This window comes from Netta rufina, assembly GCF_964035555.1.
Source record: "Netta rufina genome assembly, chromosome: 2".
NCBI lineage: Eukaryota > Metazoa > Chordata > Aves > Anseriformes > Anatidae > Netta > Netta rufina.
Genome location: NC_140124.1, coordinates 55,027,792 through 55,099,880, shown reverse-complemented (window position 1 = coordinate 55,099,880; position 72,089 = coordinate 55,027,792). Strand labels below are relative to the sequence as shown.

The 72,089-nt window shown below is 40.3% G+C and overlaps 1 protein-coding gene across 1 annotated transcript; it reads right to left on the bottom strand.

The window, feature by feature from the left end:
- Nucleotides 1-37,358: 37,358 nt before the first annotated feature.
- On the bottom strand, nucleotides 37,359-48,285 carry PDIA4 (protein disulfide isomerase family A member 4). Its single transcript, XM_084282548.1, has 10 exons — nucleotides 48,018-48,285; nucleotides 44,781-44,958; nucleotides 42,496-42,701; nucleotides 41,670-41,808; nucleotides 41,277-41,482; nucleotides 40,478-40,636; nucleotides 39,472-39,623; nucleotides 38,924-39,080; nucleotides 38,605-38,838; nucleotides 37,359-38,026 (listed from the first exon to the last, which is right to left on the bottom strand). The coding sequence occupies exons 1-10, from the start codon at nucleotides 48,112-48,114 to the stop codon at nucleotides 37,611-37,613; spliced, it is 1,944 nt and encodes a 647-aa protein (XP_084138674.1). The 5' UTR covers nucleotides 48,115-48,285; the 3' UTR covers nucleotides 37,359-37,610.
- Nucleotides 48,286-72,089: the final 23,804 nt, after the last annotated feature.

Here is a 72,089-nt window from a genome sequence, read left to right as displayed (position 1 = left end):
GGTCCCAAACTTCTTATGTAAGTCTGCAGTGTATGCTAAAGAAAAAAGCAGAAGGAAGCGGAGACCTTAAGTATCTGATCACTCAGAATTCTTTGTCCATAACTAATGGCAGTAAAAGTATTTTCAAATGCTGACCATTTCCATAGGATTAGCAATGTAAGAATTTGTATGACAGTACTTTATTTTCCATTTATGCATCAGATTATAGTTTGTAAAATGTGTATGTTTCAAAAAATGTGTATGTTTCAAAAATTTCCATGTTTCTAAAATCTGTATGTTTCAGAAAATGACAAAGGATAGGTGTGTAAAGAAGTCAAGGCTTTGTTGACTAATGCAAATAGACAATGGAATACACCAGTTTACCAGATACTACAAAATGTATTATGTTTCATTTCAAACATTTGACCCTTTTTAATCTCTGAGCTTTTTTAATTTCCCGAGTCTTATTTTCCTGCCAGAATTCACTCTTACTTAAAGAAAAGAAAACCAAAGCATATACTATTCACAGAATAGCAGAGGAGGGGATCAGAAGAGGATTTAATCCCGTTCGTAGAACAGCCTAAATTTCAAGTAGAGGTTGTGCTGGATCTAAGATTGAAAAATGCTCAGTCATACTCCCAGGATGATAGAAAATGGATAATATGTATACAAGCTAAATATCAGTATAAAAGTTAATAGATGGGTATAAATGAAAAAGTACAGAGGGCCCTGTTTTGGTTTCTTCATGAATATTTGCAATGCCATGTTATGTGTGCAATATTACAATACTGTAGAAAAAGCCTGCACTTTTGCAGGCTGTGTTTGTTTGTTTTTAATTGTTCTGTTATTTTAAAATTCTGTTTGACATAACAAGTGAAAGCAGGGATGGACAGATAAAAATCTCTTTTCCAAAATTTCACTCAAGACAGATCGTGTCTAGTTGGCCTTATTTTTTCCCTTCTATGTATAAAATAAGAATGTATACATATATAAATATATACGTATGTATGTATTTCCTTAGTGCTGCAATCTTTCAACAGTCCGCACAAAGACCTGCAAACTTTTAAGACAGTGATCTTATCTTCTGAAAAAATGACCATTGAACTATTTTGTCAAACTGACTATTGTGTGAAGCAGTGGTTCCTCAGTCATTACTATCACAAGTGGACCCAGAGATCATCATGATTGCATGCTCTGTCCACATGAATGGGCTTGTGATCACAGGGCTGTTGAATGAGAGCATATGCTTCTTCTGCCTGTGTCTTCTATGCAGACCTTGCATCAGCTGTGGTGAGACAGAGGATCCATAAGACCTGAGGAGGTTAAAGCAGCTCAGAGAGAGAGTACCTGTTCTGGCGTGACAGACTGACAATGCAAAGTTCTTCATTGGAGGCTGTAAACACATTTGAGCCAGCGGAGAGAGTTTGTCAGTGTTTCTGGTTCAGTTGTTGCATAGACATTGTGGTTTTTATCCAGTGCTAGAGTACATATTAAATTCAAATTTTATGAAGTCATTTAATCACAGTCCAAATCATTTGCTCATTTAATGTTGCATGCAGCAACGTGTGAGATGTGGTCATACCTCATACCTCATAAGCTGCCAGCATCCTAATTTAGGAAATAAAAAAGTGCATAAGACCTAAAAAGGAATAGAGCAAAATGTTAACACTGTAAAGAACCAAAAATATGTGTTTTCTTTCCTTATTGTTAACAAAATTTTCTGTAAGCAAACATATCTGGTATTTTACTGCTTGTGGAACTAATTTTGAGGAATAAGTGAAAAGAACAACTTATTTTGAATTATACAAAACAAATAAAGAAAGAAAGAAAAAAAAAAAGAAAGAAAAATGAGATAAAATATTATATTTGTAAGTCAAAGATACTGAGACAAATTCTGGAAAGGACTGTGCACCTGTGTTATCACTAGAAAACAATAATAGTACAGCAGTTCAGTACCTTTCAAAATTCAATACATTATTGGTGTCTGCCTGATGGATTTTAATATATTATTTTTTTAAATAAAATAATTGTAGTCATTTTCTGGGCTGCTTTCAAATGCTTTGCTTTTGAAAATCTGTCAGATGAGATATCTAAAGTTGGAAACCAACAAACATACTACATCCATTGTAAAACATTTGTTTTCCATCACACTTCATAGGGACTTTTATATAATAAGTATATGGCACTTCATTTCATCCAAGAGTTTCAGTGGTTTATTGCCTAAATATTTTTTATTGAAATACTTACATTTCTTTTGTAAGTGAAAACTTATTTGAGATTTTTGGATGGCTCGTGATAATGTCTTCCAAGGAAAAGTTTTTTTTAATAACATTTTAACATGAATGGCTTTATGTTATAATAATTCCAAGTGCATTTGGTCTGTTAGATCCATTTCCTGATGAGTTTATCAGAACTGTGCAAATCCATACACATACCATTTTTCACAGGGAAAAGGAGCGAGGAACAGCATCTATCATTGAAAAGAAATAAAAATTACAAATACTAGTCTGGTAGTCTTAGGACTTTGAAAGCCTTGATTTTGACAGATTACATAGCACTCTCGTGGAGTACTTAGTTCTGCATTTTAATATGGATGATACAGTTTTAAAATTACTGATATTTTTCAATTATTTTACTGATAATTTTCAATTTTATTGGATTATCCTTTCTAATCATTGGTTTTCAGCTACTTCTCCCCGATTTTATTTTCTGTTTATTGTTGTGTTTTACTCAGGCTTTTCATGCACGCATAGATGAATCTACATGTTATCCTCTCTATCTTGCCTGAGCATCCTTGTGATTGGCTTTTAAGAACTGCAGTTCAGGCCTAACAAATAAATGAGGTGCTTCAAGACTACAATTATGTGATTACATAATGGTCTGAAACAGCCAAGAAGGAACCAACACCTATTATCTTCTTGCTACACATTATATACACATCCAAAATATGTAATGACATGTGTAATAGATTGGAAAAGCTTAAGGACGTTTGCAGTACAGCTGGTCAGCTGTTCTGCTTTAAAAAGTGTATATACTGTAAAGCAAAATTACAGCAACATTTGCTGTGTGGCTGATTAAAAACAATCGTAGACTATCAGATTTCATTGAAAGATTAAACAGATACCTGTAATTTCAATTTGTTTTTCAAATTATGAAATCAAGTTTGTTTATCTTCGCTTCTTGTTGAAAGAACCAGCCAGTAGCTTACTTACATGCCTAAAGCTTGGCCTCCAGATCCTGAAATTTGCTGTCTCTGCTAATTCCACATTGATAAGGAGAAAAAAGTAAAGATGCATATTTGTAGGGGACCAGAGAATAATGTCAAAACTTGGCTCTTACTTTTACAGATAGGCTGTTTTTAGCAGAAGTTATGATTGTATATACTTGTGTATATTAAGGAAGGTTCATACAAAACACACGTTATGAAGTCTTGAAGTTAGAGGTCCTTATTCAGCAACATCTGTTACATGGAGGCTTAAGTGCTTTGTTGAATGTGTGCCACATTTACTACAGCTTTCAAGTTCAGTATGGATTGCAGCTGACTGAAACAGATCAATTGCTGTAGTGGCACCTTTAAAAGGTATGTGCATGCCTTAAGCTAAAGGTACTATTGTTTTGTAAAAATGTAGTTTTAATCCCTTTTTAAGCATTTCAGTTGAAAGCACTAGGATTTTTCAATACAATATGGAAAATAGTAAGGCAAAGTGTATTTCTAATGTTCTTTTCCTTCACGGTTGTGTGACTAGAGAAAAACATATATGATGAGCCCCTACATGTATGATATCAATCTCAAGTAGTAGATTGCCCCAAATTTGCGCTGATTCAGTGTCACATAACCAGACCCTAAAAAAGAATTTTAAGAAAAGGGAAACAGAGAAAAGTTTATAGCTGATAAATTATTATCATAAGTGAAGCCCAGAAGAAAACGTGCTTGCATATGTCCATGGCTTCTGGAATTTTGCCACTCATATCAGCATGAACATCCTGGCCTGTCCAAACTATCTGATCAAGATTTGATCTGCTGCAGACTTCTCTGTGTCTCCAAGTAAGTTATTGTAAACGCAATTATTATTCTTTATCCACATACATCTAAGACATAAAATCATCTACAATATATTATAAAAATAACTAGAAAAGACAAAGCTTGAGTACGTGGAACCCAAGATGTTGTAGACGCGGCCGAGTATAATTTAATTCTTCTTTAAACTAAAAGATGTGCTTCTGTACATAAACAGGACTGGTGATAATCTGTTTAACTGATAACTGAAACAGGTCAATAACATGTAAAATTATTAAAGCAGTGGCACAAGTACAAATATATATGTTGTTTTCTACAGTTATCTTAAGAAGTACATGACCAGTCCAGTTTCCAAGTTAATATGATGCAAATAAATTTTACATAAAGTCTATCTAATTGGTGACATAAAATTCTACTTAATTGCATTACCAGTTCATTCATTATTTAATATATCATAAGAATTCTGCTAAATGTGAAATTATCCCTAGTCTAGAGAGTCCGTGGATAGCCAAGAGATCATCTGAGCTACAAGGTGAAAAGGAAGGCCACCTGAGGTAATTTTTGTATAGCAGAAATACATATTTAAGAAGTAGTTAAGTAGTTCAGAATTTCCAACTATTCCCTATAAGACCCGAGGAAATGATAATAATCATAGTGAAAAATCCACAGTTCACTGCACTTAAAACATCTTGCTGCTTTCTACTGTTGTCTAACTTCAATCATTGTTTCTTATCAAAGTGAAAAATAATGAGATATCAGAATAAAAATGCTCATAGTAGCTTCACTTAAGTTTTATTTTACTGTTTCATGCGGGAAAGTCAAATAGTGTGTTATAGTACATTCCTTCTGGATTATGTACTTTTTTAATGTATACAATAAATCACTGCAAGTTATGCAATGTGAATAATAATGCTAAGTTAAGTAAGAGTATTATTTTCTGTTTTTATTTCTGTTGGTGCAGGCAAAACCAATGTAAAAATACTATTTTTTTTTTTTTAATTTTAAAGATACTTTCACAAAAAAAACTTAGTTACTGCAATTGTATTCACAATTACAATATTACTTTTAAAGTACTATGTAACAGATGTATATTTAGAACATATAAAGGATTGTAAGACTTGGCTTTTGACATTTTAAAAAAATGATACTTTATTACATGACATATCTCTTGTTTTCTCTGGCTTTTTTATGTGTGCACTGCTGATGAAACTAGACCCTTAACTACTGTTAGCCTTGTAAAGCTGAAGAGCTGATGAAGAGTCAGCTGGGTTTTATTCAGAATTTATTCCCTAATGGAATTATCATCTAAATTCTAATTCCTGTATGTTTCTACCAGCGGAAATATGTGAAGCAGACAGGGTGCTCAGAGCACTGTCAGTAAACAATGCCATGTGATGAACAGCAACAGAGATAACGTGAGGCTCTGTTTGGGCACTCATGATACTGTCTGCTAGGGGTGCAGACAGCAGAATGCTGTTGAAATGTATTGCTGGAATCCCACTTGGCAGATACACGGCTGCTCTCAGTGAGGGATTTGTAAAAATGCCATCCAGAGTCCTGAGGTCAGGGTAATCCTAGCCAGGTTCTTATCTGAATGGGGACAAAAAAAAACAACCCAACCCAATCAACCCAACCAACCCAACCCAACCCAACCCAACCCAACCACAAATAAATCTAAACCTAAACCTATACTAAACTAAACTATAGTAATTGTCTTGACAGACATTAAGAAAATCTACTTGCTACGGGTACTTGCTTACAGAGAGCTGAGAGCCAAAAGAATCCATGTATATTAAAATGTATTGCATGACTAAATGCAACCGTATAAAATCCAACACCCTTCATACTCAAATATATATATTTTTTTTTTCTGCAGTTCTTTGGTTAGCTTGCAATCAAGATCTACTTTTACACTGAAATGTTAATTTTAAATGTCCACTGAGACTACTCACTTAACATCTTGATTTATATTCAGGCTTAACTGTCACTACTAAGTAATATTCTGTTTAAGTCTGTGTAATTAGTATATAGCTTGATTTAAGGTAAAATGGTTAGAATAGTAATAAAATAAGTAGCTAATAAATCTATAAATTGCACATCTTTTACATCCACAAAACAAATTAGTGTAATTCAGTGAGTTTCCCATTTTTTATTAAATTTTCCTGCTTCCTACAGAACAGGAATAGATACATCTACATGCAGGAATACCTATCTCTAGGACCATAATTTAATTATTTTTTGTTGTGTTGTTTGTTTTTTTATACTTACTGAAATTTGTTTCCATCTCTTTCTGAATTATTATTATTCCAACTCCTCTTTCTGAATTATCTTCATTGTCCCTTTGGCATTTTGTTGGCATTTTGCTATTTTAAAGAAAATATATTCTCCCTCCTTGAGTCACTATTTCTTGTAATTATCTTTTTCAATATCTCTCCATTCATCTGCAGAGGAAATTGAGCAGTGCCTCATTTCTTACACACACAATGACCCCAAAACTAACTCCGCATTATGGCTTATCACATTATTTCTATTTTACCATGTTCAAGGAAAACCTACATTTAGAATTGTTTTTCAAAAACTGAGAGTATTTAGATTATGAATTTGATTCAGATGCCTCTTTTAATACAATTGTTATGTGTTTTTGAGCAAACATCAAGTGATATACCTTGTAAAAACAGAAAATAGGCCATTATAAAATACTAAAGTAGAGTAACAGGCATAGCTTGAATCTAAGATCCGCAAAATGGAGGAAGAAGAAACATTTTCTATTAATGCAGGTATATCTAAGCATTTAGCCAACAGCAACAGATCCTATCCTATATGTCTTATTTGCTGGGCAAAATATAAAAATTAAATTTCATGTTAATCCAAGGAAATTGAGATAATTTTAGTAATCTTTATATCTTCTCTGTGTTTGTTTCATATTGTATAGTAATGTCTTCCTTTTAAAGACTAGAGAGCTGATGTCTTAATTACTATGAAACATGTAGATGCCTTGTCATAAATGCTTGTAGATTCATGCCAAATACAGCTCAGAACAGGATAGGTTTTTACATAATTTAAATTAATTTATTTTACAGCCATAGGATCCATTTACATCCATCACAATACTGATAGAATATTGGTATGGTTTTGTTTTGTCTCTAAGTGGAAACAACATTATGATATTCTTTTTAAGCAAATACCCACCCAAGAACAAAAGATGCCATATGAAGCAATTAAATCAGATTCTAAAGGGCTGGCCTAGTTATCATTAAAATCATGAAGAAATTCATTTTATTTTCATTGACTAGTTTATTCTGGAAATTGTTTTTCATGAGGTGAAGCACCACTCATGTAGGTCTATGAAGAGTAAGAATCATTTTACGAACACTATCTTTTCATTGTGACATTGTGACATCACACTCCAAAATGAAGCATTATTGTCAGTGGTCTGAACTGAGGCTACCCAGACAGAAAATATACCAGATTGTCTTTCTTCAGGTTTGTGTGTTGAAAAATACATTGAGCTCTGCTTTTTTTTTCTCTTCTGTAATACAACAGTTACCATCTGGAGACTTGAATTCTACAATACCCTTGCTAGAGTAGCCTCTCTTCATCAAAATATTTCTGCTTAGACTCGATCCTATTTCCCCTACTGATCTAAAGACAACGAGCTCTGTAGAAGGTCTGTGTAGAAGTGTAGAAGTGTAGAAGTTCTATCTGCAGCATAGTTTCTGTTAGCATATTGTAGTCACTGTTGGCTTTCAATAGGCAACCGTCATTTTTATCAACCAATTATTCATTTATCTATTATTTATTAATCTATTTATTTTGCAAGAGGGTTTGCTGTGGCAGTGATTTTGCGAAAAAAAAAAGTCTAGCTGTCATGTTAAAAAAAAAAAAAAAAGAGAGAGAGAAACTTATTTTCTAATAAGTGAATGTTGGGCCATTCATTTATTTACTTGGTCACTGGTAAAGGAGAAGGGAGATTTACTGCTCCTCAAGAAATGACAGTATCCAATATCATCATCAGTTCTGCATATTAAAAAGCTTTACCCAAATATTGATCACTGGTGGCATCCCTTGGAGAGAGGAAAGTCTAAGCAAACCTTGCAGTTGGGCCAGAGAAAAGCCGAATTGAGACAATGAAAAAGTGAACACTTTTTGTGCATTTTTAATGAGAGCTGTGACTAACAGTAGATCTCATCTAGCCTTTCTTTCAAAGCACATTCATGCATGCTGTGCATCTGGGCTTTACCAACTCACAACAGTTTGTTTCCACCTGTAACAGACATAAAATCATGGGGCCAAAAGGCAAGAAAATGAAAGCATACAATTAAACCACCTCCTTCCTAACTTCTAGTTTCAAATCCATGCTCACGCTTTTTTGGAGACTGGTAACAGCTGTACTCTTGGGATTGGACAAACAGAAATCTCTACACCAGGATTTCAGCTACAGCAGCAGAACACACAAGGATTGTATTGGCTGTGTGTGACTCACAGGAGTGCAAATTGCGCACTCTGAAAAGTAGCTCTGGGGTGGTTGAAGTCTGAGCGTATATAAATCATGGTATCTGACAATTCATGTTCGAACCACCCTGCAGCTTGTGCCCCCTGTCAATACTGGCTCTCACCACCCCCCAGCAGAATCACCAGAGAGGCCACAACCCCTTGCTACAGTTGTCCAACATAGTGACAGGTCATCACTGGTCTTGATTTTGATTCATATTTTTCTGGGAACAGCAATGGCTGAAAATCAGGTTCAGCACTGTTCATGTAGTTCTGCTATTCATGTTCACGTAGTGCTACTGTTTATGTAGCACTCTTCATGCTGAAACTGCCCATGACATCAACCTCTTGTGCACCGCTCCAGCACAAACCCCACAGGCTGCACGTTAGAGCCCAAAGTTACTAACCTGACAGAAAAGAGGGTGAGCAGAGGTGCTGGGGGAGCCGGGAGTGGAAAGAACCTGGGGCACCTCCCTCATAATGGTCATCTGAGCAGTATAAAACAACAGAGGATTTTTTATTATTTTTAGCCATATATCCTTGGGATGCTAGAAATTATATAATCTCTTGAAACTCATAGGTGGTACTTAACATTTCTCAATAAGGCATGCTGTATTTTAGATGGAAGTTGTTATGACTTTTGCAGGAAGTGTATCATGAAATTCATATCCCAACGGCATTCAGGATAGTCTTACTGCTCCCTTTCAAAAAGATGTGAATCTCTGGAACACTGCTCTTTAAAACCCAGAAAACTGGATTTGTCTGATTCAATCTTTTAATCACCGTTGCAGGTGCTTTATAAATATATGAAGTCAGGACAACATTCTTATTCTGAGTAGGTGTGTCTCAATACCAGCAGCTATTTCTCTTCAGGTTATTTATTTATGCTGACAGCATCTCAGTGATGTTCTTTTGAACTCATAAAAGCATTCAGCTTTGAATCTTCCTGTCTGGTTTTTGATTTAAAACACTTGCTGACAAATACACTAAAGCAAGTTGAAATCCAGACAAGTAAAATGGAGGCATTTAGCAGCCCTAGGCTAGCCAGTCAATGTGAGGAACGGTAAAGTCTGTATGCTCAGAGTAATCCTGAGATAAGCAAAGGATCATGTTTCCTTTGTGCATTACTGCCATCTGCTGCATTTTATCAACTGACTTTTTTTCTTAATTATAGTCGGAAGAGATCAGAAGGTAGAACCCCACAAAATTCATATTTCTGTATCAAAGTGCCCCACATTATTTTTAATTAAATAACTAAACATACCTCTATCTTAGTTTTCACTCAACTAAAACAATGCTTTAATACCACAGAGAGTTTACAATTTGGTCATTTGCTTATATTTCCCATCATGCAAATTTGTTGCAATCCAATAACATATTCTGCCACCTGAACTTCCAAAGAAATGCAGAGAGAGGACAGAGTGATGATTCACTGGTGCTTGTGATACAAACTGTAGAGGTAGATTAATCATTTTATTCACTCTTATTAGTTAAATAAATCATCCTAACTGTGGTGGAATGGTGATTTGAGAGATTTATATAATAGTTGAAGGGCCATATGAGTTGGTTGGTCCGATGGTAGTGGGTTAAAAGAAATTATTATTGTTAGTTAAACTAACCTTTCTATATTCCACCCCACTGCTAACATTGACCGGTCTTCTTAGTGCATTTTATTTACCCATTAATATTTTTTTTTTCCAACAGACTGACAGCTTCTGGGCACATCTGTAGTCTGTAGTTAAGCAGACATGGCATCTTCTTGAATAAACATTTTTTGCTGTACACATCAATTCTTACTATCCAGTGTAATTTTTATAGAATACAGTTCAGTTCTGGAAAAAAAAAAAAAATCTACTTACAGTTTAAGGAGAATTGAATTTCCAAGCTTCTTCCTTTTTTTTTTTTTTTTTTTTTTTTCTTTGTTTGTTTCAGAACTAATAAAGACATGATTCTAGTTATTTGGGCCCAACTACTTAACTAAGGAGACCACCTAAAAATAGAGATAATGAATATGATTCTGTGACCAAATTTAAACCCTATCAATTAATCATAGTTGTCTGATGTGTACAATTTCCCTGGACATTTAGAGAGGTTCATAACTGATTGTAGGGTGGTACTATCTGTGGTTAAGTCATAGCCACGTAGCACAGCAGAAGCTCTGTGCTAAAAGGTCGGGAGGAGCAAAACATCTCTTATTGACCACTGTGGACCCATGAAACCTGACTGTGTGCTTCACTTGAGCATGCAGATGAATCCAACTGAAGCCAGTGAATGACAGTATTTTCTATAAGTGAATAATATAGGATAATATAGGAAAAACACAAAGACTTGAGTTTTTACCATCCTCTGCTACTTGTTACAGATAACTACATCTTTTTATTAAAGTTCTGATTTTTATTAAGATTAGTTGCCAGCTTTCTGGTAAATTGTTACTTCAACAATATTTTATGATCTCCTTTGAAGTACAACTTTCATGTTTCAGTCTTCTGAATACAAAAGGGTACTGATGATGGTTTTAGATAAAAAGCAAGAGAAAATAGTACTGACACCTGGGCAAGATTTAGGTGATGTTACCTAAACTGCAGAGAATAAAATGGAACCAGGGAAGCAAAGACCTTTGCTTTTAAGAAGCCAAAGAGAATTGGAAACTGCTGTAGAAAAATGCAAATTATATGAAGATGGGAGATAGGGAGGTGTGGGAAAAGGTGTAGAGGTTGAAGAGCTTGCAGAAACAGTGCTTTCAATAAGACTTACTAGCATTCATGAAATATATTTTATAGCACACAGGTATGATTGTTTTAAAAACATATTTCTTAATACTGCAGACTTATTTCTCTATTTTTGCAGAGGGTGACTAGAAAAAAACATGACAGAAGATTTTACCACATACAAAAAAAAAAAAAAAAAAAAAAAAGTAATTCCATTAAAAAGCAAGTTCCTGTCATTGAAAGCTGAACAGCAATTATTTAAAATTATTTAAAAAATTCACTTCAGTCATGAAGTGAACAGATTCCATAAACATTAGGCTGTAGAAACACCTACAGAAATCCAGACTCACTATTTTAGCCATTTTATCAAACATTTGTTTGGCAGTATTGCACGTGTGCAAAAAATTCCCTTTCATTTTACATGCAGTTCATGCTGACATTGAAGGTGACGGGGGCTGCTGTATTGGACAGACATTATGGAGGGAGGAGATTGCAAGTTCTATCACCTGTCTGGTGAAAAAAGTCAATGGGTTATGTTCACTGTGATAAGATCTAATTATTAAGTTTCAATGACAAGAAAGCAGTGCATGCAAATTCCATCCACACAGAGCAATTAGCAAAAGTATTCTTGTCTAAGAGAAATACTGTAAATATGTGTCTTTCTCAGTGTGTTCATGGCGATACATTACCAAGTAGAAAATAAAGTATAAATCTTAAAAAAAAATAAATAAAAGTACAATTTTTTTCCCATTATCCAGCCTGACCCTCCCCTGACACAGCTTTGTGTTGTTCCCTTGGATATTACCACTGGTCACCAGAGAGAAAAGGTTAGAACCTCCTCCTCTGCTCTCCCTTGTGATTAAGGTGAGTTAGTTAATTCACCTTGTTTCCTTTTATCTCACTGAAGTTTCTGAGCAGCAAGAAAGTAATAGTGATGTAGGGTAAGAATCCTTACTGATGCTCTGTTGTATTGACCGGGGTCACACAGTCTGAGCCAGACTGAGCCAACAACCAAGAGAGGGGTCATGCACCTGGTTTCCAAAACTCTTCAAAGTGCAGCCATCTCAAAAGTTAAAATCATATAAAAGTTCAAAAGATGTTTCCCTAATGTTTGGTTGTTGCCCTATGAATGGCCTATAAAATAACAATGGAGATAGGATGACCCAGCAGAAGCCAAAATGAATTATATATATACAGTTTGATTAAAAAAAAAAAAAAAAGTAACAAAAAAAAAGTAACAAAAAAAAAGTAACAAAAAAAAGTTAAGTAATAATGCGGATAACTGGGCAACTGGGCAGAAGTGTCTGGTCCATTTACAGCAAGGATCTAAATATGCAAAAGAACCTTTGGGACCTATAAAAAAAGAAAAAAAGGAAATATACATGTTCCTGGCAAACTGCAAGGTAAGGCAGCTCCTCAAAAGGACCTTGGAATTCCTCTATGGTATCTGAATAGAAACAAAACAAAACAAAACAAAACAAGTAGGAAAAGTAAAAGTTTTGTGGAAAATTTGAACCTGTTCAGAGAAATGAGTTTAGTGAGTTTTGCAAGCTTCTTTAAAAAGTGATCTTTTGAGTATTGACCTTGATTATGAGTTACCATACCAGATAAATGTTCTATATTCTCCGTAGGACCTGAGAAAGCTTGCTTCTTTCTCAAAATCTTTCATTCCACAGACATATTTAGAGGACTCAGCTGTCCATTGATTTTTCCAGTGATTTTCAGTTTAAGAATTTTCTCTGTAGTGCATCACACTGTTCTCCAGAAGTCAGGATGATTCAGGGACCACTGTGTAAACATAAAGAAACCCAAATTTAGCAGGACAAACTGTCAGTAAAATGTGCTGTTTATATTTGTTTAATTAATCTGACTCTCCTCAGAGCATTTGAGTATCAGGCAGCTTTTAGTAGGTAGGGGAAAAATGGAAACAATGGAAACCTTTCTTTCTTTCTTTCTCTGTCCCTTCCCCCCCCCACTTTTTTTTTTTTTTTTTTTTTTTTTTCCCCCCCATGGAATACTGATGCAAGACTGAAGAGATAACTATGCTGAAATGCTGGGAAAAGTAATTCTTTTATGAATATGCTTCGCAAAAGAACATTTCACCCATACATATTGTTTTGAGGAGAATACCAGAGCTTCTCCCTATAATAAGCTTTGTCCATGATAGAAAGTTTAAGTATTCTAACCAGTGTCAAACTAAAACCAAATGCGAGTCCATGCTATAAGCATGTAAGATGGTTTGTGTCTTTTAAATTACACAAATAAAAGTGAAATAATCTTATAGGCCCTACATTAGAAGTTTTCACCAGTTTATATGAACTTCAAGCTAACAGATAAATAGGAAAATATTGTTATTGTACCTGATAAATTAAAAGCCGTGTTTCCAGGTATTCACTCAGCTTGGATAAAGTAATAAAATATGTTCTCACAGACAAGATTTCTCAGCTTCTAATAAAAAGGAATACTATTTTGGGGAAGAGGAGAGAAAGACCACTGACAGATGGGGTTTTTGGAATGAAACCTGCCTAAATGCTGTGGTTTGAACCCAAACTCAGAAGAAACTTAAAATTTCTTATCCCAGTGTTAATGTAACTGATCTTAAAAAAGGTTTACAGTACAAAGAGAAATAGTCTTGAAGGAAAACCTTTGGAAAGAGAATCACTGGTTCTGACTTGGATAACAGCCTAAACATTACTATAAATGTGAACTGAATCCAAATGTGGTCTTCTTAGGTCATTTCTGGCCATAGTAGCGACATAAATATTACTTGTGCTTGAATAAAAACAGTAATGTGTGTGTGTGATTGCCCAGTGCTGTTCAATGCCTTATTTATGTACATTCACAGGATCATATAACTTTACTTCATCTCTCTCATAGGATCTTGAGCTGAAATTAAAACTCCACATTAGGTTTCACTGACATTAAAAACAAACAAACAAACAAACAAAAAGAAAGAAAGAAAGAAAGCTGTTTGCTAGTTTAAGGGTAACATATACTGATTATTGTTATTTTCCCCTGATACAAAGAATGTGAGTATCTTCCCAAACTTTGAATCCTTCCTACCTAATGCACTGCAGTCTTAAAAAAATAAATAAATAAAAACCTGCTTTTATTTTCCTTAGTGCATTTTTGAAGTGTAAAAAGTAACTGTTATTTAGGCTTCTGGCATACCAAAAATCTTGTTTTAGATGTCAGCATTTAAACACAGGCTGCTGGGAAGAGGAGAGGGAAAGCGAATTATGAGTTAATTTTATTTTGTTTTATTCACTTTAAAGCCAGTCAGCAAATCACTGAGACCCACTTTCGCAGAGGGATTTAGGCATTTAAATGTTAGGAGGCACCTAACCAAAGCTGTTTCCCAATGTCTTAATTATCCTAGTTTTCTCATGTCTCTAAGCCTTGTCTTTTTCTAACACTATAGTTTTGGGGAGGGTTACTGAGAAAAGGGCAAGAGAAGGACTGGTTTCCACTTGTAGCACAAATTTACAGTGTGACAAAACCTTTATCGGAAAGCATCTGCAACAGTGTCTAGACAACCAACACAGATGAAACACTATACAGCTTCAATTCAGTATTAAGTTCATGCACAATATTTTCATCATCATCAAAAGAAATAACTTCACACTTACAGTACTGCCAATATTTAAATATTTTGTTAGATGAGAACTACAGTTGACATTGTTACTAAATGAGATTTGGCTATGCAGCACTTTGCTCTAAACCATTTAAGTATTTACATATGGTCAGAAATGGAATGTATAGTAAAAGTCTGTAACCTTACAAAAAAATGTAGTGTAAACAAAAAGTAACCCAAAGAAACATATATATATATATATATATATATATATACTATATATATACTTAATTTAAATGGCTGCCCTTCATATCTGCATGTATCACATCAGTGAGGCTGCAAATGAAAAAGGGACATCCACTAACAGTGGATGAAAAACTCACTATGAGCCAGCCAACCATATCCTGGGCTGCATCAAAAGAAGCGAGGCCGTCAAGATGAGGGAGGGGATTGCTCCCCTCTGAGCTGCACTTTTGAGACTCCACCTGGAGCACTGCATCCAACTCTGGGGCCCCCAGCACAAGAAGGACACAGACCTGTTAAAGTGTGTCCAGAGAAGGGCCACAAAAATGATCAGAGAGCTGGAGCACCTCTCCTGTGAAGAACGGAGACCAAGAAAGATGGTGAGGGACTCTTTGTCAGGGAGTGTAGTGATAGGACAAGAGGTAAAAATTTTAAACTAAAGGTGATTTAGTTTAGAATTAGAGACTTACATTAGAGATTTAGATTTAGAGAATTAGATTAGATGTTAGGAGAAAATTCTTCACTCAGGGGTGGTGAGGCACTAGCACCCAGTTGCCCAGAGAAGTTGTGGATGCCCTGTCCCTCGAAGTATTTAAGACCAGGCTGTATGGGGCTTTGAGCAACCCAGTCTAGTGGAAGGTGTCCCCGCCCATGGCAGGGGGGTTGGAACTGGATGATCTTTAAGTTCCCTTCCAACCCAAACCATTCTATGGTTCTGTGATTCTATAAATAATCCCTTATCATGGCAGAGACCCAAAATACCTGTAGACCCTGGCACGCAATGTGAATGTTGGGCCACCCCACAGAATGACACTAAAATTGTTCTCATGTTCTTTACTTCTGGCTTCATTGTTCCAGTGACATCTGCATGGGCCTCAAGCTCAGTATTATTTTGGTACACTAACTAGGTATCCTGCAGCATGAACTGGACTTCAGGACTAAAGTAGTGGATATATGTCATCCTCTGTACAGTCGTTTTCAATATATGTTTAATAATGCAGGTTGGAGCTTTCTATCTGTTAGAGGGCTCTATGGACAGTGAAGAGACACTTGGAGTGTAATAGGACAGGTTCTTGTACATGTAAGAGCTCACAGGGATTTCTACATATACCTCGTGCTCATATTTTTGTTGAAAACCACTGCTCTTCTGACTAGCCTAGTTAATTTTAATGCTGACTTCCTCTTTTTCATTCTTCACTATCTGTGTGTTCAACTGTGCCTTTAAAGACTTAATCTACATGTCAGATATTTTGATTGTAATGTGGGAGAGTTAGTGCTGCTACAGAAACCTTTATTATTACTTATAAATAGTTACTTTTAATTATGACAGATTGAGGAACAGGTGACAAAGATTCTACAGTGTGTTTCAGATAGTGTGCTACTCAGCATTTCAACACATAATGTTAATGGCAGTGGTTTAGGTATTCACTAAAAGCAACAAATGACCTCATTTGACACTTCAACATGTACTGTGAACTAGATTCCCATGAGTGCCTGAGGAATGCAAGGCAATGTGATTCGACAAGTATGTTCACATCATTAGTTCTGCCAATGTAAAGAATAAGAGATGGCTCCTTCCATTACATAGGAAGAAAAAAGCAACTCACTTTAGTCAAAACAGTAAGAAACAAAACACTAAATTGTTTAAAGAAAGATGTTTCTCCTTGAGAAATATTTTATCAATATTGCTGATCTTAACAAACAATAGCATAGCTCATATCTCAGAAAGGAATTTTGTTCATCAGGGTACTAATTCAAAGCACTGAGAGGTAAAACTTCCTTGATTTCCATAGAACTTTAATCTAGCTAAGGAAAATACAAGTGTCTGGAGCCAACAAATGACCCTTCCAAGAGATCTTATCAGGCCTGATTTTCCTGGCAAAATCTAGCTAATGAAATATGACATTATGGGATTCATTTTCTTTGAAATAACATTTTTTTTTTCTCTCTCTGTACCTTGCTGACCTGCTCTTCAATTCATTACAGTGAATTGAAAGTGTCCATTTTCTTCCCAGGAGTTTTAATAAGTCCAAAATTATTAATACTCCAAAATTATCAGAAAGCACGTGTAACAGGAGAATAGCTGCCCTGCTGTATGAACCCAACCTTAACCTCAGATTCTGCTCTGTGTCTTTAAATGCCGTAATAATTGGCAGAGATTAAATGCAGATATTGGCAGAATATTTCAGAGATTTAAGGAGTGATCAGACAGGGGCACAATACAGTTGGGCAGAGGGTCTTCATTGTTTCACCTAAGAGAAAGTCTATACGTTAGAATTTCTGTAATCAGAAAGAAATACTGTCTTTTGGGCATCTCCAAACATGAAGGAAAATGTTTTTCTAAATTCTCTCCTTTTTGTTTAAAGCTATAATTTGATTTAGTGTGCTGCATCAAATAAATATTTACTAAGATTATTAAACCAGAGCAACAAGATTTTCCACCACTGAATGTAAAAAATCATGACCAAAATATTTAAAGATTTTTAATGTTCATGATTATTAACATACTAAAAATCTATGCAGAGACTAAAGCTAATTTTATTTGCTCCTGTTTAGACAATTTAATGAAAAGTCATCTGAAAAATTATTTCTATCAATTTCAAACAAGAAAATTCTCAGCAGAAGAGAGCTGGGAAAAAAAGGAAGAACAATATAATACAACAAAACAACAAAAACTATTTATTTTATTCTTTGATGGAAAGTTCTGTAGTTTTGTTTTGTGAGAATATTTTCTTTGTAGCTGCTGGGATCCAGATCTCATCCACGCCCATTTGCTACTTGCCTCTCCTTTTCATTGGAAGCACTGATATGCAGGAGATGCAAATGGGGAAAGACTTCAGCAGCCTCTCTTGAATAAGGAGAAATATTTGTTGTTTTATAAGCTACAGCAGACAAAAGTGCAGGAATGTGTGTGTATGTAGGTGTGAGTGGGGCCCTGCTTATCTCTCTCTGGAGAGCTACAAGCACAGAAGTGTGAGCGCAGAGCATGATACTCAACACAGGGCTGCTAACAATAAACCCTGCTCACTTCGTTTGCTAAAGAGCAACCGAAAACAGTATTTTTCTCTTATCAGAGATCATCCTGCAATGCTTGCAACACTGAAGCTAGGCTGCTTGGTTGAAAGCAGCACTCTTATTCACCAATTTTCAATTTTAGGGCTTGACGCTTCACATTTGCATATCTCTTACCCATCATGCAACAGTGCCCGTCACTGCCTAGAGAAAAGGGCCCACATGAAACGTGTCACACACTGTGTTTAAGGTAGAGACAGATGCGCTGCTTTTAAAGCAGTACAGTCATTCAGTTTTGGAAAACTAAAATACTACCAGTGTCACCATAACTAAAAAATAATTCTTTTTTAGAGCTATAAATACCTTTTCATCAGGAGGCTGCTGTCGGCTGGTCCGATGGCAGTGGCTCTTATAATTAATTGATCACAGTCAGTTACAGATTTCTTTGTTCTTTCTCCACTCCCACTGCTGCACTTGACTAGTCTTTTGCTGCCCAAGTTCTGCATTTTTATATTACTTGCAATAGAGCCTTATAGAAATATTATTATATTAATTTTTACTCTAGTAGAACTACAAGGTGCAGGAGAGAACAGTGATTCAGATACCAGGGTTAGTGAATACCTCTAACATTACATGTTTAATTCAACTTTCCTCATCCTGCTTCTACTTTTGCAAGTGCTTTAGTGACTAACAATTTTTGAAATGGAACAATTTTTGTTCCATTTAATTTGTAAATTTATAGTCTTTTTTGTTAGCCTGTGATTTTCTGGAATAAATGAGCATCTAGACAACATTTTATTATTATTTAAGTCTTAATCCCTTTTGGCCTATGCTTTCTTCTCCAGTCATTTTCAGAAGTCAGTGCCTGCTACTTACTTGATTTTTACCATTGTTACTAACAAAGGAATTGTGCTTCAAAGGCATTTGTACAACAGCAGCTGAAAGAGTAACTCACTGCTGGGGGTAGAGGAGGAAAGAGAAGCCACTTACCATATTCTGCTTCAATTATATGCTTTCCTTTTCTAATACATTATGCTTACAATCTCCCATGTGGTTTTAACAGACTAATTAAATCAAATGACAGTCAAAAGGATAAATAAAAATTAACTGATGACTGCCTAAACCTATTACATACTAGACATAAGAATTATTTTCCTCCTTTGCTTTATGCGACTGTCCCATTTGATTATCAGATAATATAACAACTGAACAAGGTGGAGGCCCTGGTTTTATGCAGAAAAGTATTTCATTTTTTGTTGTCATGAGCCTCAAAAATTTCTCTGATGTTAGCTTTCCACAGGTGGCTGCTTGATGCTCCTTGCCTCCAGCAATCTCACCCCCCTCATTCTAGACTAGGGGCTTATGTTTTTGTTTTTTCAGATCAGCTATGACACTTTAATTGTGCTGACAGGAATGCACCTTTACTCAGTTCAGCCACTACAGATTTTTTTTTTCCCCTGTAGGTTCTTTTTAACAATAATTGTGTATTTCAAATAGATGAGAAATGCTGATAAATTATGTAAGTCTGCTGAATAACAAACTATTGTTCCGGTTTGCCTTTTTTTTCCCATTCCCCTTTATTTTTCTCACTGTCTTGCTTTCAGCTGTCTACGTTATGAATGCATTGCAAGAGTGCAGACCCACAAATACACAGCAAAAAAAAATGAAAGGTTTCTTTTGTGGACTGAGCTGTGCAGCCAAGGCACTTCATATTCCTGTAACCATCACTGTAAACTCCCTCTCGTGTGTAACTGTACCCACAGGCTAAAGCTCCTTTCAGATGAATGTGGGATCTACATGGGATCTGTGTAAGCAACCTGTATTTTTGAAAAATTGTAAGAAAATAAAACTAAGTACACTTCAAATGTTTTCAACAGTGTAGTGTTATACTACAATACTACAAAACTGCCACACTCAAAAGAAGAACAAAGCACTGAACAGAAGCCGCAAGTCAGTTATCATGTCAGCAGCCATGCAACATCACTGTGAAGAGTATATCCATGGTGTTTCTGTAGGCCTACAGATGTTTCAAGAGAGTTCTGCTTCTGTACCACTGGCGCTAGAACTGCATTCATATTAAAAATATTTTCCTTGGAGGCATGCAGTCTTTCTCACTTTAAAACAAAATTGATTTAGGATAAGCCCAAAGAGGTGTTGGGTACCTTATATACTCTTTTCTTCTTCTTTTTTTTTTTTTTTTCCTCCCCCAGTGTCTACAAGCCAACAGTTCTGGAGGTTTTGCTGGGAGATAATTCCCAGTGGAAGCAGCTCAGAAATGGCAATTATGGAAGAAGGAACTGCTTGTGAAAAGCAGAAGGAAAACTGTAGAAGCAGACTAGACCCTAAGCCTCTGCAGTCATAAGCACTACTCTTCAAGTTTAATATTGAAATTCGGAAATTCAATTACTGGAGTTAATATGCAAGGCATAGGCCCACTGAGGTGCTGATCAGATACCTGCGTCTGCAGGGACCTCAGTGTAAAGGCTGTGTGTTCATTAAATGCTGCAACATCCACATTTGCATAACAAGTGTCTTTTCAGATATTTTGCCAAGTAGATGAGAATATGATATTGGTTCAAAACTGGCTTTCTCAAGATGCTGCCTATGGGGCGAACGTGTTTCAGCCTGGCATAGTACAGACCAGGTTTCTGTGAGCGACAGGTGGGGTGCACCAGGGCTGGCAGTGTGAGCGGGCAAAGAAAGCTTTCACCTCCATTTCCCCTGCTCTGCCAAGGTACCATCTTCACCCCCTTGCTGAGCTACTACCAACTGCTCTTTCTGAGGTACATCTTGCCTCCTGACCCGAGCCAGCAGCCTGCCCATCCCAGTGGTGCCCAGCTGCCCGTCAGCATGCAGGCCTTGTGCCCTGTGGGGCCCAGTGAGGTCCCTGTGAGCCTCCCCATGGGGCCGCTTCCCATTGGTAGCATCGACGCTGCCAGACCTGGTGAGAGAGGCTTCGTTTGACCCCTCCATGATCTTCTGCAAAGCACTGTATAAAATCAGTATTGCTGTGGAGATATTTAATAAAACCCAGGCAGACTCTGGTGCCTGAGGGAGGATGTCTGCATTATTCATCAGTGCATTCAGAGGAACTAATTATCCCTGTTATTTTACAGCATACTATTCTCTTTTGCTCTCCTTTCACAGAGAATTTTCTCTTCCCTTTCCCACTTCAGAAACCCAATCTTGATTTTGTTCTCTAGCCACTTCTCCCTACTTGCTGCATCCTCCAAGCAATTCACTGCACAGTATATTTAAAGAAAATCTCTTAAACAAGTAACACCCAGCAGAACCCTCTTTAGAGCTCCAGTAGCATTTGTATGCAGGCTCAATCTCTTTTTTAAAAAAAAAAAAAAATATTATTTTATGGTTTTGGTGTGCTTTACCTCCCATGCCCTATGGTCTTGTATGGGATAGAGCCATCCCAATACATGCTTATCAGCTACTACGGTTGAATAGGGATCTCTAGGTGTAAACGATACATCCACTATTTTCTTTTTATAATAGTCACTAGTTTGTTTCCTTGCATTCACTTTAAATGCTGACACACAGCCTCATGTACATGGCTATGAAGGTACAGTCTCATTTCTTAATACTTATTACCGTGCAAGTTTCTTAACATCCCTTCCTGTGTGGTGCAAACAGCTTGAAAAATATATGTCTGATTTGTAAATTCTGTCCTTTGTCTCTTTCAGTCATGGAGGCCTTTTTAAAACTTAGACACCATGAAGGGTCAAAGTTCAGCATTCTACTAACCCTGTTAGCACACCACTCTTCCCAGTAGTTATTCAGTTTAGCAAACCTCTGAAGCTAAAACAATGTCAACATTAATAAAAAAAAAAAAAAAAAAAGCCTTAAAAACATGCCTTTCTTTAAAACACAAGCAATGACTAAGTTCTATCTGATCTAGGAAGCCTGTGCAAAAATTAGGATAGCAAATACACTCAACATCTATATTTCAACTTACGGTTTCCTTTATGTGAAATCTCTATCCATCTGCTAGGTTTCAAGTGAATTTTTTTTAAAGACTGATTACATTACTCACAATAAGTATCAATTATTAGGTACCTAAGAATATTAAAGACTAGATTATTGTAAATAAAAGTTAGTGAACCTTTTGTTATTATGTAATATTACCTGTAACAGAAAAGGCTCACGCAAATGAGTTCTGTATAAAGGTCAAATTATAATGAAATTGGTATTGGCACATGCAGTCAGGTGCTCTTTGATCACCTAAGCAGTAATCTTGTTCTGAATTTCTATTCACTTATATCAGACTGGTAGTATTTTTTTGTTGTTGTTGTTTTTAAAAAAGGATCAGAGTAGCTTTAATAAGAGGGCCACAGGTTTAAATAATCACAGCCTTTATGTTTCCTCCTTCTCAGACCACTGGCATTCAGTGGACCAAGGGAAAAAAAAAAAAAAAAAAAAGGTTAAGGTAACTTCACCAAGACCACTGTAGTTTCCACCAAGGAGACAACATCCAGTGATCAGCTGTTAGTCCAGAGGTGGATACTAGAGCTTCCTCTCCTGTCTCCTGCAGGACCACAGAGTTGCACCACACTGCAGCAGAGCCCACTCCACTGACTGGAGTAGTAACTCACCTGGTGAACCCCGATACAGCAGTTCACGTGGCACTCACAGAAGATGCTTTCAGTGTGTCCCTGCTCCTCTACACAGGTGCAGTACCTGCTACACCAGGTGCAGCACCTCTACCACCTATAGTGAAGTCTGTATTTGTGCCACAGAAGCATTGCTATTTTTCTGCCAAAGGCTCACCTACATCTGCATGTGAGGGAACAGGATTGTCCCCAAAATAAGGTGGGAAAGGAAAAGCATTTCCTTTCTAGACTTCACATCATTTTTATTTTTTAAACATTGATCATGAATTGTTTTGGTCACAACTTTTGTGCCATAAGCCTGGGAGAGTAAGATATGGTAACAAAAATACATTAAAATAGTCTTCCTCATGATATCTTCTGAAATTTACTCAGTTGAGTGATAAAGAAGTAGTGCAAAGCTAACAGATTACATAATACTCTCATTAGGGCAAAACAAACATTTTGAACAGAAAATAGCTCAAAGTACAGTTGGATACAGTACCTTCTATTTAAGAAAAGTTATCCTTTCACTAGAAGTTTGTTTTGCTGTTTAAACTAAATTCTGGAAATATTAAATTAGATGCTTAATGTAAGAAATAACTGCAGATATGCAGCATCATTACATCCACTGTAAAAGCTGAGATATATCTTCGACAAATATTCCCTAGAGAAAGGTGCTAGAAGATTCTGAATATACAAATACCTATAGTCAGCAGAGATTAAATAAAGTCATTTTAATTAATTCCCAGTGGGGAAACTTGAAGTTGCATGGAACCTGTCCAAGGAATAAAACCAAAAGCATTTGTGTAATTACAGATACTTCACAATTCCTCCTCTGTCCTCCAGAAGATAGGAAATATTTTCATAGTGATATAGGTTCTCTCTTAAGACTGACGTCTTGAGCAATGGAAAATAAAGCCTTACTGAGCCTCAGAAGCAAGTGCTGCTAACAGCGTCACACAAAATAGTTTTCTCTGTTGTCTTGAAATTACAGATCTATAATTTATTTATCACCAATTTAAAACAATGGAGTGTTGCACTTCTAAAGGAGACACTTCAGAAATGCTCTGTGATAAGCGTGTGTTGTTCCATATCACTGTCCTCGCCCTGTGAATACTCCAAGGACCTTAGCTGATATAAACCAGAATGCATGAAATCTCTGCCCTAAGGAGCTTCTTGCAGGCTCTTCCCCCCCCCCCCCCCTTTTTTCTCTCCCTCTCTCCTCCTTTTGCCTGTTCATTGTACAGTTGTCTGTCAGAGGGTGTGCAGGTGCTTTCTCAATGTAAATTATAATTAATGGTTTTTGATATTAATAAAACTATATTGATTTACACTTGCTGGAAGTATAAACCCAGTTATCAGCAAATATAAAAATAAAATGGAAACTTATTGTGCATGCTAGCTGGAATAGAACAGCTATAATACCATGAAACATTCATTTTAAACAATGACAACAAAAACCACACCCAAGATTCAAATATGGATGAAATAAACCAATCTGCAAACAATGCATTTTTAATGAAAGTTTCTCTAGCCAAAAATAATGGCACCATGGACTCCAAATAGTTTCCAGAACTTTCTGCTGTTGTAGAAAGTTCTCACTGTAAGCAGGAGATTTGTATTCCTATAATTGTTCCCAGAAGAGAAAGCTGAACAGATAAAGATCTGAGTCTATGATCTAATGAGCAAGTAGAAAGAAACAAACTAAATCAAACAGGCCAAAAGTTACTCTGTAGTAATAACACAGTGATAATCAAATTTTCATAGGAGAAAAGGAGGAAGAATAAATTGATATAAAAGTGCAGGAGATTAGCATTTCAGTGATTATCTGTGACTATATTTAATTGCAGTCCAAGCTCTTAAAATGTGAGATAAAGATCAGTTAAGAAGGTTTTAGTTTTGGATAGATAAGAATACTGCAGTTCCTACTCCAAAACAAAAAGTCAAAACATTGCTACCGATAACCCACTCAAACAATCAAGCACTTATCCTTTGCTAATCCTTGGCCTTTATGCTCTGCATATAGGAATTATCAGCATTAATAATAATAATAAAAAAAAAAAAAAAAAGAAAGAACATTTAGAAAAAAATGTGGGGAACATTTAATGTATGATTCCAGACCAATTACAGTAAAAGTAGCCCTTCTCTCTCTGCTTTGCCATTTTCTGTGTTTTAGGTTTTATTGCTGCTCAGAAAGCATCCATCCCCTCAAAATGAAGTGTGTAAAATTTACCACAAAACTCTTTCTGATTAAGTAATGAAGACAGCTTCCTTTCCTGTTATAGTCAGTTTTACCTATATCATGCTTCTGTCCGTAATTACAGGCCACTCCAAGGCAACAAGTTTTTTTTTTTTTTTTTTTTTTTAATAACTTACTTCATCATGACTTTGTGCTGCTGAGGACACTGGTTGGTAGACTCCCTTGGGAGGCAGTTCTGAAGGGCAAAGGAGTCCAGGAAGGCTGGGCGCTCTTCAAGAGGGAAATGGCGCAGGAATGGTCTGTCCCCACGTGCCCAAAGATGAGCTGGCGGGGAAGAAGACCAGCCTGGCTCAACAGAGAATTGTGGCTTGAGCTTAGGAGAAAAAAGAGGGTTTATAATCTTTGGAAAAGTGGGCAGGCCACTAGGGAGGACTATAAGGATGTTGCGAGGCTGTGCAGGGACAAAATCAGAAAGGCCAAAGCTCATCTGGAGCTCAATCTGGCTACTGCCGTTAAAGATAACAAAAAATGTTTTTATAAATACATCAACACAAAAAGGAGGACTAAGGAGAATCTCCATCCTTTACTGGATGTGGGGGGAAACTTAGTTACAAGAGATGAGGAAAAGGCAGAGGTGCTCAATGCCTTCTTCGCCTCAGTCTTTAGCGGCAATACCGGTTGTTCTCTTTATACTCAGTACCCTGAGCTGGTGGAAGGGGATGGGGAGCAGGATGTGGCCCTCACTATCCACGAAGAACTGGTTGGTGACCTGCTATGGAACTTGGATGTGCACAAGTCGATGGGGCCGGATGGGATCCACCCAAGGGTACTGAGAGAACTGGCAGAGGAGCTGGCCAAGCCGCTTACCATCATTTATCAGCAGTCCTGGCTATCGGGGGAGGTCTCATTTGACTGGTGGCTAGCAAACATGACGCCCATCTACAAAAAGGGCCGGAGGGCAGACCCGGGAAACTACAGGACTGTCAGTTTGACCTCAGTACCAGGAAAGCTCATGGAGCAGATCCTCTTGAGAGTCATCACGCAGCACTTGCAGGGCAAGCAGGCGATCATGCCCAGTCAGCATGGGTTTATGAAAGGCAGATCCTGCTTGACAAACCTGATCTCCTTCTATGACAAAGTGATGCACTGGGTGGACGAGGGAAAGGCTGTGGATGTGGTCTACCTTGACTTCAGCAAGGCTTTTGACACCGTCTCCCACAGCATTCTCCTCAAGAAACTGGCTGCTCTTGGCTTGGACTGGCGCATGCTTCGTTGGGTTAGAAACTGGCTGGATAGCCGGGCCCAAAGAGTCGTGGTAAATGGAGTCAAGTCCAGTTGGAGGCCAGTCGCTAGTGGCGTCCCCCAGGGCTCAGTGCTGGGGCCGGTCCTCTTTAATATCTTCATCAATGATCTGGATGAGGGCATTGAGTGCACCCTCAGTAAATTTGCAGATGACACCAAGCTAGCTGCGTGTGTCGATCTGCTTGAGGGTAGGAAGGCTCTGCAGGAGGATCTGCATAGGCTGCACCGATGGGCTGAGGTCAACTGCATGAAGTTCAACAAGGCCAAGTGCCGGGTCCTCCACCTGGGGTGCAATAACCCCAAGCAGAGCTACAGGCTGGGAGAGGAATGGTTGGAGAGCTGCCAGGCGGAGAAGGACCTGGGAGTGATGGTGGATAGTTGGCTGAATATGAGCCAGCAGTGTGCTCAGGTGGCCAAGAAGGCCAACAGCATCCTGGCTTGCATAAGAAACAGTGTGGCCAGCAGGGCTAGGGAAGTGATTGTCCCCCTGTACTCAGCTCTGGTGAGGCTGCACCTCAAGTACTGTGTTCAGTTTTGGGCCCCTTGCTACAAGAAGGACATGGAGGTGCTTGAGCGAGTCCAGAGAAGGGCAACCAAGCTGGAGAACAAGTGAGGGGCCTGGAGAACAAGTCCTATGAGGAGCGGCTGAGGGAGCTGGGCTTGTTCAGCCTGGAGAAAAGGAGGCTCAGGGGCGACCTTATTGCTCCCTACAGATACCTTAAAGGAGGCTGTAGAGAGGTGGGGGTTGGTCTATTCTCCCACGTGCCTGGTGACAGGACGAGGGGGAATGGGCTTAAGTTGTGCCAGGGAAGTTTTAGGTTGGATGTTAGGAAGAACTTCTTTACAGAAAGGGTTGTTAGACATTGGAACAGGCTGCCCAGGGAAGTGGTGGAGTCACCATCCCTGGAAGTCTTTAAAAGGCGTTTAGATGTAGAGCTTAAGGATATGGTTTAGTGGGGACTGTTAGTGTTAGGTCAGAGGTTGGACTCGATGATCTTGAGGTCTCTTCCAACCTAGAAATTCTGTGATTCTGTGATCAGACTTTGTTACTCTCTCATAGGTACTCACCTCAATTGGTCATCTAATACCAATTGCAGAAGCAGCTTGCAGGGCTGCAGTTGAAAAAATGTGCCAGAGTCATAGCTCTAGGAAAGGACAGGTAGAAGGCATGAAAACACAGCAGTGGGCAAGGGATAGGTAGTTATTCTCCTCCTGCATATGTACTGGGGGCTTAAAGTACCAGATACTTGCATCTTTTCTGCAACAAGCACCAAAACGTCATGGAGCTTGGGCACATAGAATAGAATTGTTCAGTTGGAAAAGACCGTCAAAGATCAAGTGCAAGCACATCAGACTACTTCAGGGCTGACACAAAATTAGAACATATCATTAAAAGTATTATCCACGTGCCTCTCAAACACAGACACACACAGCACATCAACCACCACTCCTGGAGGCCTGTTCCAGTGTCTGTTTACCCTCTCAGTAAAGAAGCTTTCCCTAACATCCAGTCTGAACTTCCCCAATGCAGCTGAGAGCCATTCCCACTTGTTCTGCCACCAGGTACCAGAAAAAAAAAGACAATCATCTCTCTCAGCTTCCCCTCCTCAGGAAGGTGTGGAAAGCAATAAGGTCACCCCTCAATCTCATCTTCTTCAGGCTTGAGGAACCCAGTGTCCTCAGCCACTTCTCACCAAATACGCCTTCCAGCCTGCAGAGCTTTATTGTACGTGTACACCTACCAGAGCAGGATCATCAGAATAAAAGCACACACAGTCCTGCCTATCCACTAACCAAGAGGCAATTTCCCCAAAGTATATGCTGACAACTGAGGAAGCTTTCACGAGTTTGAAGTGAGAGTCAGCTGGGAAGCATTCAGTCAATTACGGAAACCATCCCAGTGATGAATTACACCAGACCTAGTGGCTAATGGAGACAAGTACCCACAGGCCTTTAGATAGATAGATAGATAGATAAATAAATAAATAAATGAATGAATGAATGCAGAGAAGCTCTCCAAGGCCTGGAAAACCCAACTTCTTTCAATAATCACAGACCTTAGGGGAAGGAAAAAGGTAGTAATTAGAGAGGATTAACCACCAATTGCTTCCACTTCAGTGCCTTGATTATGGAAAGCAAGAAAGCAGCTGTGGCTGGCCCGGGATTCCCCCCAGCCCCCAGCAGAGTAGATACGTCATATTCTCACAGTGAAAGAAGCCTTCTTGAGAAGAAGGAGAGAAGCCTAGGGGAAAATAATTTACATGAATGAGTGCTTCTCTATATCTGTTTGTGCTACATACAGAAGAAGCTGAAAAATATGCTAAAGAGATGGTCTGAGACATGGAGTCCCTTCTTGCAGCTGACCAGATCTATCAGCTTGCTTCTGGCAGAGGGTAGTAGTCTCACGTGCAATTTTTCTTTCCTCGTTGTCCTGAACATTGCTGCTTGCCTTGTGCTGCCTCTGGTGCTCATTTTCTCTGTGAGCTAATTCAAGTCACTAACCTGGCAGAGAACAAACCTAGCAAAGAAGTGACCAGCAAGGGAGCAACTGGTGGCATAGAAGTGGAATGAAGCCTTTCTTGGCTGTTGTGTACGTGTTAGGCTGATTCAGCTGAAGTTCATGCTAGAGCTTTGGTCAGATTATTTATACAAAGTAAATAATATAATGAAATATACAACATACACTAGAAAGAACATTTTCTTTGGAGCTAATGATGTTCTCAGCTTGAGACCAAGCTTGTGCCCACTTACGTATTTTCTGCTTTCTGCTTACTTTATGCAACAATAAGACTGATTTCAGAGAGGGATTTCTATTTTCTGCATAAATGGCTGGGCTGGCACAAAGCAAGCTGCTATCCTTGGCTGGCAAGTGAGTCCTGATGAGAAAGCTATGGAGATGTCTTGAGGCACCAAGATACTGACCAAAAAATCCTGTGACTGATGTCATGGATATTTTGAATAACCGTAATTTTAAACAAATCTAAAATTGCACAATGATTATTTATATTGCACTTTATAGATTTTCAGTTTTGGACAGATTGCTGTGAATAATTTTCTCCGGTAATTAACACAAGTGGTATATTAAATAACATGAAAACGAGGCAATCACAAACAACTATTCATACCACACACTTGAAGTGTGCGCATATACACTGCAGAAGTTTCTTTAAAACAATGCTAATCCATTGCACATTCATGCGTGTCTGAAAAGCAGTAAAGATGTGGTGCCCTCACCACAAGTGGGAGCGTATTTTTTCTACTTTAAGAAGATCTTTTATTCTTTTCCTTTGATATCCATTTCATCTTCTGTTCTTCCTCCTTTGAGCTCTGTGCTGGAGATCTTCTATTTGCATACTAAAGAACCACTGCTGTTGCTTCTGTCCCTCTTGAACACTGCTGATGCTCCATTCTGTTACCAAATGCACCTGCAGGTGACATATGCTGAAGTCTACACTCTCCTGACGTGCTATACTGACGAGGTCAGTCACAACGTTAGGTTTCTTCTTTCTTGTGAGCACACACAACGTGCTTGCTTTCTCCAGGTGCTGGCGTGCCTCACAGGGTGGCAGAACACTCAGGTCCAAATTATTGCAGACCAGGCCTCTCCAGCCATGAGATCAGCTGGCAAAGCTTACAGCTTTACTCATCTGTTTATTTTTAACGAGGTGTTCACGAACACTGGCACTGTTGGAGACCTTCAGTCCCAGGGGTACGTCACGCGCCTGCTGGCACCCTGAGTGTAGGAGTTTGTGCCCAGAGCAGAAACATGCTTTTTTTCCCCATAGGGCTGCTTCTAAAACACGTCTTGAAAGCCGCAGGGTGCCTGTGCAGCCCCTCCTGCCGCACTTTTCTCCTTTCCCTCAGCTGGCAGACACCAGCCCACCTCAGAGAAAATAGGGGAGTGTGGGAGGGTGTCGGGGGGCGGGGCCGGAGGCATGGCCACGCCCACCCGCTGGCGCCAGCAGCAGCGGAGCTGTGCTTAATTTGCATACCGCCTTCCCAGAGGGCAGCGCGGCGCGGGTTGGCCGGCAAGGTCGTGTCCTGGCCCCGCTCGGAGACCGAATGCCCCAAATCCAGCCTGGTGTCGAGAAACAGAGCTGGCACCGAGATCACGACGCCAGAACACGGCACCAAAAGCACAGAACCAACAGTAGCCATATCCGGAAGAGCAGTACAATACTGAAGGTATAAATAGACCCTTGGTAGCGTTAGGCTGCTGGCTGGTCCGAAGGTAGTGGGGTATCTCAATTGATTGTTCACAGTCAGTTACAGATTGATCTCCTCGTTCTCTCTTTCCCCCCTTCCCACTACTGCACTTGACTGGTCTTTTGCAGCCCCATCCTCGGGCAAGAGTCCCAGCCTTGCCTTTTGCAGGTCTCCGTGCAGCTCCCAGCCTCTCGGCTTGCCCTAGTGCAATAACAATTTTAAATACCTCCCAGCCTTTGCACCCCCTTCCCAGGGCTGGGCGTGGGGAAATACAGGTGCCAAATCTGGCTCTAGTGCAAGCAACAGGGTTAATGAGTCAGAAAAATGTGGGATTTTAGAGCTCTGAGGGAATCCCAAGAGCACATTGGGTTTGCAGGTGTAAGAAGCCATGAGTTTTTGTGGGCAGGCAGGGGCTGGTTGGATGAGGCAAAATCTCTGGGTACAGGGAAGGCAGGCAATTTTTATTTATTTATTTATTTTTTTTGTCACTGTAGCAGTCCTTATTCTGAAAAGGTAACATTGGATTCAACATAACAATAAATAAATAAATAAATAAAAAGAGAGAGAGAAAAGAAACAACTTGACCTAGGAGAAAGGAAATATCTTAGCAGAGAACCACATAATAACCACTTCTTTTTGGATGCCAAACACGTTAAGTCCAGCAGTATATTTTTGAATGCATTTGACTGACTCTTTGAAGTTAGTTTCTTTGTCTATTATAGAAGCCATTCTTGAGTCAAGCAATGCACATTCTTTCTTTTACTGAGATTAAAAATGAGTGGACTAAATCTATTATTGATTTCAGCTACTGATAAGCTAAAACTGGTGTTTTAAGACCAGACTTTTTTTTTTTGTCAAACAATAACACAATACCTGTAATTCCAAGTAGATCTTTATGCTTTTCTACTTATTCTGTATCTGAATTAACATATTTTTCAGACTTCACTTTCAAAATCTTTCAAAGACTTTCAAAAGTCTTCACTTTTTTTTTTTTTTTTTTTTTTTTTTTCCCCACTCACATAGTTATTGATCTGTATTTGCTAATGTTATGATGAGTGATGAGCAGTACTATGTGTGGTGACATTTATAGTGATCTTTACACATTATTTGAATTTTCTCTTTATTTTCCGAGCATTATGCTTTTGATCAATCAGCTAGGTCTGGTCCTTCAAACTGCAGCATTCCACAGCCATGAGGATGACTTGTTACTTACACATCCATTGTTCAGCTGCATCTCCTCAGGCTGAGGTGTTTAAGTACAGTGTGGCTGATTAAGGTTGACCATTCCTACATTATCCAACAACTTAATTCTCAGCAAAACAAGGATGCATTGTTAGAAATAAAGCACACACTGATTTGCTTGTACCACTGAAGCTGTTGCCACATCACTGGGATCAAAGACGTTTTGATCCTTAGCAGTCCTGTTGGACAGCTGTCAGCATGAGGAAGCGCTGCCTGTCCTCCTGCTGCTGTGCCACTACAGAAAACAGCAAGCATCAAGGATCTCATTAATGGTGGTGTATTGTGGAAGCATGAAAATGAAAAACAAAGCCCACAGTGACCTTTTTTTCATTTATTCAGTGATTTTTCTATTTAAAGATTTAACAACAGCTTTGTCTGAATTGAACTCTAAGGATGAGCTCTCAGAAAAATAGAGGGAGGCAGATTAGTAAGGCCACTTAAATTTCAATGGAATGGTTAGTACACCAATAAATGCCTCTCTAGATTTGCACATACTGCTTGCTTATTTCTCCTTCAGATTTGTTGGAAGGATCTTGAACAAAACTCAACCCCCCTGCCACTAGGCCTTCTGTGAAGACCTCTAGGTAAAAGCAGAAGTAATATGAACTATATCACTGTAATTGAATGCAAAATTGCCTTCTGTACTCAAAATAGTACTACTTTCAAGGCACGATCCATTACCTGAATGCATTTTGCAGACATCAGTGTAGCATCAGCACTTAACGAAAGCTCTATGACTTATGTGTAGACTTTTTTTTTAAATGGGTACATAGGTTAAATGCAAGTTATTAGGCTTAAACAGCTGGAAACACAGACTGATATATAAAGAAATCAGAGTGAGTAAATGGTCATGTCTAGTCTTGATTTCTCAGACTTTATAGAAATGTGGGTTATCAGTTACTTTTCTTCTGAGCCCACCTTCTGCAGTATTTTTTTTTTATGCTACTTCTATCACTTTGAGCAGCAGTGTGCTAGGCTGTATTACAGAATAATTCTCTATTGTAAGACAAAGCATACTAAATTTCAAGAAGGTTACTGTAGCTTAGATAAAGCAAGAAGTAGCACATTAATCAAGAGCAGGCTGACAAACATCAGCTTTCACAATGAAGAAACAAATGGCTGTTCAAAACCCCAGCACAATGAAATCCATCAAAGGATTGGGTTACTGATAGTGATAAGGGTTTTATTTGCATGGTTGTGTTAAATGTAGCTTTATCTTCTCTGTGTTTTTGTTTACCAAGCTGCACAGAGCTTGGGATTTGAACAAAGAGAATTTCTGGAAGGGAAACTTCCGCCTTTCTGATGTATAGAGTCATGGTAACTCACAGAGGAAATCTTTTCCTCTCTACAAGCAGAGATGAAAATGGAGAGTGGCCACAACCTTCCAGACCAAGTCGTTCCTGTACCGAGCAGTCTCACTCAGCCTCTGCCAAGGACTTGGCCAGACAGGCCTTCAGGAGTTCCTGAGAGCCATGGTACAAAGACTCAGGTAACCACAAGGTGGCTTCGCGTAAGACCAGCTGTTCATGGCACAGGAACCTCATTCATGCTGAAATGACAGCAGTCCATGGCTCCTGGACTGTGGAAGGATGCACAATAGCGTCTAAAGAAGTCAGCTTCAGGGCCAAGGGTCTGCCAAAGATGAGCAAGCAGCCTTCTGCGCTCTGTGGGACTCTGGACACAGATTTCAAGTGAGGCTGTGTGCCTAGAAAGCTTTTGCCAGCCCATGGCTTCCTGCAACCTACTACAGGTTCAGGCAGGAAAAGCAGGGAAGCCCTTCTTCCTCGACACCAGGGGACCCTGGCCACCATGGACCATGGTGATTTGTAGTGATTCCTGTGACAACACACAATTCAAACCAATGTCCCCGAAAAACCTAGTAACAGAGGCAAGGTAGTGCAGTACTTCAGAGCTTTCAGATACCATTGGTCACAGCTACCCACTTTTTACCAAAAAGGGAGCTATGCAACTTAAGCAATTTGGCTTTTGCTTGCTGTACTTAACAAATACATGGCTTTGTATCGCTTTTGTGGATTACATACTCGCTTGCATGGGGCTTGATATACTCATTACCCCACAGGCTGCAACACTCAGTCCTCTGATCTTTGTACAGTTCCACTTCATATCATGACCAAATGCATTTTGGAGCACAGCCAGCTTGCAGGGGTTTTACCTGCCTACTGTAAGAGAAAGGACAGAATTTTGACCACATTTATTGCTGCTTTCTGAAGTCTTTAACCCCTAACATACATTCTTATTCACAGTTGATTTTCCAGAAGCCCATTATCTCAACATATAGCCTTACACGAGGGCAAATATCTTCATCAAATTGTCTGCTCTGTAATGCCTCGCTTGCTACCAAACACATCTTGGGCCATCCCCAAACATCACCATAATTAACAGCTTAGAAGAACAAAATTGTTTTGTAGAAGCCAGGTTGTAACTTTGATTGCAGAAAGATGGCTTGTTAATCTCTTTCAATACAAAACAAAAAGTCAGCATCAAGGTCCCAGGACAGCATTTGCTGTGGCCTTGACTGCCCTACAGATAGAACAGAAACTCAGTTTCAGCAAATGAGTGGCTGTGCTGCCACCCCAGTCCTCTGCCCTTCAGGGCAAGGGAGTAGCCGTGAAGTCTCAGCTCTGACTACATAAACTGTACCCCCGTTTACAGATGATTTTTTTCCCACCCTCAAAGCTGTGCATGAGAACATGATCTGGTAAGTAGGTCTTTCCCACTGAGCTCCTTGCAGCCTATCTGGGAATGGTTACTGCTATGCAATCGTGTGCTGAAGCCTGAACTGTAAGCTTTCTTCCACTTGAAACTACAACCAGAGGTGGTATCATATGCTTGTACAGCTGTGTTAAGATCAGGTGACCTCCTCCCTTGCTTTTTTGCACTGTGTGTATTTTTTCTCCCCTTTTTGTAAGAGGTGAAACACCAAAACTGACCAGTAGCACTTAGGTAATACCTTAATGGAGTTTAGGATGAATAGACACCACTCTAATGTGAAAGGGAAACAGAAAGGGAACAGAACCGAAACAGAAAGGGAAAAGCATTTAATAGAAAATCCAGTAGATGGTATGACTTATTTTCCTTATAGGCATCAAGCACATTTTTGGAAAAGTCACCTTTCAAGTAGATAGCTTTATCTAGCCACGGCCTAATGATCAAACCACCCCAGTGAGACTCCTAGCTCAGGGCCAAGTCTCAGAGAAAGTCTGTGAGATGCTGACAATGCACGCAACAGGGGATGGGATATTGGAGCTAAGGAAGTTCATTTGCTTTCCAGTATAACTTTGCTTCAAGTTGAGAGACAACAGAATTCTTTAGTCTGCTGGAAAGTAGTCAGGATAAATACATCAGTTACAGAGTGGAGGTGCCGAGGAGCACAGGCAAGGACTTGTGAGAAATACAGCCAAATGACACCAACACAGAATGAGGAATTCTCCACTCTTTAATGCTCATAAACCAAACCTATAACCTCATGGTTGTAACTAACTCATGGCAACAGTGCCTGCTCTTGCAGCTCACAGATGCCAGGAAATTAAATTAGTAATACTACAGCTAGGCTTATTTCTCTCTTACACAGCTCTGACTCGAGCACTGCCACCCCAAAATACAATCCAGTCCCTGAGCACAGACCTAAGTATCTGCAACCCAGGCTGTCTCCACCTGCAAAGGCAGGGAAGAGAAAGCACACAGGACTGCCATGCAAGCACAGCTCTGCCACTCCCAGGGCCTTGTATAGCTGCAAGGCTCTCGGCAGGCTGGAGAGCTTGCTTTCAACCCAGTGGCTTCTGCCCACACAGCCCCCTGTGGAAGACAGATCTCCAGAAACAGTACTGGCAGTGATATGAAGTTAGCAGCTGCAAGAAGAGAGGTGGAAAATTCTTATCAGCTTTTGACATTTACTGTCCCAAGAATGGAGCCTCAGCCCCAGCTTTAGTCCTCAGCACCAGCAAGGGATTCCCTCCCCCACTACATGTTCTATATTTATCTGTGTCCTCCTGTTGGTTAGGCAACATCTGTTTTGGAATAGATACCTACAAGCCTGCAACTACGCTATTGTAAGAGCAAATGATAAGCAGGAGCACTTTAGTTTCCCACAGCGTTAAGTGAGGTATCTCAGGGATAGAACCTAAACTATGTTTGAGAACAGATTTAGAAAGTCTGTGCTTGCTTCTTTGAAAAACCGAGCTGATAGGAACTGGCAGAGACAGGACAGAACATTCTGCTTGGGTTATATACATCCTCTAAAGCTGAAAAATCATCTTTAACACATTGACGCTCAGCTAAGTTTGATCTCAGTCCTATTACCTACACATAGACAATTACCACAGATTGTGGCCTCTGAAGGCTCTACAGAAAAGCTGTAAACAGAAACAGCAAATGATGAAGATAATGCACTTCGGAAGAGTCTTGTAGATGAAGCATTGCCTAAACTTAACATGCATCTGTATGTTTAGGGACAGTATAGGAAAGCCTTTTCTACTCTGAAGAGAAGACTGACAATACCAGGGAATGAAGTAAATGACTACACCTGCTTTAACACAAAGCAGCAATTGAGATGTTATCCTGAGTAAGTAAATGCTCAGCACTTCTCAGCTTCCTCTGATAAGCAACAGGAGCTAAATGCAATCTCTAACACCCCAGCACTCTATGGAGATCTAATACCATCCCCTTCATTCATAATCTGCTGGTGAGCTTTGTTCAATAGCTTCAGTTTAATTTTTAGTGAAGGGAAAGCTTTCATGCAGTCTCATTCACCTCTGCGAGAGTTTAGTCATACTTTGCTGGGTAGGTTGTTAACTGTCAGGTGGAAACGGTCCCTTACTGAGGCAGAGGCACACCCCCTTCAACAGGGATGTAAAGTACACTAGGAGAGGAGAAGCATTACTTGTCCCTTTGCAGGCTTTGGGCTGTATTTTAACAACCAAATCCTGGATGTGGGTTTATTCTTGCTACACAGAAGATGCCGTCTCATCAGGAGAAAAAAAGACTGTGTGGTGGTTTTAGATTTCATACCCTCCAAAAAGTTGAAAAACTAATGCAGCACAGAAACAGAGGGAAGACTTGGTCTTTTGGTCTTTTCTAAGACAGAAAACAATGCTGCTAGGTCAGGAGCATTACCTGTAAAGTTAAGTTTGCTGCAAAATTGCTCCAGTGACACTCAAGTGGCACACGCTATGGCATCAGAGTTCTGGAAAAAGGCAGGCTGTTTCTGGACTGCTAAGTCCAGTCTTTCCCACAGAAGAATCAGTACCAAACACTATCTTCTCTGGGACAGCAACACACAGACCTGGTATCAGAATCCAAGCACTAGCCCCACTAGATGTTATTTCCATCATGCTCCAATTGCTCCAAAACATATTTGGGAAGACTAAGATATAAATTGGTCAATATGAACACATATCAAATTTTTCTAAGTGACTTCTCATTATTATATCATCACCTGCTCTACAGAGATCCATAAATCAAAAGCAGACAAGTCTAGTGTGTATTTAGTTAGCACGTTACTGGTGTCTTATCTCAATAGCACTGAGTACTTCATCCACACTTTAGAAAACCCCCTTTCTTACCCTCAATCTATACAGTAATACAGTCACCTGAGTAAGTATACAGAAATATAGCAAGATAGCTTGGCTTCCTGCTCCCAAAGTAACTATTACCAACAAAGAAGACAAGTATATTTGGTAGAGGAATTTGGTTTTCTCTTTTTGGTAGTATCTCTTAACTTCTAAAAAACAGTTGCATTGAAATCAAAGAATCAAGGTCAAGATAGTCACAAAAAATAAAGGATGTATTTTTCCTCCAAAGATCAAAACCATAACTAACGTAAGACATTCATATCATAGAAGTTCAGTGTCCAGAGAAAACTTTCCTGCAATGCAAAAAGACATACTGCAATTGCTTTACTGCTCAACAATTTCCTTGTTCCAACTGCTGAATTCTTCTCTCAGGAAGTTTTGTCGGTAACTTTCTTTAAACTACAAGGTACAAAAAATTCTTTCTTTACCATCCCTCATCTTATCTAAAGCTCTTCTTTTGTTCTGGAGAGTTTTGTCGCATGCTCCTCTATGAATTTGCTCAAATGCTCTAAATCTCTGTCCCCGCCTTCAAATTTAATAGGATTGTTCTTCTTGTCCTTCGGAGCGAAGTAGATAGTAGGGAATCCTTCTACTTTGTAGTGGTCATTTGTCACGTCGTTGGCAGTAGCATCCATCTTGGCTATGACTAGATTTTTCTCATTCTTGTATTTTTTGCCTAGCTCATTATACACTGGTTCTAGTTTCTTGCAGTGTCCACACCACGGGGCATAGAACTCTATGAGAACATCATTCTTTGGATCCATTACTATGGTATCAAAAGTTTTACCCACTACCACTTTCACAGGCCCTTTGTTATTTTTTGGCACCGGCTGGGACTTCACAATAGGCTTCAGTTTTCCTAGAAGAAAGGAAAACACACACCATTATTAGTGTAGAATAAAAACAATCCTTATGATCTCCTCTAAGAAAGGGCAGAAGTACATTCTCACACCAAGGAAAAGTGTTGCACCACTAAATGAGCTTACCTCTACAGGAAACACTGGCTAGCTTGCTGACTATTTTTTTAGTATGGCAAGCTTGTGAAATATTGGCAACAATATCTCAATTCTCTATAAGCTTCCTCCCGTTTTTTTTTGGTATCCATCCATAATGTATTAGACAGTGACTTATTATACTAGCCATGAATATGAATGATCAACAGGCACTTCAAAGCTACAAGCAGCTTTTAGGCTTACCAAACACATTCAGTGTTAGCTAGATATTAGCTAGTGTCAGCTAGATGCCACAGCATAGCTAAAACAACAAAGTTAATGTACCAAGGTTAAAAGAAAAAAAAAAAAAGGCAAGAATCATCCAAAAGTTTTAAGCCACAGAGCGCCACAAGGTTGCACATATGATTTTACTGTAGCCATAATACCGGGAAAAAGTGATGGAAGGAAAACAAGCAAATGTCTTTTTTCTTTTTAGGAACTATACCTTTTTTGAATGCCAGCACGAATTGCCTGAGTACATCAGAATCAAACTCCTCTGGCTCCATGGCATATTTCTTGCCACCTTCATCCAGAATGGCAACATTGACATCCTCTCCACTCTCAAGAAGTCCTAAATCCTTTATTTCAGAAGAATAATCTTCCTCATCAGAAACAGCAAACACATATTCAGGGAAGTCCTTGGCCACTTCCAGAACTTTGCCTCTCCAGTACTGAGTAGCTAAAGAACCAGAATACAACAGGATTAGTGATTTCTAGTTATTTATCGCTTGCTTCCTTCCAAAGAAGAGGGATGGTGAACTTACCAACACGATAGTCAAAACTGAAGTCTACAGTATAATAGACAACCACTAGAGGACGCTTCGTGTATCTTTTAACATCATTGGAAGGCTTGCGATGACCAACTAGAGGCAAAGCATGTTTTAGCACGTGCTCTTTGATCTCTGATCCATCTGTAGAATCCTGCCAAAAAAAAGAAAAACAGGAAAAAGACATCCGAATAAGTGGCATTTCTGTTACACAGTACTGGAAACTAGTATTTGTGCATGCATGACTAAGGAAGTGGCATGTTATAAACAATGCCCTCACCATATTCTTCAAATCCTTAAGCATTAATAATTATTTAGCATTCTACCCCTAACCTGAACATTGCAGTAGTAAATTATTTGAATGCATAATCTCTGCGTTAATTTCATAAAGTTTTGAAGAACAAACCAAAATAATTTCAGGAGACAAACAGGTCGCCTCACATATGTAATGGACTATTTCCATCAGAAAGATGCCAACTGCTCATACATACAAATAAAGCCTTCAATCTCTTAAGAAACTTTGTAGCGTTGGACCAATTACTCACTTTAAGATCCAAAATATGCATCTTGGGCTCATGCTTTGACTGAAATTTTTCTGGTTGCATTACAACCAGTTTTCCAGGAGATGCTTTCAATAGTTTTGCAATCTCGTTGCTGAAGGTGTGGTGAAACTTGTAGTCTTCTCTTAAGCCATTAGCTGAAAAAAGGTTAAGAAAAATGAAGAGTCATAAAGAACTGAACTGACAGCCTTCAACCAAAATCTTAGTACTGTACTGCACAGAAATTCTCTCAGACACGTTATGGCCCAGAGTCTTAGGTAACAGCTCTCACCTCCAAACTGGGAAACATGGGAGACAGTTCTGTATCTTGCCATGCCAGAACTGCCAGATCAGCTCTTAATCCAGATATAAACAATGGCAGCCCCAAAAACAGGCATAGCCATGTCATGAGGAATAGCCCTTACTTCTCTCAAGGCTCAAACAGAAAGAGAGTGGCTGTAATAAATCAATCCTGTGAGACAAGGATTGATTAGAGGATCTGAGCACTTACAGTGCTTTGCCTCTTACGCGTGGTAGCAAAAATTGTTAACAGGACTATCAGCGTGTTATGTCAATGTGGTGGTAAAAATAAGCATTGCTGGGAATGGTTAAGCTAAACTGACCCAGAGATGGATGATGATCCTTCCTTAAAGTCTCTCCACCCCAAATAAACTCAGTAGAGTCCAGCCTCTGGAACTGTCAGATATGAAGCCAACAAAAGCACATGACAAAGCTAGCAAGAAGCTGTGACTTGTTCCTCAGCTAGGAATTTTCTTTAGGGATACAACATCAAGAGATTATGTCCTGTGACTTGCCGATACTTCAGTTACATGATCAAGACCTGGTATGAGCTTTTTTCCTTGAGTAAAAGTAGAAGATCACCCTTCAGTCTCCTTTTCCCTCTTTAAGTCCCTTACTGAATTCAGAGCAAAAATAAAGGAACTTCTCATGCATAAAGTCTTGGACAGAATATCAACAACCTGGTCTTCTAATATTTTAAAATATTACTTACCTGCTTCCTGATAGAGCTGATAGGCTTTGTCAGTCTCTCCGCTAAAGATACCAATAATGATGACATCATCCCCATCCTTCAGAAATTCCTGTACCTGCTTGGTAGCCTGAATCTGTTTAGATGGAGGACCAGCCTGTTCAATCATGTAGTCGACAATACCTGCGAGACAAACCCACCCCCAAGAAATTGCTTAGAACATTTACTGAACTGAAAGGTTCAGGCATTTTCTCTACAGCATCGTTTAATACCATATTCCCCACTGACACCTTTCTTTCTGTGCAGCCTTTCCACAATAACCAAGAGACCACATCAACAGGACTGCAGTCATGGTCTTCAGAGGCTTCAGTTCTGGATAGTCTCTTTTAGGCTGCTTTCAAGGACTTCCATGGATATCAGATCCAATTACCTTCCCAGTAATTCATCTTTTTGAAATTTTAGATCCTCCATAGTCTTGTGACCCTGCTATGAGACATGATTCCACTCGGATATTGCTAATTCTTCTCTCAATATTACTGAGCACTTCACCAGCCCTTACACAGCAGGGCAACTAATGGCTGCTCATTTACTCATACTGCCAGCTTGTACATTTACTTTATATTAAAAGGAGCTTACAGTGCCACCATAAGATGTTACAAAGATAAGACTAATTTATTCTGCTGGCTTGTGTAGATATGACTACATCTTTTTTTCAGGTTCCTCTAACTACTATTCCTAGGATGCGAACAAGTTTGCAAGCTCTAGTGTTACATCAATACATTTATAGTCAAGCCCAAAGAAAATAAAAGAGAAGGCACAATACCATATTTTTCTCGGGGACCGTTGTAGTCATAAGGTTTGCCTTTGCGGAATATTTTCAGAGTTGGGTAGCCACTAACATCAAACTTCTTTGCAAGGTCAGTTTCAGCAGTGGCATCGACTTTAGCCAGAGGAATAGGAGGTGTGCGCTTGCTGAGCTCCTGAGCAGCCTTCTCATATTCTGGAGCAAGCCTTTTGCAGTGTCCGCACCTAAAGAAGGAGGAAGGTGAAAGGCAATTTTTACGATGTACATGTATAGTCCTGCTAGTTACCTTTACCTCTGCAGTGAAAGAGCTGCAAGCCTCTTTATTAGAGACATAATGACAGAAAACAGCTTCAACAAGCACGTTCAGGCCAGCTGTGCTAGTAAAGCAGAGGTGACTGCCTTCCTGCTTACCATGGAGCATAGAATTCCACCAGAATTATGTCAGCACCATTCACAACATCATCAAAGTTATCTTGGGTCAATACCATTGTAGCTTCTGGTGGAGGAGTCCAGTTGGGGTCAGAAACCTCCTTGACTTTGGCTACAATTTCTGAAAGATAGTTCAATAGTCCAGTTAAAGTTTGCACTATCACATCTGTAGTATATCAAAAGGAAGAGTCAACATCAAGATATCAGAGCAACAAGCACGGTCTTAGAACAAACAGTCAAGTTTTTATATTGGTTTACACTATATCACTTTTTTTTTTTTTTTTAATAAAGCTCCTTTATAGTCTACTTTACTGCTGGTATTGCCAAGGTCTTTAATATTCTCTTCACCTACTCAGCACCTTAATTATGCAGAACACAGTCTATACTTCACAGCAAGTTATTATGTGAATTCCATTCAAAGCAGACAGAAAAGGTAGTTTTTCCTTCTGACTGAAGTGAAGATAGACAAGTTCATTAAGTGAGAAACACAGGGTTTTATACCCAATGTCAATTTACAAACCTGATGTTTCCTACTGGCTGATCTCTCATCAAGCACAACAATACCTCCTACTCTAATCAAGTCATAATTTTAAAAACCTTTCCTCACTAAAAGCTCTACAGATTACCTGCAGAATTACCTTCTAGTACAGAGAATTTAGAAGACTGGACAAAATTTCAGCCTTCATAATACTGTTCCTCTTAATGCAATGGAATTTGAGATCAAAGTCCTTGAAAATACATGGTCTGAGTAGCAAAACAATACAATTCCTTGCTTTGTCATGAAGAACTGTAAGGGACTGGTGCTTACCATCTTCTGTTCGAGAACCATCATAGTCAACAGGCTGGCCTTTTTTCAGGATTTTAATGGTTGGGTAGCCACTGACATCAAAACGACTTGCTAGCGAAGTGGCTGCAGTAGCATCAATTTTGGCAACTGGAATAGGAGGGTCATTTTCTTTCAAAGTTTTGGCTATCTTCTCATATTCAGGAGCAAACTGCTTGCAGTGCCCACACCTGTAAAAGACGAAAGTAGACAGATAAATGCAAGGCAGACATGGAGATGTATTTTACTATCCCACATTTCCAGGAGGCCTTCTACCAGATGTTCACAGTATCAAGAGTATTTGTCTTGCTATATTTTCAGACTCATGGGGGGTGGTAGTGGTGGTGAGAGAGCAAGAGATGTTATAGCTAGTTCACTCAAATCACAACCTTTCTTCTTTTTCCACTCCCACACCTATTCAAAAGATACCATATATGCTTCTTAAAGCCTCCGTAAGAAAATTTAATGACTACTTCTACAAAGTTGCAAACCTTGTACTGTGCTTCTCCTCCCTGCCCCCAGATAGCATCTCACTCAGACTTCAGCTTCTCCCTAATCTGATCTGGGTTCATCTTCTCTATCTGGTACCCTAAAATTAAACTGAAGAGAAAAATGAACCAGAAGTTAACTGGGCTTTAATGAAGCCTCGCATCCACTCTCATATCATAACACCTGTTCTCTCTGACCATGCCAAAACTCTCTGGGAAGAGCATGACTTACTGCTGCAAAAAATGGCACAGCAGAGGATACCAGCATATGAGAAGCTGAATATAGCTTGACAAACTGAAGACAGAACAGGAAAAAAAAAGTAGTATGTAACAGACAGCCTGTATTCCTTAGCCTCTCAACTGGCAGGAGAGGGTGGAGGAAAAAAAGAAGTGTCTAGTCTGTGGTGACAACACATCCTTCTACTTGGTTATATTAAGCTTCACGTTCAGTTTTCAAGCTGGCAAACTACAGTTGCCAAAAAGGAATAGGCTTCCATGTGATGAGACTGGTATTAGATAAAACACAACTCTCCCTCAAGTGAGATCATACTCACCTCCCCCCCCCCCCCTCAAAGACTAGAAAAAGTCCTGGACATCAGGAATAGGTTCTTCACCAAGAGGGTTGTCGTGCACTGGAACAGGCTCCCCAGTGAAGTAGTCACTGCACCAAGCCTGTCTGAATTTAAAAAGCAATTGGACTGTGCACTTAGTCACATTGTCTGAACTTTTGGGCAGACCTGTGCGGTGCCAGGAGTTGGACTTGATGATCCTTATGGGTCCCTTCCAACTTGGGATATTCTATGATTCTATGAAACAGGACACATGGGTAAGTCAAATGAATTATCCATTATATCACTAAGCCACAAAGGAAGAGAGGTTCTGGCAGCAGCACTAATGCACCAGCTTGACTGCAAATAGTCTACTCTTACTTTTCCCATTAATGATCCTCATTATTTTTGCCCATAACAATGCAGAAAAAAAAAAAAAAAGGATACATTCTGGTTTAAGTTCTCTGTCTCAGTTGTACACAGGTAAATCCATGGTAGCTCCCAAGTGTACTGGTATAACTCAGCGTACATGATCAAAATTCTGCTGGTGTATGTGGCACTGTTGAAACTAGAAGTATGAAGGAACTATATCCTTACACCGCATCCTTCTGGCAAGGACAAAGACTGGAACTTCAAAAGGAAAACCTCCCAGTTAGGGAAGCCTCCTTCTCGAAGTACATCGGTTTTAGACAGGCCAACAGGACAAGACAGCGGGCTGCACGGTCATACTGCACAACTTTTCTGGGGCTCACTGGGACCATCTCTGTTCCCTGACAAGAATAGAGCAGAGACAGACCCCGAGCAGTGCTTCCCTTGGCACAGGAGCCCTCAGTATGACCTAAACACGTGGTGACAGAAAACAGCATGCTCTTTCCTATGTTACAGGAGCAGGGAAAGGGATACCTCCAGAACCATCTCCTGCCCTGGACAACAGCACAGTCCAGTACTGGTCCTCCTTGGCCTTTGAAACCACCTATGCTTTTAAACCAGTCATGACCCAGACATCTGCTTTTAGAATCACAGCCTACTAACATGAGGAAACAGTATCAACAACTCCTCACTCCCTAAAACAGTTCAGATAGATACTTGGTAAAGAGTAGAAACAAACAAGCAAACATCTCTACCCCAAAAACAACAGCCCAAGCTCACTTTTTAGGATTGCACATTGCCAAAAAATCCCCCAGAACCCATCCCATCCTGCCACCTAAGGAGGTGTTGAAGACCGTGAACCCACCATGGCGCGTAGAACTCCAGCAGCACAGTGTCCTTGTCTGCAGTAAAGGTGTCAAAGTTTGCATCATTCAAGATCAACACACCATTCTCTTCTTTAACTTCAGAATCATCATCGTCATCATCTTCCTCTTCATCATCGTCATCATCATCATCATCATCAATTTCTTTTGTAAGTGATTCTGGAAAAGTAGAATTAAAAAAATGCAGTACAGACTAGATTGTGTCAAGCTTAATGTTTCAATAACTACCAGGTTAAAGATGGATTAGACGTATCCTGTAGTTAAAGAAGTACTAGGTTAGTTCCTGTTCCACATCCAGTGACAGCTGCCCAAGTTTGGGAATTTTTGTTTCCAACCCCAACTGCTCAAGCCCAGCCCTGCCACCCCGACCTATCCTGCTTTCAGTTACAGAGATGTTTCAATTCATTAAAGAGGCTTTCTACGTGCAAAAGCATCACTCTGCTTGTAGGCTCAGAATCAGCACCAGGCTGTGGAGCGAGTGTAAAAACAAACTGACTGTCACATAACACACCCCTGCAAACCCATCCCCAGGCATATGATAGATACAAGATGCCCTTCTGAAACAAATGGAGTGAGGCCCCCCACCCAGGGGGCCCTTTGGTTTAAGGAGTCCAAAACCACTAGAACAGGCCTTTGGAGAAGACAGATTTGCTCAATTTGAGAAGCGGGACTTGCACATGAAATCTGGTGCCAAGACACTTCAAACGGTTCAGTCTGCCTTAGAATTTGAGATGGTGTCTTTAACATTTGATCATTCATGTGTTCCTTTAAAGACGTTGTTAAAACTGCTATAATTCTAGGCAAACAAACCTTACTGAATGTTTTTATAGGAATTTCAGTCACAGAACAAATGATGACAGTACCTCATCCCTAATGTAAAACATGCATCAATGTAACTAAGGTCCTTTTAGCCACATGGAGTTCCATGGTTAAAAAAGCAGGAAGAAGATTAAAAGTTGCCTTGTTCAAAACTATATATTCTCTACCTAAGTTTAGCTAGCTTTCAACTACGTTGACATGCAGGACTGCAGGAGGCAGTAGATAACGTACACATAGTCTATGTGTCCAGGACAAGAATTCTGAAAATACTCTTGATTTTGCCTGGAATTTGAAGTCAAGAATTACAAATATGTAATATTCAGTGGCCAGGTACAAACAGGAAAAAATGGAAGAAAACCCAGTTTATTTTCAGGCCAACAGCAAACCACAGCAACATTCTCATCATGGACATTATACCACTAAATACCGATAACCATTTTTATGTTAAAAGATACTAAAAAAAAAAGTAAGTGCATATGCTCTCTGCATAAACGTATTTTCTAGAGGAGGGTATATTTTAATTAGAACCCAGTTTTATATAATGCCAAAATAGTGAAGTCTCTAACACAGTCAGAGATCACAGGAGATCATTTATCACATAATGGATGTCACCTGGATTAAGTTTCTTAACAACTACTACTGTTTCCCTCTCATCTAAACATCAGCTAAAAGCACTATTTACAACTGGACAATACCTTCTGTGTTGCTGCCTCAGAGCACTTGCAGTAGTAGAAGGGCTGAGCTTCCAAACACACTACAAGAGAATTCCTAGGGCATTCATTTATTTACATTTGGGAATGCCACTGTGAGAAAGTTAGCTGTCAGGGGTGTTCAGCAGCCAAAACTTCTGCTGACATCAGTGCTCAGTAGATTCAAGGGCTGTATTTTACTGCAGGGAGTTCCAGGCTGGTGTGTGCCTGGATTCCCAGGGAGCTGTGCAATACCCGTTGCTTTTCCAAGCAAAGCACATCAGACTTGACTTTTTAACAAGGAAGGAACTTGAGCAAAACTCATTAGTCAATTCTTCTTGTGCAGCTTTGAAACTGACCAGACTGCAAGTCTTGTTTCTGCTCACAACATTAGCTTCCCTCCTGTAAGAAAAAGACTGCTGCAGTAACAGCAGCATAAGCTTGTAGCTTGGAAAGGCAAGAACCAAGAATCACACATGGCGATTCTGCTCAAATTAAAAACTCTAAACCACTGGATCTCATGTGTATCACTGAAGTAATTTTATATCTTTCACTGGAAGCAGTTGCACAGCCTGCCAACATGAAGCTTTGACACGGATGTATGGTCATTACACACATCTACTTCCTCCTCCCCAGAGGTGGAGGCATGATAAAGGCATGTAAAATCAGGACTCTAGGCCTTCCAAAATATCTTAAGGAGAACATGCATTTCTGTAACAACCATGAACTCATCCTCTGGAGTCTGTAGCTTCACTGACACTTAGGATCGCTTTAGCTACCTCTAACACCTCTCCCAGCATTGGGACCGAAAGACCTGCTTTAAGGACCTGAGCAGCTAAGGGGGCAGTGAGGCTTTTGTCATGAAGGAACTTTGCTTTGAGTCAATTTACATTTTCAAGAGAACAGACAGAGAATGAGTGTAACTGTGACATCTGATACAGTAGAAGTAACAAGTTAGTATTTGTATAACACAGCTCAAGAAAATAAAACAGCTGCACCCAAACTATCTTTGTTTCTTAAAGCTACTTGCAAAGAAGGTTAACAAGGCAGTGAAGCGACAGCTCTGCTATAACTTGTCCTCAAGCAGAGTACGGAGAGTTTCATACCCCAAATTTCAACGCATTATTACTTAAGCCAACTAATAAAGATGATGCTCATTTTAAAACTCCAGGTATGCGACACTGACTGGCAGGCCTTTTTTGGGATGATGGGCTACTCTAACTGATACTGATTTATGCAGTGGCTTTACTGAACTTTCAACCCTTGCTGGAAACCTGGCCTGGAAAGTTTTCCGTGCGTAAGATGATTCCCGTGTGAAAAAGCTGGACCCAAACACGGACAGCTTCTGGATGCTGCCTGGAAGCCTCCTTTGGGAAGGGCAGCGTCGAGCCTGCTTCCAGCCAGCTGACCTCCATCTCCAGAAACACGGCGGCCGAGACCTGTAATCTGCCTCCAGGTCACTCAAAAGCCTTATTTAGGAAAGCCGCTTTCCTCCACCTTTTCCGTACCGGATTCTCTGCGTGGACCCTGCCTTGTAGCCATGCAAGGGGCGTAACAGCCACGGCCTGCCCATCGCAACTCCGGGGCTTTGCCACACGCTTACAACCACCCGATTTAATCAGCAGAGATGGAACAAGCGCACTCCCCCCCCCCCATCCCCCCCGGCCCGAAGCGGGGCTCCCCACGGCTCCCGCCCCGCCCCGCGCTCACCTTCGTCCTCCTCGGCCGCCGCGCCGCGCGCCAGCACGGCCAGCGCCAGCGCCACCCCCAGCAGCAGCAGCAGCGCCCGCACCCCGCGACGCCTCATCCCGCCGCTGCTACTCCTGCTGCTGCTGCTGCTGCTCCTACTGCTGCTGCTGCTGCTGCCGCCGCCTCGGCGCGCCCCCTGATTGGCTGCTGCCGCCGCCCGTCCCGGCCCGGCTCCGCTGCGGCGGGGCGAGGAGCGCACGGGGCCGTCGGCGCGCAGCTGCACGCCCTGCTCTGAGCTGCCGCGCGCCCATTGGCTGCCCGCCGGCCGCCAACCGCCGGCCGCCACGAGCATGGTGGCGCAGCCGCGCTGCGAGCGGAGGGGCGGCCGCGGGGAGGGAAGGGAGCGGGGGTTCCCCGCCCGCCCGCCGGGCGTAGCGCGACGTTGGCGCTGGGGACTGGCGGGCGCCGCCGGGGGGAGGGCGCAAGGGCGGTGGCGGCGGCCTGTCAGGGCGAGCCGCGTGCGCGGCGGGCGGGGGCTGCCCGTGAGGGGGCGGTGAGGGGCCGCAGGGGGTGGGTGGGCGTGTGAGGTGACAGAACGGCACACAAAAAAAATCCTGCTTTTAGTTAATTATTTTTTTTTTCTTCAAATTAAATGTGTATTGCTACAGCCGAGTGGAACCTTGTGAGACCTGGTTTGAAAAGCTGTCTTGATCCCGCCGGATTTTGGAATAAATATGAAAATAAACAGAGTTTGTTCCGATGATGTGTTTTATTGGCGTAGATGCACAGTAATGTGGTGGTGGTACATAGCCGGGTTGGATACTGCCCTGAATGTGAAAAATTATAGGAGGTTGCTGTTCACAGGGTGTTGGTTAACACGACCATTGATTTGAATGTAGTGCGGGTGTGTGAAATATTTCCTGCCTTCCTCATCTGGGTTCGCAAGAGAAATATTTACAGGGTGTCTGGCTAACATGACCATTGATTTGTGGCCACAAGATAGAGCACAGGAAGTTCCGCACCAACATGCGAAAAAACTTCTTCACGGTGACGGTGATGGAGCACTGGGACAGGCTGCCCAGGGAAGCTGTGGAGTCTCCTTCTCTGGAGATATTCAATGTCCGTCTGGACACCTACCTGGGCAGCCTGCTCTAGGGAACCTGCTTTGGCAGGGGGGTTGAACCCAATGAACTCTCGAGGTCCCTTCCAACCCCTACAATTCTGTGATTTGAGTGTATTGCTGGTGTGTGAAATATTTGCTACCCTCCTCATCTGAGTTCTGCCATAAGACAAATGGTTGCTACTGCAATCCATTTTATCCCAACGTTGTTTGGAGATTAACCAGCAGACAGCTCGATAATATCAATATTACACCAATATAGGGGAGTGCTGTCAGACCCAGCACTTCAGGGTGACGTTGTTTGGACATTGGAAAACAGGTAAAAAAAGCTCACAGAAAAAAAAAAAAAAATAACCAGGTAAGAGGGAGAAGTGGTGTGATTATTGCTTTCATCTGTTAGAATGTGAAATGCAGGATTAAACAGTTTTTCTTCTGTGACAGCTAAGTTTTATACTTATTAACCAAGTTGAAAAACGAGGTTAGTAGACTTGCTAGAGAGTCACAGATGACAGGCACCAAGATGCAGCTAGAAAGTGAAAAAGGAAATACAGACAGTACAAATACAGTTTCTGGATTTGTTTGAACTGCATCAGGAAAGCCTGCAGGACAGAAACCCTGTAATCCCTGCTCATGCAAGGACAGCCTGATCATCTGACTGAAAGACTGCCAAACTGTGTGGGTAGTTACCGTAGCCTGGATCTTAGGCACGTCCCATTAGACAAACAGGGCCTTGGCAAAGGACCACAGTCTTTTCTGTCTTCAAACCAGTGGGGCTATGCCTTCAGGCCTAGGCTGGCATAACAGGACAACACAACGGGTCATAAAGAACATACTAAACAGAAACGTAATTCATCAGAGACCAGCTGTGGTGTAGCTTAGTGTAACTGTAAGCTTTGTGCGAATGTGAAATACAGCAGGCACTGAAAAGAGCGTGCTATCCATGCAGTTTTTCCGAAAGATTCCTTCCTGTTCCCTCAAGGCTTGCTTGCATATACGGATGGCCATATGAAGCTGAAAATTCTCTGGACTAAGTCCTACTAGAAACAGTGCTGTGGCCTTTTGCCAAGTAGAGGATCTTTATCTGAGGTAATTTTGTGGTTTAGCCCTGGCAGGCAGCTAAGTACCACACAGCCACTCACTCACTCACTCTCCCTTGCTGGGGTAGGGATGTGAATTGGAAAGGTAAAGTGTGATAACTCATGGGCTGAGGTAAAGGCAGTTTACTAGGTAAAGGAAAACCCATGCTTGCAAACAAAGCAAAGCAGTGAATTCATTCACTGCTTCCCATCTGCAGGCAGGTGTTCAGCCACTTCCAGGAAAACAGGGCTCATAACACATGATGGTTCCTTGGGAAGTCAAACGCCATTGCTCTGAATGTCACCCCCACCCCTCTTCTTTCCCCCAGTTTTAATTGCTGATCACAATATCATATGATATGGAGGCCAGTCTGGGTCAGCTGTCCTGGCTGTGTCCTGTCCCAGCTCCTGTTGCACCCCCAGCTTCCTCTATGGCAGGGCAGCATGAGAAACTGTGAGAAGTCCTTGGTGCTATATGCAAACACTGCTCTGCAACAACTTAAAACGTCACTGTGTTATCACCACTATTTTCATCAAAAATCCAAAACACTGCATTGTTTGAACCCCTACAAAGAAAAATAGCTGTCCCGGCCAAAGCCATGACATTTAGTAACAGAATAATCATTCTCTTTACCAGTAAGCTCTCTAGGTAGAAGGAAGGTGGAACAGAGCTTGGAACAGATGGTTAAGTATAGGATCATCTGTAGGTTAGATACATGGAATAGTGAATAGCGAAGCACAGGTCCCTTGCAACATATAAGAAATGAGAAATTGGCCACATTTGCAAGTTACATCTGCTCCATACATTGCTAGAGAGCAAACAAACACTGAAAGCATAAGAGTTCACAAAGCATCTATGGAACAGTTTTAGGTGAAAGACATTTTTGTCTGATACCTCTGCTATGCTGCAGAAAAATCCAGGTGTTAGCACACTTTAGTTATTTGAAAATGGATTATGTTTTGTGCATACTGTGTTTTCATACCCTTATAACCTGTTGGCCCCTTGGTGACCCAAGGCGATTCAGAATGATACTGCATATTTCTAATCAATAATTTAAATATTGTATTAACTTTCAGATCAAAACAGATCAAAATCTGTTCTCTAATAAGCAGCATGCTAGGTAGTGTTTACACAAGGGACATCCTATTTTAAAAATACTTTTGTTCTCCATTTCCTTATTTTATATATATACATATGTGTCAGCTGTGAAATTATTATGAAAGGAAAAGAAATATTTATATATATATTAAAAAAAAGACATAATATACAGATGGAATACTGGTGGTGGTGGTGTCTGAGCTTTGAAAATATGGCCTATCCTGTGGTGTTTGTGGCTCAGGGGACTAGATATTGGCAACTTGTCTGTGTGAAGAGTACCCTGTGAGAGATGCAGTTGCCACCAAAGAAGCCTAGTTAAATATCTGGTTATTTTCAGTCGTTTGAAAGGCCATAAAATACTGCAATGAGACAAGACCTTGCTAAGTCAAAAATCCCCTCTTTATATTACATGCAGCATGCAAAATTTTCAACGAATTTTGTTATGGGGGATAGCCTGTGGAGTTGGCAGGCTGTCATCAGAGCATCAACAAACATCGAGTTGCTAAAGCCCATCAAACTGGCAGAGGGATGGGGCTTTATTGACAGTGCTGCCTTCTGAATGGAAAGGATACACAGGGCTTTTGTGCATTAGTTTCAGAACTAGTGAATTATTTTTAATGCATTTTTTTTATGGCATTTAACTGAACACAAAGGTTTCATTGGCAGCAGGTCAAGAAGGTGATCCAAAAAGCAATGCTTTTAGTGGATGTCCAGCATGGAATATATATTTCAAGCAGTATGCAATTGTTAAGAAAAAATCATTGTAGGTTCTACCAAGGACAAGGCCACATGCTGGGATGCTGTAGCCTTTAGAGTTACATATGTGAATATATAGTTAACTTTGCCCCCAGGGTTGCAAAAAGTACCCTTGCGCTACATGTCAGGACAGTAGCATTGCCTGCATTGTTGCTCCCTGTTCAAAAGATCTTGTGTTAGTATAAAAAATTCTGAAAGTTGTTGGAAGTCCATTCCCTTCCATTGCGATATCTCATTAATAGAAGAAGCAAATTCTCTGTGGAAACATCCTTTACAGTCCTCTTCTTAGAACAATGTTTTAGAATACATTGACAGTATACAACACATTCATAAATCTAACAGAAGGGTGTCAGGATGTCAGTCTTAAAACATCACTGATTATAGGCATAAACTGTTCCATTGCATTTTCTGGCAAGTCAAGTCTACTTATGTCACACATTGTACCAGTTCCCATCTAATCTTAAATGTTATGTGTTCTGAAAAGTACACTCTATGTGATGAGGTATTACAATCCTGGTATGCTTTGAGCAAATGATTTTTCCTGTTTTAATCTCAAAAGAATGTCTGTATAAGTGCAAATGTCAGAAAATGTTGCTGGGAAGGAAAGAGAAACAGTAAAGCTAGAAATTTAGTAAGCCTAAAACAGCAAAATATGTTTCCTTCAAGATCATTGCAAAGAAATGTTGAAAATTATGTGCAGGATTACTTTTGTTTGTGCTGTCATGGTCCACAGAAATATGAGTGAAATTATTTCTGACTGTTTGAACCTTTATCTCTTTTGCTTAATGGAATAAAACAGTCTGCATAGACTGGCGTGCTCAGGAACAAGCAGACGGTCATACTCCTTAAATTCATTTTCCTCAGGAATGTTGAGTGCCTTTCATGTTGGTTTAAGTTGTCAGTGGCTACCTTCAAGTCTTCACAGATGGCACCTGTGTTTTCCATCACCAGTAAGTGGTGGACCGGTGAAATATTTCTTTATAATGTACTGAAATTTTCCCCTTCAAGCAGTGGTCTAGGTGCTAGTCATTGTATGTCAATAATTCTGCAAATCTGTGGGGTATGTTTTTTGATCTTAGAAGAAACGTATTTGGCAGTGAATGAAAAAGAAGCAAATGCTGTTTTTCTTTTACAAAAAATCATGAAAATTGCAAGGTATGCTAAACTAATCTACGTCAGTCTAACTTGTGTTAATAAATTAGTTTCAAAAGTAGATTTGAACCTACTTGGCCTTTCACAGCCTGATTGATAAAAAGTGGCAATGTGTAAGGATACTGAGCAATTATAACGTTCTAGCCTATGTGGCAACTGCTTTAATTTATTGTATCCTTAATATCACAGAGTGATACTGACTAGATATTGGCTGATACTGGTCTGAATAGAGGTGTGTCAAATCAGTTTACTGTTTTTAAACACAAATTTTGTACCTGGGGACTATAGGAAGTTGCTGATGGTGCTTAAAGAATTAGAAATTTGTTGTAATAGAACGTGCGCAGCCACAACACAATGTGAGTGCAGTAATGTATTGGACCGTGATGCACACAGCATTTTCAGTAGGATTGTGTGACAAGCTACTTTCTCTTCTGTAATCAGTTTGAATAGCATATTTGTTCCCCACAGCATGGGCTAATGGTGCTGTTAATACCACCCACTGGCAGTCTAAAATATGGCCAAAATGTTACAAATACACACCTGACATTGTGACAAGTGTAGTTATGAATTGTTTTGCAGGAATGCTCTCAGATTTACTTATTTATTTATTTTAAAGAACACATCAGGTTCAGTTGCAAAACCTCTCTTTTATGTGACCCGTCAGTTTTAAACTGGGACTGTGTCACACAAGTGTTTTGTATAATTTTTCTGGTAGTTTTCTTGTGAACATCATCTGTTTTTTGCATTATCATTAACTTCAACAGCAAATGATGATGAATTGCTTATCACATAATCTTCAATTAAATCACTTCAATGACTCCCAGAACAATGCTTAAAATATTCGTCCTGTTTTGTTTCATCTAAATCTAGAAACAGTTTAGAAAGCAAGAGAAAACATTTGTACAACTCTGTTGGTTTTTGATCACTGTTTATTCACATGTTACAATGATAATTTTAAAATATCTTTCACTATTTTTTTCAGTCATCATTGTAGAAACAGGGAAAGAGAGTTTGAAAGTTTTATGTGAAACTGTTCTGTTTGTGAGATGCAGTCCACTTCAATACTACTAAATTCTTGCAAGTTTATTAAGTGTGGCAAGTCACAGTAATACATATTACTGATTCCTATGTTGCACTCTTGTTGTTTTGGTGCAATGATTTTGGGTGTTTGTCTGAATGACTTATTTTTTTCAGCTCCTTCTTTTTATTTATTTATTTATATATATATATATTTATTTATTTATTTTTCCATTTTTTAGGCTCTTGCTGCTTAGTTCTTGGATCTGTGTACCATTTTAGGTGAGTATCATTTGATGTGTTCAGCTCAAAGAAACTTTTTACAAATACATCAACCTAAGTTTAGCATCTGTTGTGATAAAATTCTGGGGCGTTTCTTCTGGAAGCAGTAACTTTTAAAGAATAGTGTACAATCTCTCTCCTGAATTAGAAGATGAGTATACTGGTAGGTAACATTCAGATATCATTTCAGAAGCAAGTGATAGAAATACTGCAAAAAGTGGCATACGTAAACTGTTTACTTTTAGTTATAATACTGATGTCACAAAAAATTTGAATCTAGGGCTTCAAAAATGTTTGGAAATTTCAAACGACGTTAGTAGAATTCTTGTAGCTGACTTCACCCAGTATGTATCACAGTGTTTAACATGTATTTGGACACTCCCCAATTGTAGGTTTTGGCTACTTTTGTGCTTGTAAGTTAAACAGTGCCTGGGCAATGGAGTGCGATTATCTACTCTATTAAAATGTTAGGCGCTTGCTAGCACAATTCTAGCCTGTGCCAAGTGATACACTTACGAGGAATTCTGGACATTCGTCCAGAGCTGTCGTGTCAGTTTGTGTGCAGCCAGCCTGTTCAGAGGATGAGAGATTTTATTAGCATAGACATAAGTCCCTCCTTATTGGTTGGCCTGAGTGCCTAGGAATATTCCCAGACATCTCTTAATTTACTGGTGAAGATGTGGCATTTCAGTAATTTGTTAGCTGGTGCCAAGAATAGCAGAGAGTGTGAGTGAAAATGTGTGCTCATTGAGATAAATAGCCTGAATGTTGTCTCTTAATAGTATTTTTCTTCAAAGACTTCTATGTCCTAATTGTAAAACACAATGGCTAATGGATTAGAACAGATTGCTTTGTGAAGTTAGAAGGCTTCTAAATTTGGATGACTACAAATCCAATATAACTCTGTAACTTATATCTAAACTAGAGTTTATAACATTACAAATTCTTCAGCTGATGTATATACAAGTAGATCCCTTTAATGGTATTTACTGGTAAATGAATTTGGAATAAACATTGGAACCTTTCAGCAAGGTCAGATTTTAGTGCCTTCTATGTACAAAAGCAGTCACATCAGCATCAGTGCTACAATGTTGATACCTCCATTAAAATAATAGAAGTAACAGAACCTTAATGGTAAATACTGCTAGAATGACTCACTTTTTCACAAGTTATTTTTTCACCTCTTGTATGGATAACTGCTTGTCCTGCCTGCTTTCTGTATGGGAAAGTTAAACTTGCTGAAGTTCAGTGCATTGTTGACTCTAATGCTTTTTAGTTTATAGGGCTCTGACTCTGATCCAGCTGGCCTGTAGAGAGATTTACGAAACCCACAGTGGGATTCCCCCAGGAGGAATTTAATTCCCCCAGAGGGAATTAAACATGAAAGTAAGGCCCCATCCACCTCCATTAGAGCAGGAGCGTTGTCATGTCCGCAGTTGGCCACAAGATGTCGTTGTCAGAGAGAAAGTTGGCGTGGGGGACCTGGGAGCTTGGAGGCAGAGCAGAGAGCCGCCTGTTCCCAGCTCTGGGAACACTGCGAGGAACAGTTGCTGCATTGGGCCCTAGCGTTGGGAACTGGTGCAGCATTGTTCGAGCTTGAAGCTACAGTGCAGTTCAGGATTTTTTTTTTTTTTTTTTTTTTCCCAGCTGTTTGCAGGGTGTGTTTTGTTTAGTTTGTATAATCAGACTCATTAGAAAAGCTGAGAACTCCCAGAGGCAGGTAGGAGCAGGAAGCAGAGGGGATTAGGAACAAGATCTGCCTCTGGCCTGAGGGAGAGGCTCTTGTCCTTTGAGAAGCTTGGGGGACAGTGCCAGTTTCTTCTCTTGTAATTGGTCTTTGGCAATATGAACGGTATCTTCACTATCTTGTAATCCATTGTATGGCTCTATTTTGGCTCTGCCTGAGCTAGCTCCTGTGGGATAGTGGGATAAAGATCAACTCACTTAGCACTTATTCTGCCCTTCAGATACAAACAGTACTTAAGACTCCAGTGTTCTGCATTGGCTGATTTTGGACCAGTTAGAAATGTACATCTATCTTGTCAAGGCAATCTTTTATCATCCTGAAAACCATGTATGTTGATTTGTAAAATATCAGTTGGCCATCAGTTAGACGTAGGTACAGTCAATGCTGCTGGGTGCTAATGTGGGGAAGGTCTTGGCAACGTGCTGCTTGTAAATTGTATGGGGATATTTTCTCTCAAATAGCACCCTTTCCCAGGAATGTGGTAACTTGAAAACAGTTTTATAGGACTTAAGTGTCTCTAGGAAGAGAATTCTATGCATTCAACAGTTACACACACATAGGGTTTCATGGGTATACAGAAGCTATGCTGAGTTCCCAGCAAGTTTGAAAAGGCACCTTCCTGAGCCTGTGGCCTTAAAATTCAGAAAAAGCAGCTGGTACACCATTGTGCAACTGCTCTGCATTCTCCTCAGGAGAAATCATTGAACTAAAGGCAACACCATATAAACACTTTCATCAACTTCATTATTTCATACTATTTCCTCATCAATCATTTACAGAAGCAGTGGAGATACCACACAAAAATCTGTTAGTGAACTCTGCCTTATCATCTCTTTTTAGCTGTTACAGTGGGGAAATTAGAGGCTTGGTATCTCTTGTAATATCTTCATGGGTCTGTGTTTGTGGTTGCCCTGTGGCTATGCTATTTACTCTTGAAATGCACCACAAATCTCATCCCACCTCATTTATCTGACTGGACCAGATAATTCTTCTCTCTGTGATGTTCTCATGGAGAAATGCACTTCTTACATTTCCGGATATCCCCTTCTCAGAAATCACTTGTGGTTGTCCCTGAAGGGTTCTATCTGTCCCTCAGAAAATACCCTGCAAGGCAGCACAGCTCAGAGTACCCTTCCTGGTACGTAGTTGTTTGACTGTTGCTTTTTTGCTTCCTTTCTTTCCTGACTGGTGACTGGAGAGTGTGCAGTTTGGCCTTTGGCAGCCCTCATGACTCATGGTAAATAGGACACATCTGTATAACACCTTCCTCTTCTGCCTTTGGGGCTCTTTTCTTCCAGCATCCCCTGTGGTGCAGGGCAGAAGGCTGTTCAGCTGGAGTCCCAGGGGTTTATCAGATTTTCAGCCAAAGTTCGTACCTAAAGTCAGGAGCCAGGAAGTAAGACAGTTGAGTGGATGGGATCGCCTCACAGGAAGAAGAAAAAGCAAAAAACAGGGCAAGAGGTGGATTTTCTTTTCTCTCTCATGCCTTGTAAAGAGGAAGAAGCACTGGCTTTGCACAGTGGCCAGATAGCAGGTGAGGTGCTCACAGAGAATGGTGAAGGGGAGGGTGCTAACAAGGCACCTTTTGGGTTTGGTGTCCTGAGAGAAAATAAGGGATACATCGGTCCAGATGCAACAGTGTAAGGAAGGGCATAGAGTAGGAAAGGAGGCCACTGCTTCCCCGGTAGCCTGGTTGTGATGGGACTTGTGGTTTGTTTGAGGGGCTCCCTGAGGAGCCAGGACAGGTAGCAATACAAGAGTGCCACTGTTCCATGAAGCTCTGGAGGCAAAGGGACTGATTTTCAGGTGGTTGTATGTATGCAAGTCTTTCTCTTTCTTTCAGTTGCCCAAGTTAGAGTCCTGTAGACTGGCTTTCCCATACAGCAGGTGGGGAGATGAACAATGCTGGTAGCATGGGGTGAGGGGAGAAATTTGAAACTCATTTTGGGTCAACCCAACCCCTGCAGCCTGTACTTCAGCCAGCTAAATCTTCTCTTTGTTTTCAGAGTTGTAACACCAGCAGATATTTTATATTATGTTAAAACCTAACTTGAAACAAGCTTCATGTGATTGCAGTTAAGGACCATGAGACTGACAGAGAAAAGTGATGTGCAAAAATTTTTCAGCTGAAGCTGTTTTCACAGGAAGGAGAAGGACCAGCTGGTGGAAATCATGTGCCATTACAGAAATAACTGAGCAGCAGGATACCTTCAGTTGGCTATAAAACAGGGTTGAACAGCAAGAGTGATGTTGCTGAAGCAGTCCTTTGGGATAATCTGTGCAAACTGTAGCTAGGAAAAAAATATTCCAAGGCTGTTTTTCTGTTTTGATCTTCTGAATATTTGTCTTTGTCTGCCTAGGACACTTATTTCATGAAAAATGTTTGATGATCATTCCTCAGGCAAAACATTCTCAAGGTCGTAATGATGCTTCCACATGTCACCTGGAAGCATTTTTATTTACTATTTGGCAGTGTCAAAATAAATGGTTACTATTAAGTAGCCTGTCACTGTCTTCATAAATGAACAGTTTCTTGTTTGAATAATGTATTGAGAAGCTTGCTTATTTTTTGCACCAATAGTTAGCTGCCCTCTAGGATTTTTCCAGTGTATTACTTTACAACACATTTCAGAATTTCTGGGGGGATCCAAACAAGACTTCCTTATACATGTATTTCAGGATGCGATACATGACCAAAATCCAGTCCTTGCTTATTTTTCTCTGGTGACTAGGTGCTCTTTTCTGTAAAATCATAATCAGATAAGCCTTTTCTGTAAATCATAATAAGGAGGAAGGGAAAGTGAATTAATGTTTCTTTCACACTATTTATTTGTTTTGGGAGGCTGATGTGGTTGAACATCTTTTCCCATAGCATTACTATGGCTGTGCCAACTCACCATATCCTTAGAAAACAGATTAACATTTTTATTTTATTTTATTTTATTTTATTTTATTTTATTTTATTTTATTTTATTTTATTTTATTGTTCAGTAATTCACACGGAATCACAGAGAATGTTAGAGATTGGAAGGGACCTTGAAAGATCATCTAGTCCAATCCCCAAATTCAGTTCATTATTTAATATTAATAATAATGTCCCTGGTAATACTAGAGATAAGTTTTAAATGGTTGCACTTGTGAAAGGTCAAACAGTTTTAAAGGATCTCCATGAAAGGGTTCCTGCTTAGAGATGTAATATACTGCTTGGGATTTATTCCTGTTATGCCTTAATAGCCTAACAAAGCCATATCACAGAACTTCCATTATAGAAAATCAGATACAGTCCCAAAGCCACCAAATTCACCTATGGCGTGATGAGCTACTTCAGAAACACAGGCACTGTTATTGAGGGCACCAAGTAGCAATATGAGACAGCTCTCTTTTTGTATGAAAAATCTTCCCTATCACTTTTGTTGATACTAGCTCTTTAATGTTTGTGATATCTGTGCTGTCATCAAGGGCAAGAGAGAAAATAATATTTCATTACTACATCATCTAAAATTAACTTGAAAGGTGTTTCTTTTTTGCAGTTTTCCTGTACTGTTTGTTTTGAAAAAGAAATATGAAAATGCATAGCAACTTTGTTTTAATTTGTCATATCATTCTGTGACAGCCAAAACCAAATTACTCATAGTAATTTTCTTTCTCTTAGAAGACCCAGGAGCTTCTGCAGTCTTACAAAGGCTGCAAATGTGCGGATTTTCCTGTAGATGGTTTTATGAGTGTGTTTTCTGGCTGTAAAGTATTTATTATTATTATTATTATTTTTTAATTCAATTGTGTCAGCATTTTGAGATTCACCAGAATACTGTGCAAATTTGAAGAAATGGTAAATGATATGTCTGTTGAAAGTATTCCCAGTGTCTGGCAAGTTCCTGTAAACTCACAAGACTGTCAGTCTGTTGAATGAAAGGAATATATATATATATATATATTGAGTCACTGAGATTTTAAAACTCTTACTTCAGTATCCACTTACTATTTTTTGATTACATAATTTATGGTTTCATTTACTTTCTTCTGTAATGATTACACAGCAGCAAAGATGTTTTGAGTCTGTAGCTCCGGTCCAGATCAGTTGTATGCCACCATTTCTTCCTTTGGAGTGGATTATTAAAAGAAATACACAAAATGCAAGCTGCAAGAATCTATCCCAGCATTCACAACTGTATCATGTCAGTCATGACTGTAAGCTTGCCCGGTTACTTTTTATAATTAAAATAAATTTATAATAAAAAAGTCAAGCATAGCTGTGTCTTTTCTTCAGGCAAGGCCTGTGTGGTTGCATCAAAGCAGTTTGCATGTCAGTACAAAGTTTCTGCTATGGCTTAACTGTCAGATGGAGAAAGAAAAATTTTCCATATAATCATCTAATTTATTCATCACAAGTTTAAATTCCCTGAGTCTCACTTGGCTTTCGAAGTGAGAGAACTCTCTACTTTCTTTATCGTGTGCATCATATTATTAGTTTGACATTTTAGTATTTAACAAAAGTGATCTTCTCACAGGTCAGGTGGTGAAAGCTGCGAGTGATTCAGTGGTTCAAGAACCTTTGAACTCTTCTTCGCTTCTCTGTTGTTACCTCAATGTCATCAGCTGTTAATATATTAAGAATCAATTTCTGCCTACCCTCTTCAAAATGTTACTCAGAGCTTCCATTGTATCCTCTCTCTTCAAGGCAACACAAGTGTGGGGTCTTGAAAGAATAGCCATATGTGAGGTATCATTTAAATTTGTGCTTTCATCAAGTATGAGACTGGTAAACTTCTCTGTCTTTTCTCACTGTGTTCTAATCTCTAATAATTTCCATTTCTTGTGCATGCTCTTCATCAGTTTTTACAGAAACTGGCATTTTTCTGTTCAGGACAATGTAAAGTCATAATTTGGATGATTATTAAGCAAACATTCAACACTCACAAGGATATTTTTTTTTCCTCTTAAACAAACTCTCATCTGTAAATGCAGGACTATTTTGTTGCCATGCACAGTGAAATCCGGTAGCTTAATTCTATCTACAACCTCTGTTACTTTAGCATGTTCTTAAAAGTGTCAGAACACTGCCCTTCTGTGTGCTACCTTCTTTCTTCTGCTTGTCTTGGTAGTTACCAAATTAATTTTCATGTTTGATTTGAAAATGATATTGGATGCTCACAAGGTTATGCAAAACTCTTTATTAACATATAAACTGTACAGTCCATCTTAGAAAAAAAAAAAAAAGGAAAAAGGGGAAAGTCTTTCCCCCTCCTTTCCCTCCGTTTCTTCTTTTTGCCTGAGAAACTGACAAATTGACAGGATGTCTAGCTTTGTCTTTTTACAGCTAGACATTTTTATATTTGCTCACAATCCTTGTGCTGCAAGAGTCTGAACAAAACCTGTCTGATCAACAACTGCAGGGGCCTCCTGTACTCCTTTCTTCCATTTGCAGTGTCTATTTGCACAACCATTTCTCTGCCTCGTTGTGCACTATCATGCTCTGATGGTTTCCTCAATAATTTCCTTTTCTGTGATTTCTGAAGATGGTTGTGCCTCTCTTTCGCACTACTCAGCCCTCAGTGTTTGCTGCTGTCTTGTGAGGCTGGAGGTGGGAGATGCTGGTTACACCAGATGTCACAGGGGCAAAAAGTTCATCTTCCCTTTCCTCCAGAGGATATAAGCCAAACCAATTAACTTATCAGATGCTAATAACTGTTTGCTTTCATAGGCCAGAAGGTCTGGGTTGGGGGTCTTGGTGAAGATTTGTATTGTAACAGAGAACAAAAGAGAGATGGATTATTAAATGTGAAGAGCAATGATGTTTGAGTTTTATTTTATTTTTTATTTTTTTTCTCTACACCTGTGTTCATTCTTAGAGGTATTTTGCTGTCTTACCTCCAGCCTGTAGTGGTTTGAATGAAGTGCAGCTTAACACATGCAATACACAACAGTGCAACTATTTCTTTTCCACATATTCCCTTGAACCACTTTTGCATAGTTCCTAAAACTATCTGAAGAAATTAGAATCATAGAATATCCTGAGTTGGAAGTGACCCACAAGGATCATTGAGTCCAACTCCTGGCTCCACACAGGACCGACCACCCAGAAATCAGACAGTATGTCTGAGAGCATTGTCCAAATGCATCTTGAACTCCATCAGGCTCGATGTCATGACCACTTCCAGCAAATTGCCATGCCACCACCCATGGAGGAGCCCCCAGTGGAGCAGGTAGATGTGGCCTGGAGGAAGCTACAGCCCATGGAGAACTCCTACAGGAGCGGGCCCTGGGCCAGAGCTGCAGCCTGTGGAGAGGAGCCCATGCAGGAGCAGGGGGTCTGGGGGGGAGCTGCCGCCAGTGGGGGACCCGTGCTGGAGCAGTTTGCTCCTGACGGATAGACCCCATGGTACAGAGCCATGTGGGAGCAGTTCTTGAAGAGCTGCAGCCTGTGGGCAGCCCATGCAGGCTCTGTTCAGGAAGGACAGCATCCCGTGGGAGGGACCCCATGTGGAGCAGGGGCAGAGAGTGACCGTGAAGGAGCGGCAGAGATGAAGTCTCATCATCTTAATAGCCCTCCTCTGAGCTCACTCCAGTAGTTCTATGTCCCTCTTGTACTGGGGAGCCACCTGCCCGCTCTGCCGCTGGCCCATCGTTGCCATCGTGAGGCTGGTGCCAGCCGCCCGATGCGACGCCTTAGCCCGCCACCCTGGGGAAGGGCCCAACACAACACGGGGCAGGGGCAGTGGCGGCAGCAGCGGCAATGGAGCCCCTCCAGCTGCCGGTCCCACAGCGTCTTGCCCAGGCGCAGGGACCACAGCCCCTCCACACCATGACAGCCCGTCTGCAGCTTCTCATGGCACTGGGAGCAGGACGGGTGCAGACGGCCCCGGTCCCCGCTGAATGCCAATGCTGGAGACACATTGTGGCTTCAAAGGGCCCAGCAAGAAGAGCTGGGGGCTAGCAACCATGCAGGCCGCCAGGCCAGGCCCCACATTTAAAGAAAAAAAAAGTCCTAAAAAGCAACCCAGTTGGATATCATTTGGGGGATGGGAAATTATCATGGGATTGGGTAACCGGGTAAGGGCAGCAGCCGTAAAGGTGACCATGCCCTAGCTGGAAAAAAGGCTGATAGAAAAAGTCTTCTGAAACTGGGACAGAAGAAAATGCCTGCTGGCCTGAGAAGCCTGGGAGCCATGCAACAGGGTGCAGTCCTTCAGGAACGGACTGCTCCAGCATGGGCTGCTCTCCACAAAGCAGCACAAGAAGCTTCTCAGATGAAAGGAGCTCTATTTGGGGTAAAAATCCGTCCCGTTCTATACCATTTATATCTCTTACCCGTAAGAATGCATAGGTCAAGGGGGAATGGTCTTAAACTAACAGAGCATAGACTAGGCATTGGGAGGAAATTCTTCACTGTAGAAGGGTGGTGAGGCATTGGAACAGCTTGCCAAGAGAAGTTGTGGATTCCCCAGGCTGAGGGAGGTGAGCCTGTTTAGCTTGGAGAAGAGCAGACTGAGAGGGGATCTTATCAATGTATATAAATAACTGAAGGATGGGTATCAAGAGGATGGGGCCAGATGCCTTGCAGTAGTCCCCAGCAACAGGACAAGAGGCAGCAGGCACAAACTGAAACGTGGGAAGTTTGAGCTGAATAAGAAAACTGTGAGGGTGACAAAGCACTGGAACAGGTTGCCCAGAGAAGGTGTGGAGTCTCCTTCTCTGAAAACACTCAAAATCTACCTGGATCACATCCTGTGCAACATGCTGTAGGTGATCCTGCTTGGCAGGGGGGTTGGACTAGATAATCTCCAGAGGTCCTTTCCAACCTCAACCAGTCTGTGATTCTGTGATTCTGTGATTCTGTGATTCTGTGACTATGCTTATGGGTTCAGCAAATATATATTTTTGCTGTTATTTATATTTCCAAGCAGTTGCAGCTTGTTTTATATTATATACTTGAAATCTCATGCACAGACACACACAGCTGATTCATTCTCTCATGCTTCTATCTTTTGTGGGAATTAAAGAACCAAGATATGCTTTCTTTTTAATTTTCTGCTTTCAGACAAAATCAAGAAATAAGTTGTACTGAAATCTGAAATTCTTAAATAATTACATTAGCTAGCTGATACTAATTTTGCTCATATATATACAGTTTGCCAAACTAAGACTCACATTCTTGACATGAGAATATCCTCCCTGAAGTTCAGAGCTGCTGTTCTAGCCCATTTGTACATACCCAAGCGTACTGGTTTGGGTGCCAGCAATACCAAAGCCACTGAAGCACTGAAGTCAGCTTTCAGCATGAAGCCCTTGGCTAGCCCTTTACAATTTATGCTGACATAGCTACACTACCATGCAGATTAAAGCTAGTGGAAGTGGAAGTATAGGCAAATCTTAATTTTCCTCCAAAAGCCTATGTAATCACACACTGCGTTTAGGTTATTTCCAGTGGAGAAGAGTGACCTTCTGTAATTCTACAGATTTCAGCTATAGTTTGCCTTTACATGAATCTGGATGGTGAAACTATTTTTATGCTTAGAAATTTTTCCGTAAAATATCACTGACATATCACTGACACCTAATTCAATGGGTGCCAGCTACTACCAATGTGCAGTTATAATCTGAAGTAGATTGTGGTAGGTGAGCAACTATTAGTAATATAGTGTCTAAATCGCAGGCACACGCAGGCTTTGAAGTTTTAGGGGTTTGTTCCTGAGATGCATTCTCTGTTTTCTTTCTTTTTGCCTTCTAAACCTCTGACTATAATTCAAAAGATATTCAAAAACTTTCCTGCCTGCCTGCTTCTGTCAGAGAACAGCAGCCTCCTCTCACCCTGTTTCTCACTGTTTTGGTGGATGAGCCAGGAAGAGAAACAATGATCTATGGTAGTATTGTCATTAAAAACCTCCAGGCCATGCCATGCCCCCTGTGTGAACCCTGTGTGAACTTGACTGACACTTTGAGGCTTTGCTGCTTTTAAATTCCAGGACACTCACCGTTCAAACAGGGTTAGCATCTCAAGCAGTAACGTCTTTCCCAAATGTGGGGTGCAGAGCAATGTCAGCACAGAGTAGACAAACAGCATATATATGAAGGCTGTAGCAAAATAAACAATTTTCCACTTACTGATATTGTGAAGTTTATTGCCTTATTCTATATGGTTTGGAAATGTGCAGTATTACTTTACATAATAATAATGCAAAGCTGTAACAGAGGAAAGTGTCATAAGAAATTTAGGCTAGAAATACTAAGGTTAGAAAATGCAGATATACTGCATATCATACCAAGGCAAGGAAGACGGCTCATTTTTGATTGTCCTATTGAAATTAATCATAATAATTAAATTCATGTCTATTTACCTTTGTAAAGTCAGTCTCACTTTCAGCTATTTTTATCATTCATATATCTGGCTTTCATTCTTCTTCTTTATCCATCTGAAACAGTCAAAGGACACACATGTTTCAAGGGAAAAGTTTTTTTTTTTGTTTGTTTGTTTGTTTTTTTTTTTTTTTTGTTTTTTGTTTTTCACAGAATCACAGAATCACAGAATTTCTAGGTTGGAAGAGACAAGATCATCGAGTCCAACCTCTGACCTAACACTAACAGTCCCCACTAAACCATATCCCTAAGCTCTACATCTAAATGTCTTTTAAAGACTTCCAGGGATGGTGATTCCACCACTTCCCTGGGCAGCCTGTTCCAATGTCTAACAACCCTTTCTGTAAAGAAGTTCTTCCTAACATCCAACCTAAAACTCCCCTGGTGCAACTTTAGCCCATTCCCCCTCGTCCTGTCACCAGGCACGTGGGAGAACAGACCAAGCCCCACCTCGCTACAGCCTCCTTTGAGGTATCTGTAGAGAGCGATAAGGTCACCCCTGAGCCTCCTCTTTTCCAGGCTGAACAAGCCCAGCTCCCTCAGCCGATCCTCGTAGGACTTATTCTCCAGGCCCCTCCCCAGCTTGGTTGCCCTCCTCTGGACTCGCCTCAAGCACCTCGATGTCCTTCTTGTAGCAAGGGGCCCAAAACTGAACACAGTACTCGAGGTGCGGCCTCACCAGAGCCGAATACAGGGGGACGATCACCTCCCTAGCCCTGCTGGTCACACTGCTTCTTATGCAAGCCAGGATGCTGTTGGCCTTCTTGTCCACCTGAGCACACTGCTGGCTCATATTCAGCTGACTATCAACCATCACTCCCAGGTCCTTCTCCGCCTGGCAGCTCTCCAACCACTCATCTCCCAGCCTGTAGCTCTGCTTGGGGTTATTGCACCCCAGGTGGAGGACCCGGCACTTGGCCTTGTTGAACTTCATGCAGTTGACCTCAGCCCATCGGTGCAGCCTATGCAGATCCTCCTGCACTCCTGCAGAGCCTTCCTACCCTCAAGCAGATCGACACACGCACCTAACTTGGTGTCATCTGCAAACTTACTGAGGATGCACTCAATGCCCTCATCCAGATCATCAATGAAGATATTAAAGAGGACCGGCCCCAGCACCGAGCCCTGGGGAATGCCACTAGCGACTGGCCTCCAACTGGACTTGACTCCATTTATCACGACTCTTTGGGCCCGGCTATCCAGCCAGTTTCTAACCCAACGAAGCATGCGCCAGTCCAAGCCAAGAGCAGCCAGTTTCTTGAGGAGAATGCTGTGGGAGACGGTGTCAAAAGCCTTGCTGAAGTCAAGGTAGACCACATCCACAGCCTTTCCCTCGTCCACCCAGCGCGTCACTTTGTCATAGAAGGAGATCAGGTTTGTCAAGCAGGATCTGCCTTTCATAAACCCATGCTGACTGAGCCTGATCGCCTGCTTGCCCTGCAAGTGCTGCGTGATGACTCTCAAGAGGATCTGCTCCATGAGCTTCCCTGGCACTGAGGTCAAACTGACAGGCCTGTAGTTTCCCGGGTCAGTCCTCCGGCCCTTCTTGTAGATGGGCATCACGTTTGCTAGCCGCCAGTCAACTGGGACCTCCCCCAATAGCCAGGACTGTTGATAAATGATGGATAGTGGCTTGGCCAGCTCCTCTGCCAGTTCTCTCAGTACCCTTGGGTGGATCCCATCCGGCCCCATCGACTTGTGCACATCCAAGTGCCATAGCAGGTCACCAACCAGTTCTTCGTGGATAGTGAGGGCCACATCCTGCTCCCCATCCCCTTCCACCAGCTCAGGGTACTGGGTATCCAGAGAACAACCGGTATTGCCGCTAAAGACTGAGGCGAAGAAGGCATTGAGCACCTCCGCCTTTTCCTCATCTCTTGTAACTAAGTTTCCCCCCACATCCAGTAAAGGATGGAGATTCTCCTTAGTCCCCCTTTTTGTGTTGATGTATTTATAAAAACATTTTTTGTTATCTTTAACGGCAGTAGCCAGATTGAGCTCCAGATGAGCTTTGGCCTTTCTGATTTTGTCCCTGCACAGCCTCGCAACATCCTTATAGTCTTCCCTAGTGGCCTGCCCACTTTTCCAAAGATTATAAACCCTCTTTTTTCTCCTAAGCTCAAGCCACAATTCTCTGTTGAGCCAGGCTGGTCTTCTTCCCCGCCAGCTCATCTTTGGGCACGTGGGGACAGACCATTCCTGCGCCATTTCCCTCTTGAAGAGCGCCCAGCCTTCCTGGACTCCTTTGCCCTTCAGAACTGCCTCCCAAGGGAGTCTACCAACCAGTGTCCTGAACAGCTCAAAGTCAACCCTCCGGAAGTCCAATACAGCGGTTTTACTGGTCCCCTTCCTGGCCTTGCCAAGAATAGAGAACTCCACCATTTTGTGGTCACTCTGCCCAAGACAGCTCCTGACAATCACATCCTCCACCAGTCCTTCTCTGTTTGTGAAGAGAAGGTCTAGTGGGGCGCCACCCCTAGGGTAGGCTCACTAACCAGCTGCGTCAGGAAGCTATCTTCCATGCTCTCCAGAAACCTCCTAGACTGCTTTCTCAGGGCTGTGTTGTGCTTCCCGGATATGTCAGGGAAGTTGAAGTCCCCCACGAGAACAAGCGCTGAAGATTTCACAACTTCTGTCAGCTGCCTGTAGAACTCCTCATCCGTCTCCTCATCCTGGTTCGGCGGTCTATAACAGACCCTGACAAGGACGCTAGCCTTGTTGGCCCCACCGACAAGCGGGGCCAACGTTGTTTCTAAATAGTTTATGTTGTTTCTAAATAGTTTTTCTATGTTATTTATTTTTAACAGTTAAAAGGGTTGAATATATATCCTTTTAAAATATTCAGCACAATTCTAGATCATGCAAGCAACAACAAGTTATCAAGAGATACATGTAAAATAATAATTTGATACCATGTGAGTATAACTTGGCATCCAGAGAACTGTCTAAAAAAAATATGTTATTTAGGTTTCAAGAATATATACACAACATACAGCAGAAGTAATTATATTCAACCCATTCAAAATAATTCAAAATTCTGTTGTGTTGGCTGTATTTAAAAGCACTAAAATGTTCTCTTTCAGCAGAATTTGTCAACCAGTTTAGAATAATCAAGATTTTCTGCTAGTATTTTTTTTCTAAAGCTAAACAGTTAAATGAAACATTTAAATGAAATGTTGACATGGCAGGGTAAGGATAAACTGAACCTGATGTAGTATATTCTGATGGTTCAATCTTAATAGAAACTAATGGAAGATCTTGAAGAATTTATTGGATATTTAAGTGGAGAATGAGCAGGCAGATATAAAAAAGAATTATTATTATTATTTTTTTTCTGAGGAAGAGAACGTGGAATTATATCATCTGTATGAGCTGGGCCTAAGTAACATGCAACATACAATTGCATGAGGTAGCAGATCTTTTGGTCTGGCAGTTTAATCACGAAATGTAAAAATCTAGCTATTTCAAAGTCAAAACCACTTTGAAAGATTGTGTGTACACAGAAAGGAAATTCTTGACATAGTATTTACATGCTTACATGGGTGGAATTCAGAGCAACAAAATGAATGTTGAAAAAGACTCCTCCTCTGGGAGGAGTTTTTAAGAAAAAAAAAAAAAGTTATTGTAAGATGATATTTGCATTTGCAAGCCAAAGAATGTAAAGAATTAGGCTAGGAAAACCAAGGCTAATGTAACTATTCATTACCTGAATGGCAAAAGAAAATTACAAGGATAGGCAAAGGCAAATTATTTTAAAAGTTCCATATGCTTTCATTTCCACTTCTCTCAAATCACCCTCCAAAAGTCAGTCAACTGTTAGGGTACAAACTGCTGCTGTTTTCAATCTGCTTGAGAATCCTTTGCATGATATTTCTAACCTTAACATTGGGATCTTAAGTGCAAGTTTAAATAATTTTCTTTAAGAGTGACTGTTACCTCTGTTTGATCTGGCTTTTAATTTCTTTCCTTAAGTTAATAAGGGTCTTGATGTTCCTACAAGGAATATGTTATAACATTAGACAGGGCCACATGACATACAAGACCCTGAGCATCTCAGTTGAATCCTTGGGCTATGTAGATGAATACAATGCCAGATGTTCTGTCCTTTTGCAGGGTGTACAGACTTGAAGTAACCAAGTGCTACAACAAACACACCTGCCTTTGGTTATCACCTGCTGCTTTGCTAGCCTAATTCTTAAATTCCTTCAAAAATTATAATAGCACTGTAAATGGTCATTAATTCTTCTTTTATTTTTTTTTGCTCTTTGTTATTTCCTGCTGCTTTCAGGAGAGCATGGGGCTTATTAATGTGGCCTGCAGTCATATTTATGAGCAACCAGTTGTTGAACAGCTTAGTGTATCATTTGACAAAAGAGTTGATGTGGATTAGACTTCCCAAGACAGGTGGAAGGATTCTGAATTCTAGAAAACATAGATAATCAATAGCAAAAAAAAAAAAAAAAAAAAAAATCAAAACAACAACAACAAAACTAACACAGTAAAACATTTTTCTGTTTATTTACAGTAAAGAAGTCTTTGCTTACACTAAGAAATTGGTAACATGAAAAAGGTCAAGGTGCTGCTTTTTTCCTGGGCTGTTCTGTCTGTTAACTCGATAAAAAGTACCATCTGAGGCTTCTAGTAAGCAAAAACACTTTTGGTAATTATTACTCTATCCTTTCCACAAGTCTTTACTACTCCAATCCTGAAAATGAGCTAAACTCAGCAGCGAGGTGGCAGACCTTTCATTTCTCTTCAGAAGTGTTCCTTTCCAGTGACTCACCAGCTGGTATGTGAACAAAGGTACTAGCAAAGATAACATACTTCTTATTTTTGAATGAAAATATTACATATGTTATCATAATGCTTAATTCAGTTTTAGTGAATCTGTGCTCTGACATTAACAGGCAAAAGTGTTTCAGTATGTAGAATTCAGAGGGTTTGTGTGATATCAAGTCACCACTAGATGGTACCTTTCAACAAAATACAGTTACTTCCGTAACTACCTTCAAACAGTGGGAAATTTTGAAAGGGTTGCTATGCTTGTTCATATATGTGTTTTCTTCATCATCTTATTGATAACGTACAGGTTTGAGTCTTGGGAGAGTGGAGAGAATGCTATTTAATCCATAATGTGCAAATGCTCTGCATGGTGTATTTTAAATCCATAATACTTTGAAAGGAAATACTGTCTTTTCTCATTTCTTTCATAGTGTGAATAATGCTTTAGATGCCCTCCTCCTTCCTTTGTGTTCCTGAGGAGGCTGTCAAGGTGTGGTCTTCTGAACCATCCTTCAGGATGGGTCTCTCTGAATGCCATTATGCAATAGTGCAAACACTAATCATTTTTCATCAGTTGAGTTTCTTGTATACAAGGGGTATTGTTAGTAAAGCATTGAAAACAGCAGTTCTCAGCTATGTATGAGATACTCATATCATAGAATCACAGAATCACAGAATATCCTGATTTGGAAGGGACCAAGAAGGAATCCAACACCTGGCTGCAGACAGTGCTACATAAAAATTAAACCATATCTCTTAAGACCACTATCCAAATGCTTCTTGAACACCAGCAGGCTCAGTGCCATAACCACTTCCCTGGGGAGCCTGTTCCAGTGTCTGACCACCCTCTCAGTGAAGAACCTTTCCTAATATCCAATCTGAACATCCGATGACGCATTTTCATGCCATTCCCTTGGGTCCTATCCATGAGATTGACTCTTAAAGCTAGTTTAAATTAAAAATACTGATTTCATATACATATATATGTTTTTAATCTCGCTCTTTAAAAGACAGCAGTAAACCTTCATATTTATTTCTATTTCATTTGTAAACTTCAGTATCTAATTGTAGGAGAGAATGAAATTCAAATTCTACTTTAGAAGAAGCTTTCTATGATTTATAACATAGCTGAGCAGCTGCCCCCCCACCCTGGCTAGCCACCCCTATATATTGTTTAGCATGATGTCAGGTGGTATGGAATACCCCTTTGGCTAGTTTGGGTCAGCTGTCCTGGGTCTGTCCCCTCCCAGCTCTTGCTGCACCCCCAGTCTGCCTGCTGGCAGGACAGAGCAAGAAGCTGAAACATCCTTGGCTTGGTGTAAGCGCTGCTCTGCAACAATTGATAATCAGTGTGTTATCAACATTATTCACATCCTAAATTCAAAACAGAATCACAGAATCACAGAATTTCTAGGTTGGAAGAGACCTCAAGATCATCGAGTCCAACCTCTGACCTAACGCTAACAGTCCCCACTAAACCATATCCCTAAGCTCTACATCTAAAACATAGCACCCTACCAGCGACTGGGAGGAAAATTAACTCTATCCTAGCTAAAACCAGGACAGCACCACATCCAACAGCACCACATCCAACCTTTCCTTAAATAACCCTAGCTTCAGTAACTCTACCACCTCCCTGGGCAACCCGTTCCAATGCCTGACTACTCTTTCTGAGGAGAAATTTCTCCTAATTTCCAACCTAAATGTC

Excerpts from the sequence above, each read along its gene's own strand:
- PDIA4 (XM_084282548.1), bottom strand. The coding sequence starts at position 48,114 with ATGAGGCGTCGCGGGGTGCGGGCGCTGCTGCTGCTGCTGGGGGTGGCG. Across the intron at positions 41,483-41,669 it reads GTGGAATTCTATGCTCCATG|GTGCGGACACTGCAAAAGGC; the intron begins GTAAGCAGGAAG and ends CTCCTTCTTTAG. Across the intron at positions 38,839-38,923 it reads CAGTTTTGACTATCGTGTTG|CTACTCAGTACTGGAGAGGC; the intron begins GTAAGTTCACCA and ends CTGGTTCTTTAG.